Raw genomic sequence first — 72,089 nt, forward strand, 5'->3', positions numbered from 1 at the left:
CGAACAAACTCCCATCTTTTATGAATACACAATGTTTAATAAGGCTTAGAATATGATTGAATCTATTTAAGAAAGGATGTTGTTCACTACTCAAAAATGAATTAACAATAATAACTGCAAAGGATAATAAAATTATTTTTTCAGATTATCAATTCCAAAATAACGGGCCAGCTAAAAAATACAGCGGATTTACATTACTAGTCAGAACCACCTGTAGATGGGATAGATTGATAAATGTAAGATGAGTCACTGGATATTATTATATAATATAAATGCGGCAATCCTTTGCGTACGATTAAAATTACTTTGTACTACGCATTTACGAGTAATGTAATAGTTGGTATTTGAACTTACTTGTTGACGTACAACAGAGTAATATCTTTCATCAATAAAAATGAAACCATTAATATAATATATCCCCACCCATCCATCACACATTCTCTTGTATAATCTTCATATAAAAAAAATATATTTTATCTCTTTTTTTGGGTTGCAACTTGTACAATTTGCTCACATTTTGTACCAGGGGTGTCTTCAAGGGTGAGGGTGGGTTGTTACCCTCTACCCTGCACCCCCCACACAAAAAAAGGAATTTTTGCTTTTAACTGGACACTTTTATGTTTAGATTTTTATTTCAAAAAATGTATTATTTAAAATTTAATTTAATTTTTCATCTTTGATTTGAAAATCTGTGATTTTTTGATAATTTTTTCCAAAAAATTTAATAATTTGAGAAAAACTATGGATTTATGAATTTTTTCCCCCCAAAAAATGAATATTCTAATTTAATTGCGAATAGTTGTGGGTTTTTAAAAAAAAATGTTATATTTGAATATTTTTTTTCAAAAAATTTAATTTTTTGTGAGCAGCAATAGATTTTCGATTTTTTTTACCAAAAAAAATTTAATATTTGAAGTTTAATTTCTTCAATATTTTTTCAAAAATTTAATTTTTGGTCAATAGCTATGTATTTCTGAAATTTTTATGCTTTTATTCCGAAATATTTAATTTTTCAAGTATTTTAGAAAAAACCATCCAATAAATATAATATTTGAAATTTATTTCCATAAAAAATAATTTTGTATTTATTTTAGGAAAAAAAAATCCAAAACATATAATATTTGAAATTTTTTCAAAAAAAAAAATTATTAGATTTTTTTTTCAAAAAATTTATAAAAACCAAGCACCCCCCATATAATCCTGCAGTGCCTGTGTACTCAAAATATATGTATTCAATGCACCACGAAAGAACACAATTTCCATGATATTAATAATTACCTTCAATTGACTCTGTTGCATATTCATAACGAGCTCCTATTCCTAATCAAATTATTATGTTTCTTTCAATGTATATATATATATGTTAAAGCTTATTCCATGAGGTATTTTTAGATATAACTATAAGTTAACTAAGAGAGAAGGAGGTACATAGTACGTACAGGGCATAGGCACTGTTTGTTTCAATCTAACCTAGGTTACACTTTTGCAAATATGGAGAATTCTATTTATAGATATAGACCACCACTCTTAGCAATAAAATAATATAATTCCCAAGAACTTTATAAGAAAAATACATTATGAATAGTCCTACCTTGAGGCAGCTAACAACGTACGTCATTTCTAAGATTAACTTTTGAGGCATTTCACTAACGCAATCATTAAATACATATGCACATAATATGGCTATAGACGCATTTATATACAGGGTGCTCATGCTTTCTGTCCGACGAAAAGGATATTTTTTCAAACGCAATTTTATCTCCAACATCTTCAATGTTTGATTGATTTTGTTTCTTTTTATTAATAAAATCACCTCCAGCTTCAATCACAGTCCCTCTACGAGACCAAAAGCGCGAGCAGGCCTTCTTCACTTCTTCCCATTGTAAATCCTGGAATTCTTTCTTGATCCAGCCGATAATTTCGTCTTTGGTGTTGCGAAGGGTTCGATTACTTTGTCGTTCAATCGAGCACCAGACCAAAAAAAGATCTTTCAGATTCAGATCCAGCGAGTTTGGTGGTCATAAGTCCGCCCAGATAAAGTGTTAGAATTATTTTGGATCGATTTCAGACTTTTTTGATGTGTGGGAGGGAGATGAGTCTTTCTGTCAAATGTAAGCCCTCCAATTGTTAACAATATCGATCCAGACTTCATCATGGTCTCTAACACGTCCAAGTAGGCATCAGTATTGCCTCTCAGGCCTGGGGGAGAAAATGAGGAGGCATGACATGGCATTTGGAACTAACCGTGTGGACCTCTGCCTGCATTTCTGTTGCCCCAAAATTACCTAATGAGGCCTCACATTCCCTCCCAACCTTACGAACGAACGTCTCACTGAGTTCCAAATTTGTTATGTTGTCGCTCCCGGAACGGATTTCAAGGAGGGCTCCGTGCCTTTTCCAAATATTCGGGACAACAAATTCGTCAATTGAATCCAATTTTTTCCATCTGGAGCTAGGTTAAAAAGCTATTTGACGAAATAAATCAGCTGCCCAAGTGCTTGTGTTTTCCCAAGAGTCATAGATAGCCTGTATACCCTTTATGTGGTTCGTGGACACAAAAGCAGGATAGAAGGATTTTTCTCAAAATTGAGTGTGGATTATTACATTTGTATTCTTCAACGAGGAATACTTATCGTTAATTTCTATCAACAAATTATTCTTATGCACCCTTTGGGTTCGTCAAATATGTTTCTTTAAGTAGCCAAAATTGATCGTCACAATAAAATAACTAGAATGAACCCTCAGTAGAGCGCAAAATCTCCGTCTAAAATCAAATTGAAGTTATGCATCTCAATTTGTTCCTAAACTATGGTCTATACATTATGTACGTTTTGTGTTACTTTGATGCCTCAAAATTAATCGGCCTCTTACTGTGACCATATATACTCTTCATAACAATTTTGATCAAAATCGATCAGTAACCTTTGCCTTAATCCTAGCAACTAATAAACAGGGGCAAAAACATCCAATTCTATTGGAAAGGGGCCATATAAGTCTCACAAATCAAATAAAGCTTATCAACTTTAAGTAAAATTCTAGAGAATCTACACTCATCCCAGTAATTTGAAGAATAAGCCTAAAGTTGACTTATATATGTCCGCGAAATATTGGCTTGTATGTATAATTATGAGGTAAACAAAGAAATTGGGATTTCCTTCTTTCTTGTTACAAGATTTTTTTTAAATCCTAACGCACAACATATGTACTTTACAAAATAAGTTACGCCAAATAAGACATACACTTTCAATCCTTTCTCGACTTTTGTTTTCACTTTCATGAGAGAAGCTTAATTGAATTTGAAGCAGTTTGACAACAGGGAAAACATTTCAAAGATGTCTTTCTAAGAAAACAGGAAAATACAATCAGAATATAAAGCGATCTTTTCTGTCAACGGCTCTAGAATATAAAAAAATATAAATTATATTATTCCGTTCATAAATGATTTAAAAGGCATAATTGTGTGACTGGGGGCTTCTGTAAAGAGAAGCCCCCATTAACTTTTGGAGTCTATAAAAAGGGGGCACATTCGAGTAGACATCCTAATTGAAGGAACATCATATCCCGCTCTCTCGTCTAATTATAATCATGTATCTCTTCATGAGTAAATATGTCACGAATCCAATTAATTAGTAGAGCAAAAACACCACTAGAGTGTAGCCAAAAGTACTATGACATCCTTCCCGACTCGTAGCGTGGGCCTCACTGAATACTAGCAATAATAATAATTATTGCTATTGTTAAAGAGGAAGGCAAATAAGAAAGAGAAACACATAACTTGTAGTCAAACGAGAACAGCTCTAACTAAGCGTGCTTTTTCTTCTTATGCTAAATATTCGCAAGAAGGACTGTACTCACGAAGGAGGAGAAGAGGCAGAGGACGAGTCACGACTACTACCTAGTAACTACTCCTTCTCAGCACACAGCAACGTCACTCCAGTGTCCATATAGACAGTAGGAATAGGAAGAAGAAGAAGCCACCCTCAGATGAAAAAAAAACGTTTGTAATATTATTAAAAAAATATATCGTGCGCGCTTGCTCGCAAATTTTTTTTTAAATAAATGTTAGTGTCGGACGAACGTAGCGAGGGAACAGGCCATGATAAGAAGGAAGAGGCCGTTTAAATAAACATACTTATTCGTCATCAAGTTTATATATGCAATAGTATATGAAGTTGTTATTATTATAAAGTTATTCTAATTGCGAAAAGGATACAGAAGCTAAACAGTTCATAGTGTGAAAAAAAGGTTTTTTTTTCTTAATATCACGACGACTCAAGAGTTAGAGGCAAGGCGACCAAAAAACGAAGGTAAAGAATTCTTCATATTTCTTCTTCTTTTTTATAATTTTAATGTAGTAGGCTGCTGCTCCTACTCCTGTGTTTATTATGTTTGCAATGTCTTCCTTTTTCTTATTGTGGAGGCGGGTCAGGCACGCCAGCACCAGCACCACGCTCTCTTGCATGAAAGGGTGTTTATTACGAAGGCATGTTCCCCCCTGCTCCTCCTCCTGCTTCACCATCAACAACGTAACAAACCCCATCTTGAAATAGTAATAATACTGTTCTAAAGAACACTCCAATGACGTCATCCAGGTTCCCTTCCTATTATTGGCTATTACTATTAGCATGCACCGTCAGTCACAAAAAAGAAGAGAAGAATAGATTAACAACGACCACCGGTGTGTGTTCATATGTTGACATTCCTCTTGCTATTACTTAATTGCTTTGCTTTAACAAATACTCTACTAAGTTTGTTGATGTGAGAGAATGTATTTGCAACCCTTCTTCTTCCTTCCGCCCCCCTCAGGTCCTCTCTCCCTCCCGCTCTCATGACCTTGCAAAATATCAAATAAGAGGGGTTTGCGGTTCATTTTCCATTGTTACTTATTAGCAGATGAGGAAGTTTATTTCTGTTTTAGAGACTAGGTATGCCAGGAAGACTGTATATCAAATAATATGATTAAATACTCTTATGAATTCCTATACTGGTTTTTAGTCCCTTGTCTTTTGCATTATTAAATGCTTTTTGCTTCGTTTTTTATTATTTTTTACCTGGATGGAAGAGCAATTTGTTATTTCCAAGGTTTAATACAAATTCGATAGTTGCTGCTTTCCTTCCGAATAATTCTTTAGATTATATTTTGTATCATTTCTCCCTTCGTCTCGTAACTTGATATACACTTAATTCACACATTGGCAAAGAAATATCAGATATACTTGTAGTTCAATTCTGATACCCCCTAGAGTTGTTTTTTTTTTGGATTTATTTTTGATTCATGTTATTTGAGTGCTCACAAAACACTTGCATGTGTCTGGAATATTCAATTTGATGATGATAAAATGACCAACTTTATACCCTTAATTTACAAGATACACTCTTTTGTCAATGACTTACGTGAATAAAAACTCTCTCGTAAGGGCGTAATTTCTCAAGTGTTAGCAAACACAACTTATTTGTATTTCTTCTTGAAGGTTAGAAGAAAGTCGTGGATTCCTCGCAGTCAAACTCTGTAATATACCTGATGTACATATATATATATCTCAATAATGTGCCTCTATCTTTCAATGCTGTTCGGGTTGTTCAGGGGTTATATATATACATACAAATATTCACAATTCTGTCAAAAAGGTTAAAATAGGCTTTCTTAATGTAACACACCCAGGTTTCTCCTTCCTCTCTCCTCCTCCTCTCGTTTTTCATACTATAAGGCCACCGACCTTGAGACTTTCATCTAGAATAGGCCTTTTCGTATACTGCATAGTTTTACAAGTGTTCTTATATAAATATATATATAGACATTAGTTCGATATTTGTATACGTAGAATAAGCTTCAGAACTCATATTTTATTCTTAGGTTCTATTCACGTTTACTCTCAATCAATCACAATTATAGACGTAGATATTTTTTGTGAGCATTATTATAAAAAAGGATATGAAAATTAGAGAAATGTTTGTAGCCAACGCCTTATTTTCTCTTCTTTTATTACGTAATTCATACAGCGTGTTTCAATCATCCCGTATTCTCAAAAATCTAATGTATATTTGTGTTTCATTCAAGTAGAAAAAGAAAGGACGGCGAATAAAATCTCCAATTTTTCGTGATGAATCGTGTAAAACATACATATTTATTTGTATTTTGCTAACAGAATTGGGATTACGTAATACATTGGTGAGGAAATTATCCTCAGTATGCGCGCTCGCAAGCACTCATTCAATTCGTTTGTATTAATTGCTACTCTTTAGCTCGCCTTGCGATGTTATTATGCTATGGCCAGTAGATATGCCTCAAAGTTTTTATTTTTAATTAAATTCTGTAGCACATTAGTTGCTCATTCCCACACTGAGCTTAGGAGGATACATATATATTATACTGATGTTGGTCTTTGATTTTCTCATAGACAACCAATTTCCTTTGCAAATATTATATATTATTATCAAATTAAGCCAGGACACGCCCAAGAGTATCACACAACCCATCTGTTGTAATTGAATTTTGCTTTTAAAACATACATTAAGTATTCTTCTGCCATTTTATATATATGTATATATTTTTTTTGCATGATGAAGCAATTTTGTTTGTTATTGTTATTTTGTTGAAATGAGGCCAGGAACTTGGGAAAAAAGAATGCTGCTTAGCAGTAAGGGAAAGGGGGGGGGAGACCTTGACCAGTGATTGAATATGTTTATGAATCGCTAAAATAATACATATATGTAATGATAAAAACGAGGCAACGTCATTGTCTCTAAAAAAAAATCCCTTACTTATTTTTTTCTACTTTCTAGGAAGACGATTTACAATCTTACCTATCCTATTTTTTAAAGCTCATTTATAGTCAAATCATTGCAGTAAGTTTTTTTTTTTTTTTTTTGCTCTCTAAATAAAGTTTTCACAATATAATGATGCAGATGCGAGAGTGATCTGAAAAGTTTCATACTTCAACGTGAAAAGGGTAGCACTCGTAAATAAAAGATAGTCTATACAACATCTGTTGACACTTACTTACTTAGGTTTAAGATATTTTGGACGAGTTGTTATTATGTAACAGTCGTTTGAGTGCGTTGATGTGAATGTTTTTGTGAAAATGGACAAACAAAAAAATCAAAAAAATCCAGTATCCAGCTGTCATTAAATAATTTTTTTTAGCAAATCTAAACTTAAAATATATTCAAACAATAACAGGGGTATAAAGGCTTGTTGTGTTCAAATTTGAGGCATTTAAGTCAATCTTACTCTGAGTGATTGAGCCAAAAACAATAAGTGTCTCGTGAACAATTATTTTGCAGCGAAAAACGCAAAGTACTATTTGGAGGGGTTATCTGGTTGTGGGAGTATATTTGGTAGGTCGGAAACTTTTCAGACCACCCTTGTATAAGGATTAATTGCCTGATTCATCGTATGTCGTCCACACTGCATCTTATTAATTTTTGAGTATAATGCACGTACTTTAGACCTGATCAACGAAGAATATATATGATACTTTTGTTTTATTTATGAGAGCTGGGGGAATATACTATCGATAGTGTTGGATCGCTTTAAAAAGACTGCTGCACTATCAGTTCAGTTATAATAAAATATGTCAGTCCTAGGAGCGGTCCTGGTAACTATTACATCAGCTGAAATGACGTTACTACTAACTAGATCATGTCGGTTGTTGAAGTTTTATCGCAAGTCATAACTAGGGATGCGAAAGTTGTCAAAATCATCTTTAGCATGCATTTAAAAAAAAGTATATGTTGGTAATCAGCAAGTTATCCTATGAATGATTTATTTCTATTTTGAAAATTCAAACGTATTAGCGAATAAGAAGCACTATAATTTATTTAGTGATATTTTTCAGTAGATTTGTCGTCAATCAAAGTTGCCGACATAGACTTTCCTATTTGAATTACACTCACGATTTTTGGATAACCTCTTTCAATGGGATTTCCACTTTTTTGGTTCTTGCTATCATTAATTACTTTTTTAGTTTTTATATTCTTCCATCCTAGCTAAGAACGAAGAAAATAAAAAGATAGCTATGACTGAAGGGCTGGTGTATTGATCCTTAGACCGTTGAATGATAAAAAATGATTGCACCGAAAAAAAGGCAAAAAAAAAAAGACTTAAAGGGGAGGGGGGCTGATTAGGAAATTAGTTCTAGGACTGATCCAACAATAGCTGTAAGTAGAGTTGTATAAATTATGGTTAACAAATCTGGGATCAAGCAATGACTTGACAAAATTTGCAAAATGTTTTGAAGGAGAGCAGGAATGAGCTCAATTAAATAAATAAAAATGCCAATCCCGTCCCTAGCTAGGACATAGAAAGGAATTACTCTGAAATCAATCCTCAATTCTACTCTTGATATCAACAATGACAAATCCTTACAACTCTTCTAAAAATCTTCATTGTTTCTATTCGTCATTGACGAGCACACCCACTCATGATTACTTTATAAATTAATGTTCTCTCTTCAAGAGCTTAAGTATACTGATCATAACAGATTTGCACAATAAAAAACACTCTTCAAACTACCAAGTAGAAACAAGTCCAACACGCGTTAAGTTCATATTTTATACAACTCTTCATAGAATAATATTACAAATAAACTGATTTGATATTTTTAAAAATAAGTAAGTTTTGTAAGAGGTTGCGAATAACTTCAATACATGAGAAAAAAATGCATGTATGTACAACGGACATTTATGCATGGAAATTGGCACTTTTTATTTGTAACGATGCACTTTAAGGGATAGACGATCTGAAAAGATGTTGTATTAATTGAAAAACAACTAATGAAAGTTTTAATGGATGTTAATTTGAGTTATTTGGCTCAATTCCAATGAGCTTCACTTGTGAGCTTGCATATGAATTTGTTTTTCCTGGTTTTTTTTTGGGAAATGGAAAAAGGGAGGAATTTTTTGCCTTTACAACATAAAAGTTATTTACTTATTATGTAATCAATGACTTGTCAAGTCGATTACTCATTGTAACAATTTCATTTCTATTAAAAGTGCTAATACTCAGCTATGCTAAAAATCAAATTAGAAACTGTGAAGAGAGGGAAACCCCATGGAGGATTAGAATTAAAAGGATGAAGTAATTTTCACATCATAGTGTGCACAAGCGTTAAGACTTCATCCAAGGCCAAATTTCTTTTTTTGGTACGGTCTCTAGTTATTTTTCTATACCCCTTGTGACTGATATTTCGGTCCAGACCAGGATCTCAGACCGAAGTTTAATCGTTTTCAAATTGTGAATCAATTTTCTTCCCACTCCTAATTTATGAGTTGGATAAATATGATTTAGGTAAAGCATTTAATATGGCGTTATTATGGACATGTTTACAATTAAAAAAGCAACTGACGTCATCAACAATTCATTTATAGTGCATTCTCAAGTTATAATTTGCATCATAATTCAAGGAGACTTGATCTTGGGGATTCAAAGTTGATGTTTTACTACATAAAATGAACAAATTCCCAATACATCCTTGATAAAACTCAATCAAATGGCTTTTAAAACAAACAAAAAAGAATTCACTATTGCATTGAATACTACTTGATAACAATGATAAACACTGATATTTCAAGTAAATCCAAGTAATATCTACCGAAAATCCATAAAAATAGATAGATTTGTATTGTGTTTTTTATTGATTAGGAACAAATTTAGAGATTCCTTAATATGAATCAAAAATGGGGGGTACATACGCAGATAGGAGGGGAACATTTTGGACTTATTAATATGCAACATATAATTTTTATCAATACAGTGTTTCCATCGGTTGTCAACATGGTTGATGTCGGCCAATTTGGGGAATTGAAAAGTTTTATAACAATGAAAACTCTTTTTCCATTAAATATTAAGGAAATTGGTGAACTATTGAATGTCCGAAGGGATTTAACCTCACTGTCCATCAAAAATTAATCCCTCTAATGGGTGTTTTATTAATATATATATATATCAAACCCTTGTATCTATTTAATATAGGTTATTATATATGTACTTAAAATTTTTTTTCTCTATATTGTAGACAGTAAATTAACTGTTACAATAGAAATATGCGGATCCAGCTCCATTTACGATCTTTAATATCGTAGACTTGGCGTTTTCATTCTGCTAGATTAATGATTGCAGTGCTCAGCTATGTCCCGTTGTTCCCTTACATATCATGGGATCGGGATACGCAGTCTGCGAACAGCGTATTAAAAACTAAACTATTACAATGGAAATAATTTGATATTTGTCTCTAATTATCCTACTTTTCTCATCTGTCATCCATCAATTTTTTTTGATCATAATAATTTTACCATATTGAAGAGATTTTCAGTACGTATTACTAAATAGGTTTAATTCAAATATCACTTAAGATTAGCATCAAGTAGAGTAGGAGTTAAGTCTTTTTGTATTCTTAAACGCATTTGATGAAGTTTCATAAAGATTTATTGAAAATTTGTCAATTTTATATTGTACAAATATAAACTATCAGCCGACATGACGGCGGTGCCCTCAATAATGATTCAATTTATGACTTGAATAAAAGTGTTCTATTTATAATTTTCATCAAATAAGTTAAAAAATACACCATTAATATATCAACTCAATTATTTCATCACAAGTATTTCTAAATTATTCATCTTATTTTGTGAATGCAACTTGTACACTTTGCTTTTAGTAGTTATATACATATAATGACACTCTAAATGTACAAAACAAGTTTCATCAGTAACATTTGATATTGTTTTAACATTGCATTTCCCTTTTTTTCCAATAAATATACTCTGTATGGATGTAGCGGTCCTAACATTTTGACGTACCCTCTGGTTACTTACTTATATTACTATGAGTCTAAGTGATGCTTTTGAGAGGGTATTCTTAAATTTGAGACGTTTTTCAGGGACCGATAACAGGATTTTAGATCTGATACGTGGTGGGTCAATATAAAAGCAATCTTGAACATGAATCAAGAAAAGGATAATTTATTTATTTACTTCATATATTCAGGGTGGTCCCGATAAATTAGAGAATCTTTAAAGGCTTATAACGAACGAACTAGATCCAATCGAAGCATCGGATACATTAAATTAGGCCACATGGTTTCCCAATTTATCTAGACTATCTTGTATATACAGCCTAATATTTCATTGATATATTCGAGTTAATTATAGACTTCTTATTCAAATTTCTGGGATGAGTTATGCTATATAAGAATTTTAGCTTGTGTTTAAAACTTTTAATTTATTTAGGAGACTTATATTGGCCCCTTTCAAATACTATCTATCTATTAGTCATTCGTTTATTGTTACGACTAATTTTTGCTACTTTTAAGTGTGATTAGTGGTGAATCATTTGTTGATAGAAATTGATTATAATCATTCGTCGAAGAATTCAAATGTAATCCACACTAGTTTTGATAAAAATCTTTCTAGGTGTCTTCCGTGTTGATGGGTCAAATATAAAGACCGATTCAATCCTAAAAAATACCGTAAATAAATGACGTAGATATCAATAGTCAATTCTGAAAAAAACAAACGAGACTAAAAATGATGAATAACGACTCAGTGTGTTCAATTCAAATTTTAGTCCTATTTTTTAATATATAGAATGTTTTTCTTCATAAAAATAATAGAAAATCAATTTGAATGTTAAATTCCTTATTTAAATGAAAGGTTTAAAGCAGGAAATGTTTGATCTGTAAGTTGTAGTTTAAATTCTCTTTTCACTCTAATCACTACTCTTGTGTCGTCGGTCCTTATTATTTAGGACTGGAGTTCCGTTCAGTTCAGTCTCGGCCCTGTCCTACATATCAGCCCTAAAATGCATAAAGTTCGGTCATTGATGACGCGTATCTCAACATTATTTCTTCTTCTTTTCGTCAGTTCTAGTACTGATAGTCCAAAGGAGAGGTAGTTTTAAGGCGGGAAAACAGGACTAGGCACAAAACTATGCATCACTATTCCAAATAGATTTGTACGATGTTTGAATTGATGTATTTTGACGTTATGTTTTTCATATATTATTTGCACTTAATCTCTCGCACAAATGAAAATATTGATTTTTAGATTTAAATACTTGTTTTTATTATATCCTATTTCGCTTTTTATAGATTGGTCGATTGCTCTCAAAGGAAGAAGCTTCTACAAGAACAACAGGAAAAAAAAAATACTGTGCTATACAGTTTTAAGTTCATCCCGTTTGTGAAAGTTTGCCCGACATTTTTAGTGATTCCCAGAGCTATACAAATATTAGCTGAAGCAGTATGTATCCAACAAGTCTCTTTGTATAATATATATTCCCTTTTCCTAACATGTGACTAATGAATGGCGTGGTGGAAGGTTATGCTTCTAAAAAGTTAATGAATTAATTCCTTTATTGTGGGTCCGTTAATCCCTGGTTTTTCCTTCTCTTTCCCACACTCATACTAAGTTGTTAACCCTATATCTACCCCAATTAAACTAACATTCCCTTAACAAATGATTCTCTGTGTATGACGTTTGGGCCTTTTGTATGACTGGTTCTTGTATTTACTAATGTTATAATATTTTTAAGGATCTTTTTATGTCTCTTTTCCAAGACTGTGTCGATCATTAGAAATACATATTTATATCTATTTCAAAAAGGCCCTTTTCGGGAATAAGGTATATTTTATACGACCTCCATTTTATTTTTTTTAAACTACCTAATAGTAATTATTTTAAATAATTGTGGGCCGATGTACAGTAATGCTCTATTCTTACACGATACTAATTTGGAAGAAAATAAAGAAATGATCATATCAAAGAAGCTAAGACTCATTTTGATTTTGAATATTTAAACTTTGTTAGAATTTAATCTTTATAAATTAAAAAAATATCTTTGTGGATCATTTATGTGGATAATTGGTCTAAGGCAAAAAAAGGCGTTTATGTAGAACGATTTTGACCGATATTTTCTGTCAATGTCCGTAATTTTAGACTGTAGACCGATTGTTTCAGTCTAAATCTATGGACCTATTTTCACCATACTCCTGATTTATGAGTTGTACAAATATGATTTATGCAACACATTTAGTAGGTTTGCTTGTCGTTACCCGGAGCATTAAGAAACTAAAATTAATTATGAGCTCTTCCGCTTCATATATATATATATAAAGACCATTAAATTTTAATAATTATTATCAATGTGTGTGTTTTTTAAGGAGATTATAAGGTTTAGGGAAGAAAAAATATTCAAGAGCTGAACGTTGAACTGTCATTTGCTCAAATGTCAAAATCCTTTGTTATATATATAAATATTTCTCTAAACCTTATAATCTTTTTGCAAAGATGCATACCAACATGCAGCGAGAATAATCATTAGCATTTCACGGTGTTCATTTTTTGTTTATATGAAGTAGTCGTTTGTTAGTAACAAAATTCGTTTTGAAGAAAATACTATTATACTATAAGCTGCCATGGCGTAGAAGCCCAAAAAATGTTACCATATCTGTGCTTATGACTGTCGGTCCTTCATACTTTTTATACAACTATCGATGGTTCATTAAGCCAAATATGAAATATCTATAAGATTTTTGTAAGATTATTACGTATACCTTGCAAAAATAATATTTATAAAAAATTATAATACGATATAAGACGAACATAGTATACTGCTACTTAGTTACATAATTTCTACTAATATATAATTGAATAATTTAAAAAAAGAAAGAAGGACACACACCCTTATAGATGTCACGAAATTTCGATTTTACCATCTTAAAAGACCAACAAGCGAGACTGGACTAGACCGCAGTCCTAGGTCCTAAATAAGGACCAACAAAACACTAGTTACCCTACCGTCTCTGGAGTCTTAAGAAGCACTATGAAAAAATTTCAGCAAGATCCATTCATTGGTTTGGCTGTGAACCCGGACACACAGAAATTCAAGTTTAATATAAAGATGACGTTATTGTTCACAATTTAAAAAAAAGAAATGAGTTCATCAACAATTCATCTAAAGAATCAATTTATACCGGATTTTGAATAAGACGAATCCAGACCAACTTTTTCCTTGATTCATGTCCATACCAAACTTCTCTTAAGAACCTAAGTTGTTCGGATTCACCAAAAATCATAATGGTATCAGACCAATCTAGTATTTTTAAACTCAAACCCAACAAATATATTGATCTCAGAGGGTAAATGATAATTTCTTCATAGTTTCGTTTCCTTTTGAATGAATAAGACAAGACCGGTATCGCAATTGACTCGAGACTTCTACAGAGATGATACAAACTGTTGCACTTTTTTTCACTCTGATAGGGATCTCTACTTGGGGTTTTTAAAAGAGTGTCGGTGTGGTATATTATTAATATACAACTTCCGTATAAATAACTATTATATTATACCTGTATATTATATTTAAAAAAGTATGTCCAATACAGTATATTATCAGTTAACCAGATAATGTTTAACCCATCATTACATGGCGTAGTCGGTAATGCTTAAAAATCATATTAAACATTGTGAAACTGAAATACAAGAGTAATTACTATTTGAAAGAGCATTTTAGCATGGTGCATGGTGTATAATAAATAAATAAACCGTAGTCCAGAGGTCTTGAAAAGCACAATTAGGATAATTTGATGAACAAATAAAATATGCAAAGGATATATTAATGGAGAAGACTGCAAATGACTTCAAGGTTAAAAAGAGCATGGAAAAGGGAAGTTGTTGATAAATTCAATCAAAAAAGGGAGGAGATTTAATCATTAATGGATAAATCATGCCCGGAATCCCCATTGAAGCGAAGAGGATAAAACTCTTCATTTGTGCTTTTCAATGAATAGTGGAAGACTTAATATTTTTCCTTCAATAATCTTCATTTTTAATATTTCGCAATCCTATTTTGAAAGATTTTTTTTGTAAATTAAAATATATATGTACCTATATAAATTTAACACGAATCAAAAGTAAAAATAACTTCTTTTTTTTTTTACTTTCCTATATACTTTTTCAAGAAAAGAAGGTTTAAGGTTGTTATAGCAACATTGATTTCTAGATTATACGAGTGAAAGCTGCACCTATATTTTTAAAGGATTATAAATGTTTTTAGTAATTGATGTGGTGCGTCAACATAAAAGTAATCTTGAGCAAACATAAAGAAAATGCCCATTAATTTTTAACTTTGCGTATACATACAACATAATATTTTCATCAAAGGCGTCTGCACAAGATGAAATATATATTTTTTTTGGGGTTTTTTTTTTGGAATAAAATATCATTTATAAATTTTTTTCTCAATATTTTAACTTTTTGTAGAAAGCTCTGGATTTCTGAAATTTTTGAGAATAATTATAGATTTTGAAATTTTTTTCTAATAAATTTTAAACTTGGAATTTAATTTTTTAATTTATTTTTCAGATGATTTAATTTTTGTTAACAGCTGTGGATTTTTGAAAAAAAATTCAAAAAATTTAATTTTTTGAGAATTGCCATAGATTTTTTAATTTTTTTTTTCCCAAAAATTTATTCTTGAAATTTAATTTTTTTCTTTTCAAAAAAATTAAATAATTTTGTAGAGCTGGGGATTTTTGAGTTTTTTTTTTCGAAAAAAAATTATTCTGTAAATTTAATTTTTAAAACTTTTCTCTAAAAAAGTGTAACTTTTCTAGAGCAGTGGATTTTTGAATTTTTTTCCTCCAAAAATTTCATACTTCAATTTTAACTTTTTCCAAAAAATTAAATTTTCTGCCAGCTGCGTTGGATTCACACGTAAAATTTTGCAAAAAAAAAATCATTCTAGCTTGTTTTTGTGTTGAGTTTTATTAGAAGTATATAGGGAGTGAAGTAACACAAAAATAATATTCAACAAAACTGAAATATTAGAACAATGTCCAATTAATTATTTTAAATCATATATCTTAATACATATTTCGTTCAATCATTGGATTTATTCAATTCAATTCAAATATGTTAAGATACCCAAGAATGTTAGCTATACTCTATTACCTTCATTTGTTTGTATGCAACTATTTTGTTCCGGATATTAACCGTATGATATATCAACGTATACTTTCATTTAAGCTACTATTTAAGTTCAATTTGTGGTACCTTTTCATGGATTAATCAGAATAATTTATTGATAGAAGTTGACAATAATTCGTGAAAAATTCACATGCCATTCCTCAGAGATTACATATGCATACACCGGGTGGGTCTATTGAAATCTGAACACCATTCACAATAATGAATGAAGGTTAAATGATTGAAATTAATTCATATTTCTATAGATTAAAGCATCAAAAATTAGTTACAAAACAAAACCTGAGCTCTCTAGGTTACGTACAAGTTGAGAAAATTACACTTGAACGTGAATGACGAATTTCCATTCGTGGACTCTAAGCAGTTGGGTATCTCCAGGACCATCTTCTACCCCGTCAGCAAGTCTGAAACGTAGAGAGGAAGAAGAGTTCTATCAAAAATGCCAATTTGGGCAAGGAGGAGTTTAAGAAAACATCCCAGGCTAATTCCCTCAAGTCCATGAGGGCCCATATTAGAGGTTTCATACCAGAGAGATATAAAAAAAGTAGATGCAAAGGGCTTCTTTCAGGGGGTGCCAGGCCTTCCGCCACCACCTGGAAGCCATTATTGCCGTCAAGAGGGCCTACAATAGTGACTAAGAGAGTTCAGACATGCATCTATTTACATGATTAATTTTGTTCAAATTCTATGGTTAAATTAAATAAATTATATCTTGTAGAAGTTTAAAATTCAAAGTGTTCAGATTTTAATGGACCACTCGCATACCTGGACTCCATTTTGAGACGAATAATTCGTGGTGGCCTATTTGTTGACGGATACATATGAGGTTCTGCGAATAGTTAAGTTGACAACCAATATTTTATAGTTTAAATGAGTCTTTAAGTGGCGTCATAATTTTAAGCTCCAATTTTGACTAACGTCTGTGAAGCGTACTCTCTAACCTTTCATCAAGTTTTGAAGTTACCTTCCATCTTTATTTCCCATTTAACCAAAAATGTGAGTGTAATAATTTATAATATCAGAATGGTCTTAAAAAAACAAAAAATAACCCACATTATTTCTATAAATTACTTCGACCATCCTCACAAGTGCACGTCTCATGATATCATTTTTCAAGATTTCGAGTTGGAATTTTTTAAATATGTAGTAGAGAAATGATGGATCAACTTGAAAACGTAAAAAAAAAAATAATTATTATGGATTATCATTTGCGGACCCTCATAATATACAGTAACGTGCTGTGTTGGTCCCATTTTTTGTCCATAACCAGTTGTTTAAGGTCCTATCGTCCTTTCTGTATTTTCCATTGAACTTTTCCCGAAAATGTGAAAATTGGGGAAAATATTTCTCTTTTTTATTTTTGTTTATAATAAGGAGGATTGATTATTATTTTATATGATATAACTGAAAGGAAAACACCCCTCAAGGTCGTCGCGGGGGACTGACTTAACCTTTTTTAACACTAGAAAGAAGGAAAAGCCATTTTGACACACTTTTACTTTTGAGTTTTAAATATACTTAAGCAACCAAATTGATTGGAATTGATATAAACTTTTTTACTAGTATTTTTTAATACTCATTAATAAATGGTTAAGTTTTGAAATGGGTGTGTTAATTAATTAATTATATAATATCTACAGTTCTATCTAGAAAGACTGAGAGATCTAAAAAAAAAAAAAAAAGTAATTTTTTTTTTTTTTAATTTACACGTCACATGACCATTAAAGTTTATCAAGGATAACTTTGGGAAGGTGTATAAATTCTGTGTACTCACAGAAACTTACAAGTTGACAATATTAAAAAGAAATTATGGAACTAAGTGATACATTATACTTTCAGAAAATATGGAGTAGATACCATTGATAAATTGCTAGGGTAGATTACCATAAAGTTAGGTCTAGACGTTGGCAAGTATTTTTATAATTTTGTTGATTTAGCAGTTAAAAATTCTGCAATTTTAAATCAAATGGTATCTCCGTAGTTGAAGGAGGTATATACTTAGTCGTCTGTATTATATGTATTAAGGGCCGACAAGTCCATGATTCAGGATAAGGATCTACAGAACACGACATGTTCCCACTCATGAGAACATAACATTTTCTTAAAATTACTATTCTAAAATGTGTATTTTCTGATGGAAGGAACTTTAATTCATACTATAAATTGAAATGTCTCTTTTTACTCAAATCAAATTGATTAAATTATGGAAATAAATAAATAATATGTTTTAATGATGAATAAATAGTATCATGATTTAATTTTAATGATATCAATTTTATATTTTGAATTTAGGTAAGTTGTTCGGAACTCTATTGGGAGAACAAGAGATAGGTTTTCACAGGTAAAATGGATGATTACATTTTTTTAGGGCTTAATATCATCTATGTAAATTTATATGTTTGGAGACTAGCGGAAAGAAATGTCACTGTTAATACTCGTATCCTCAATTAATCAAATCTGCTGTTTTCATTTTAATCAAATTGAAGAATCTAAACCACAATTTTCCATTACATGAGCCATGTTTTATTGAATTATTTAATCTCATAAAAAATAATGTGTAATTTGATTTTTGTATTGTTTTTATTCAATAGAAGAGATTAATTGTGTCTGACGTTATCCTTGAAGGGAGATCAAAATGTAAAAAAAAAAAAAAATTAAAATCAGTTGTAAATAATTTCGATTAGTCAGATTTGAGCTTTTATTTATCATAAAAAATGTACCACTCCAATACCAATATTATATAATATAAATATAAAAAAGACCCAAGATGGTTGCATGCAACAGTTGATTAGAAACTCTTTTTTGAGTTGGAAGTTAAATAATATTTTTCAAAGATTATGTACATAACTACTCCTTGCAATTATTAAATTCAATGTATTAGAGCAGATTATGATATAACAATATTTTTATTACTTATATATCACTGATTACTCTTACAACAAGCCCCTGTAGATCCTTAACCTGTCAAACAATAAATAATATAAACCAAATTGCAGAACATGTTGAACTGACTCCGATCTTTACGGAGACTTAAGTTTTATTGGAGGATATGATTATTACACTTCAGGTATAGAGGAACGAGTTGCAAGTATAAAAACTAAGGGCCACAATCAGGGTTGTCCGCAAGGGTTGGGCTGGAGGGACTGTATCCCCACACCAAATTAGGGAATGTTTGCTTTTTAGTTGAAAATTTAATATTTGATTTTTTTTAATAAAAATTTGATTAAATTTTGTTATAAAAAATTTAATGTTTGAATTAATTTTTTTCTAAATTGCTGTGTATTTTTGAAATTGTTTGAGAATGGCTATAGATTTCTGAAGTTTTTTTCAAGAAAATATAATTTTTGTGAATAGCTGGGTGAATTATCGAAATTTTTTGGAAAAATAAATATTTGAAATTTAAAAAAAAAAATTTAATTTAACGATTTAACGAAAAAAAAAATACTTTTTAAATTTTTTCCCCTAAAAATTGGAAAAGTCATTATTTTAATGATATAAATTATTGTAAAAACTGATTGCATTACTGCGAAAAAAAAGTTTTTTTCAAAATGTATTATTTAAACTTTTCAACATCGTTTTGATTTAACATCTCTACGAAAATTTGACGAATACTAATAGTATATGAGAATTTTTTTGAGAAAAAAATTTATTGGATATTTAAAGAAATATTTTGTGACAGTATTCAATTTAGTAATAAATAAATCAAGACATTCCCGGTTATAAAATAGAAAAATAAATTAAAAAGAGAAACCTCTCTCATAAGCTGGGAACACACATCTCGAAATTCTTAACCGTTATCCCTACTACAAACTCCACTTTGGGAGGGAATACACCGTGGATTGAAGGAATCTATCCTAGAAATTCGTATACAGGTGTGCGCGACTAAAACTGAACACTCCTTTAAATTTTTGCCGTTTTTCCTTGTCTACAGGCTTGAGGGCTTATCTTGTAGACCTTAAGGCCAAGATCTTTCTTAACTAGCCGGTCCATGGTCCTCCTGCAGACGTTCAACTCCCTGGAGAGGCCGCTGACTGTGACCTTGCTTCTCTTGTCCTCGAAATACTTTTTCACGGCAGCAACCATTTCGTCCGACCTTCGAGGCATTGAATTAGATCTTGTGGTCGCCTCAGGAGTCCCTTTGGCTACCACGCTGTAAACGGTGGTGAGGCTGCAGTTCAGAACCTATGCAATTTCAGTGGGAGTTTTTCCCCGCGCGGAAAGTTCTAAAATTGCGACTCGACATCTCTCCATATTATCGGCTGTTGTTTACCTGTTGCTAATTATATTTTGCTGGATTTTAATTTATAACTAGTCAAGACTCTTGCTTCGAAGTGTAAACCGGTTTCAACGCAATAAAATCACGAATATGTGCATGGCGTCAAATTTAAAGGAGTATTCAGTTTTAGACGCGCACACCTGTAACATAAGAATGTTCAATAGGTGGATGTCAAGGTACAACTAAGTAAACAAAGTTCATTCCCTTTTTTCTATTAATAATAGCCAATTACTCCAAGAAGGGTAATAAACAGTGATCCTTCTTGGAGTTGTATTATTTTCCCGCACAACTCGGCGCCACTCTCTGAAGCCTTGATTACAAACTACTTTAAGTAAACACTCTTGCCCTATTAATTCTTTTTCCATAATAATTTGGATTATTATAATATGCAATAGTAACGTAAATTTAGTGGGTGTAGTTTCTTTGTAGCTAATGAAAAAGGACCTGTTGTAACTATCCCCAGTCTCCCCCCCCTCCTTTTTTTTATTTAAAAATAATGATGTTTTAGTGTTATAATTTCAATTTTTATTTCAGATTCTCTCATCGCCATAACTGATTGTACTGCTTCAGATCGTGATTGCTTATAGAGTGCAGCTTTTAATTTTTTTTTAAAAGATAATATAAACATTGCCGCATATTAAAGAGCCTATTTTGTAATTTTTCCAAGACATTATTATTATTATTTTAATTCATATTAAATAAGATGGCGAGTTCCGAAAACAAAAAGCTACAAGTGAACGAGAAAAGTTCCTTCGAATCTACAGAAGAAGAAGAAGATACCAAAGGAAAGCCGTTCTCTTCAATCTCAATTCGACAGAGTAGCGAATTGGATAGAACGAAAGAGGAGGACTATTCCCAGAAAGATGAAGATGTGGACTCTTCTAGATTATCTACAATTACAGACGCAATTGTGAGCGCATTTTCGAAGGAGGAGGAAGAAAATGACTCACAAAAGGAGGATAGTAATGGTAGAGAATTTGGTGGGGGAGGTAAATCTAGTATTAGTAATTATAGTTCACGGTTAACTAAAACTGTGACCAATGATGGTAAAACTACAGTGTATAAATCAGAGGACAAAAATCGTGAGGAGGTAACACCTGGTGGAGGGGGAACTACCACAAATATTATTAACAAAAAGAAGAAAAGTAATGATAACCATGATGACGTTAAGGAGGAGAAAATGTCATCGGAAAGAGCGAAAATTCTGGAAGAGGAGAAAAAAATGTTTTCTAAAGTTCAACAGCCCACCCGATCAAAATTTATTGAAGCCCCTAGAAAAAGTGAAGTCGTTGTTACGAATGAAACTGTGAGGGAATGCTTGAATCCTTTAGGACAAGAAGTGACTGAGGAAATATGTGTTCCTTCATCATCATATAAGACTTTTACAACATTGAATCAGGAAGTTGAAGATGAAATAATAGTACCTAAATCTACTTGTGTCTTGAATACTAAACCAACGTTAACATCATCCGCTCAAATGATAGGTGGGAGTGCAAAATCTTATGGTGCTGAAATGCAAACTCGAGTGTTAACTATGAAAATAAGTGGCAATACAGATATTAATATGGAAGATTTTAAAAATAAAATGGAGACATGTGTTGAGGAGATGCAGCCCGGATGTAGTAAGGATATGTCTATTGACTCTAAAACAAGGGAGTCTAACGAAGGAAACTTGGAAAGGGAAATCACTTTGACTCTCAAGAGTGGTAGTCAGTCTATTGATTCTCAAAAGTTACAACAAGAGATGTACAATGCATTAACTCGTAGATCTAAGAAATTTGAGCATGGTAAAAAATCTTCTCTGGATACTACTACTACTACTACTGAGAGTCGAGAACGATCACAATCTTTCAATATAGAAAATAAACATCAAACAGAGTCTGCTTCTATCAAGATAAGGGAATTTAAACTATCCATGAGCGACCAAGTAGATTTCGATATCACTGACTTTAGTCAAAAAATGAATCAAGCACTTGAGGAACTATATCCTGGTAGTAGTAAGGAGTTATCCATTACTAGTAACGTAAAAAAAACAACCAGAGAAATTATTATGGTTATAAGTGGGGAATATCCATTAGATCTTCCCACAATTCAGAAAAAAATGGACGAAGCTTTAAGATTGGGACAACGGCGCGTAAATACCCATGTTACTACCCTAAGTAAAGATAATCGTCAAACTAATAGGGACCATTTTAAAGGTAATAAACAGTTGTTATCAAACAGTTCAGCCACTTCTAGAGATCTTACCTTAAGAGTTGACGAATCCAAGGAATTTGTCTTGAAAGATTTCAGAAAAAAAATGAACGATTCCTTAGAAAGAATTCAACCTGGAAGTAGTAAATTGGCTGAAATTGAGACTTTTCTCTCCAAGTCTGATGATGGTCGCAAAATGAGAAATATAATATTAAAAATATCAGGTTATCTTCCAATCGACACTTCAATTTTACGAGAGGAGATGATTAATGCGGCAGGGTTAGAGAAGCCAACAATTCAAAGTAGTAATGTTGAGTCACATGTGGTTAAAGAAATAAACCTGCATGTGTATACTAGTGATGACTTCGATTCAAAGAAATTTACTCAACAATTTAAAGAGACTCTGAATAGCCTTCAGAAAGGAAGTGGGGAATCTCTAACTATAAGCAAAGAGGATAACAATGTGGATGCTGATAGGAAAGATGTAGAAAGAATCATTTCCATGAAATTTAATGGGGATTGTCCTATTGATAAAATGAATTTAATTAGTACTGTAAAAAGTATGATAAGTGACGCAGAACCAAGTGGTTATAAGCCTCATGTAGTTAAAGTTGCAAGTAAAAATTTTACAGAGACAAGTAGTAGGCTTCCTACCTCTGAGGCTATCAAATCGTCTATTCACCAAATTCCCTTTGTGGATTCAAAGATTGATACACCGGCTCAACCTAAAGGTGGAGATACTACTTCAACATCATATGAAAGAAGTATGGTCATGGAACCTTCAAAATTCAAAAAAATAAGCAAGTTTACTCTTAAGGAAGGCTCTTCAAGTCCAATAAAGATTCATTCAGAGTTTAAATCGATTTCGACATCGAATAAATTTACTACCATAGATAGTCAAGAGGACCTACCTGATGTTGATCCTAAAATAGACACACCTGCAAAGCCTAAATCGCCTGACCTTCATAAACTAGAGTATCAAAAATCGTCTGAAATGACTAAACAAGAATTTCAGCGTGAAATGAAGAAGAAAAGTTATAGTGAAACAAGTCCTAACATCAAACTGAAAAAAGTAACTGAAAAAGATAACTTAAATATGGAAAAGGATGACCCCATGAATTATGGAGCTTCAAAAGAACAAGAAAAGTCTGATGACGAGCTTCATGAGATAAGACATCGCGACATTTATTATCCAGGCAATCATAATTATTCGGTTGTGCCAGGTGTCGATCCTAAAGTTGACACACCAGCTAAACCCCAAAAAAAGGAATTATCATCTGATGAAACCCTCATAAAAGCCCCCATGAGTAGAAATGAGAATTACGTCAAATTATCTAAGCCAGACAGTATAAATATAAGCGAAGATAGTAAGAATGCAAGAGTGAACACAAGTAAAATAATTGAAGTAAGTGATCTCAAGCAAAGTCATACGAAATATAGTTGCAATCCAGAAAAACGTGATCTACAACATGAAAATGACAACGAAACGACGAATTTGATTTCTTCTGTTGATAAAAGTATTAGAGCAGAAGATGCTAAGACTCCTAATGTCAGTTATGAGATCGATACACCTATCAAAAAAAGGGAAATCAATGACCAATCTAAAAAGTATGAAGAATTAACAGTGTCTGAGAAACAGAAATTCAGAAAAATAATGCCTATGGATAAAGATCAAAAGGAAGATGCAAGTATTTTGCATTACGATATTGATACAAAAAGAGATGACTTGGATTTGGAAAAAAGATTACAAGAAATGTCATTCATTTTTTCATTGCCGATACCGGACCTTGAAGAAAAGATAAGGGCTGGAAATTTAAACATAAACAAACTCGATGTTGACATCGATGCAGATTCAGACATAAAAATAAATAAGCAGCCAGGCAATCTTATAAAGTCTGACGTTGATATGAGTACGGCAGATTTCGGTAAGAAATTGTCAATGTCACAATTTGTGTACGGGAGAGAAGAGAGGAGAAATTGATATTAATGTCGATGCTCCAGATGTCGATTTAAGCATGAAGAAACCAGAAGTAAATGTGGATACCGACCTTAAGATGAAGAAACCTGGCTTTGATGCCAATCTTAAAAAGCCTGTAATTGATTTGAACGTGAAGAAGCCGGATTTGAAGATACCTATGCCTAAATTGGGGTCTAGTAAAATAAAAGGGGAAGTTGACATGGATTTTGATGTTAATATCGATACACCTATAAAAAAAAGAAACAGTAATTTTGAAACGAAAATGTATGATGAGTTAACCGTCACCGAAAAACAAAAATTCCATAGATTGAAACCCACTCATAAATATCCAAATAAATATACTGGTATATTACATTACGATATTGACAAAAAAGGTGCAAAAATTGACATGGAAAAAAAAATGAGAGAAATGTCACTTATTTTCTATATGCCACAGCAAGAGCTCGATGAAAAAATAAAAATGGGAAATTTAGACATAAATTCTATTGATTATGGTGATTATTCAAACTCTGATATTCATTTACATGGAGAAAAACACGAATTTCCGGATACAAATTTGCAAATGAAGGAAACACAACTAGATATCAATATTACAAAACCTGATATTGATTTGAACAGGAAAAATCCAGATTTCGATATGAGCAAGTTAAAGCCCCGATTTGGATATGACCAACAAAAGGGAGATATTAACGTTGACGTGAATGCCCCAAATGTTGAAATAGATACTGAACTTAATATGAAAAAACCTGGCTTTGACATCAATCTTAAAAAACCAGATTTTGATATCAACTTGAAGAAGCCTGATTTAGAAATGAAGATGGCAACGCCTAAATTTGGATTTGGCAAGAAAAAGGGAGATATTGAGGTTGATGTCGATAGTCCTGATATCGGTTTAAATATGAAGAAACCCGATTTAAATATTGATGCTGACACAGATCTAAAAATTAAGAAAACAGGCTTTGATATTGGGCTTAAAAAACCAGACTTTGATATAAAAATGAAGAAGCCTGATTTTGATATGAAAATGTCAAAGCCCAAATTTGGATTTGGCCAGAAAAAGGGAGATATTGATGGTGAAGTGGATGCTCCAGATCTTAACCTCGATGCTGACCTACAAATAAAGAACCCCGGCTTTGACAGCAATTTTGAAAAGCCAGACATTGATTTGAATATGAAAAAACCAGGGTTAGATATCGATGCAGATCTTAAAATGAAGAAGCCAGGTTTTGATATCAATCTGAAAAAGCCTGACATTGACTTGAACCTTAAGAAACCTGATTTTGATATGAAGATGTCTATGCCCAAATTTGGTTTTGGAAAGAAGAAAGGAGATTTGGACGTCGATGTCAAAGTTCCGGATGTAGATATCAATGTAGAAAAGCCAAATTTTTCTGTAGATGCTGATGCAGATCTAAAAATGAAGAAACCAGACTTTGATATAAATCTCAAGAAGCCAAATTTTGATATCAACATGAAGAAGCCCGATTTTGATATGAAAATGTCAATGCCCAAATTTGGTTTTGGCAATAAAAAGGACGATCTTGACATTGATGTCGATACCCCTGAAGTTGATCTGAAGATGAAGAAAACAGAGTTGGATATTGATGCTGACGCTGATTTCAAAGGGAAGAAACCTGGCTTTGATATCAATTTTAAAAAGCCTGACATTGATTTGAACATGAAGAAACCGGATTTTGATATGAAAATGTCAATGCCCAAATTTGGTTATGGAAAGAAGAAAGGAGATGTCGACATTGATGTCGATGGTCCTGATGTTGATTTGAATATGAAGAAACCAGGGTTAGATATCGATGCAGATCTTAAAATGAAGAAGCCAGGTTTTGATATCAATCTGAAAAAGCCTGACATTGACTTGAACCTTAAGAAACCTGATTTTGATATGAAGATGTCGATGCCCAAATTTGGTTTTGGAAAGAAGAAAGGAGATTTGGACGTCGATGTCGAAGTTCCCGATGTAGATATCAATGTCGAAAAGCCAGATTTTTCTGTAGATGCTGATGCAGATCTAAAAATGAAGAAACCAGACTTTGATATAAATCTCAAGAAGCCAAATTTTGATATCAACATGAAGAAGCCCGATTTTGATATGAAAATGTCAATGCCCAAATTTGGTTTTGACAATAAAAAGGGCGATTTGATGATCAACTGAAGTTGATCTGAAGAGAAGAAACCGATATTGATTTGATCAAAGGGAAGAAACTTGGCTTTGATATCAATGTCATTGATTTGAACATGAAGAAACCCGATTTTGATATGAAAATGTCAATGCCCAAATTTGGTTTTGGAAAGAAGAAAGGAGATGTCGACATTGATGTCGATGGTCCTGATGTTGATTTGAATATGAAGAAACCAGGGTTAGATATCGATGCAGACACAGATCTTAAAATGAAGAAGCCAGGTTTCGATATCAATCTGAAAAAGCCTGACATTGACTTGAACCTTAAGAAACCTGATTTTGATATGAAGATGTCGATGCCCAAATTTGGTTTTGGAAAGAAGAAAGGAGATTTGGACGTCGATGTCGAAGTTCCCGATGTAGATATCAATGTCGAAAAGCCAGATTTTTCTGTAGGTGCTGATACAGATCTAAAAATGAAGAAACCAGACTTTGATATAAATCTCAAGAAGCCAAATTTTGATATCAACATGAAGAAGCCCGATTTTGATATGAAAATGTCAATGCCCAAATTTGGTTTTGGCAATAAAAAGGGCGATCTTGACGTTGATGTCGATACCCCTGAAGTTGATCTGAAGATGAAGAAACCAGAGTTGGATATTGATGCTGACGCTGATTTCAAAGGGAAGAAACCTGGCTTTGATATCAATTTTAAAAAGCCTGACATTGATTTGAACATGAAGAAACCAGATTTTGATATGAAAATGTCAATGCCCAAATTTGGTTATGGAAAGAAGAAAGGAGATGTCGACATTGATGTCGATGGTCCTGATGTTGATTTGAATATGAAGAAACCAGGGTTAGATATCGATGCAGACGCAGATCTTAAAATGAAGAAGCCAGGTTTTGATATCAATCTGAAAAAGCCTGACATTGACTTGAACCTTAAGAAACCTGATTTTGATATGAAGATGTCTATGCCCAAATTTGGTTTTGGAAAGAAGAAAGGAGATTTGGACGTCGATGTCGACGTTCCCGATGTAGATATCAATATAGAAAAGCCATATTTGTCTCAAGATGCTGATGCAGACCTAAAAATGAAGAAACCAGGCATTGATATAAATCTCAAGAAGCCCAATTTTGATGTCAACATGAAGAAACCTGATTTTGATATCAACATGAAGAAACCCGATTTTGATATGAAAATGTCAATGCCCAAATTTGGTTTTGGCAAGAAAAAGGGCGATATTGATGTTGACGTGGATGCTCCAGATGTTGACATCGATACCGACATACAATTGAAGAAACCGGGATTCGACGTCAATCTTAAAAAACCTGACATTGATTTGAACATGAAGAAGCCAGATATTGATATGAAAATGTCAATGCCCAAATTTGGTTTTGGCAAGAAAAAGGGCGATCTTGACGTTGATGTCGATGGTCCAGAAGTTGATCTGAAGATTAAGAAACCAGAGTTAGGTATCGATGCAGACGCAGATCTTAAAATGAAGAAACCAGGTTTTGATATCAATCTGAAAAAGCCTGACCTTGACTTGAACCTTAAAAAACCTGATTTTGATATGAAGATGTCTATGCCAAAATTTGGTTTTGGAAAGAAGAAAGGAGATTTGGACGTCGATGTCGACGTTCCCGATGTAGATATCAATATAGAAAAACCAGATTTGTCTCTAGATGCTGATGCAGACCTAAAAATGAAGAAACCAGGCTTTGATATAAATCTCAAGAAGCCCGATTTTGATATCAACATGAAGAAGCCTGATTTCGATATCAACATGAAGAAACCCGATTTTGATATGAAAATGTCAATGCCCAAATTTGGTTTTGGAAAGAAGAAAGGACATGTTGACATTGATGTCGATGGTCCTGATGTTGATTTGAATATGAAGAAACCAGAGTTAGATATTGATGCAGACGCAGATCTTAAAATGAAGAAACCCGGTTTTGATATCAATCTGAAAAAGCCTGACATTGACTTAAACCTTAAAAAACCTGATATGGATATGCATATGTCAATGCCCAAATTTGGATTTGGGAAGAAAAAGGGAGATTTGGATATCGATGTTGATGGTCCAGATGTCGATGTTAACCTTTCCAAACCTGATATGTCAATAGATGTTGATTCTGACTTTAACATGAAGAAGCCTGGATTTGATTTCCATATGCCTAAATTTGGTTTTGGAAAAAAGAAAGGAGATCTAGATGTCGATGTCGACGTTCCCGATGTAGATATCAATGTAGAAAAGCCAGATTTGTCTGTAGATGCTGATGCAGACCTAAAAATGAAGAAACCAGGCTTTGATATAAATCTCAAGAAGCCCGATTTTGATATCAACATGAAGAAGCCTGATTTGATATCAACATGAAGAAACCCGATTTTGATATGAAAATGTCAATGCCCAAATTTGGTTTCGGAAAGAAGAAAGGAGATGTTGACATTGATGTCGATGGTCCTGATGTTGATTTGAATATGAAGAAACCAGAGTTAGATATTGATGCAGACGCAGATCTTAAAATGAAGAAACCCGGTTTTGATATCAATCTAAAAAAGCCTGACATTGACTTAAACCTTAAAAAACCTGATCTGGATATGCATATGTCAATGCCCAAATTTGGATTTGGGAAGAAAAAGGAGATTTGGATATCGATGTTGATGCTCCAGATGTCGATGTTAACCTTTCCAAACCTGATATGTCAATAGATGTTGATTCTGACTTTAAGATGAAGAAGCCTGGATTTGATTTCCATATGCCGAAATTTGGTTTTGGAAAAAGAAAGGAGATTTAGACGTCGATGTCGACGTTCCTGATGTAGATATCAATGTAGAAAAGCCAGATTTGTCTGTAGATGCTGATGCAGACCTAAAAATGAAGAAACCAGGCTTTGATATAAATCTCAAGAAGCCCGATTTTGATATCAACATGAAGAAGCCTGATTTCGATATCAACATGAAGAAACCCGATTTTGATATGAAAATGTCAATGCCCAAATTTGGTTTCGGAAAGAAGAAAGGAGATGTTGACATTGATGTCGATGGTCCTGATGTTGATTTGAATATGAAGAAACCAGAGTTAGATATTGATGCAGACGCAGATCTTAAAATGAAGAAACCCGGTTTTGATATCAATCTGAAAAAGCCTGACATTGACTTAAACCTTAAAAAACCTGATCTGGATATGCATATGTCAATGCCCAAATTTGGATTTGGGAAGAAAAAGGGAGATTTGGATATCGATGTTGATGCTCCAGATGTCGATGTTAACCTTTCCAAACCTGATATGTCAATAGATGTTGATTCTGACTTTAAGATGAAGAAGCCTGGATTTGATTTCCATATGCCGAAATTTGGTTTTGGAAAAAAGAAAGGAGATTTAGACGTCGATGTCGACGTTCCTGATGTAGATATCAATGTAGAAAAGCCAGATTTGTCTGTAGATGCTGATGCAGACCTAAAAATGAAGAAACCAGGCTTTGATATAAATCTTAAGAAGCCCGATTTTGATATCAACATGAAGAAGCCTGATTTCGATATCAACATGAAGAAACCCGATTTTGATATGAAAATGTCAATGCCCAAATTTGGTTTCGGAAAGAAGAAAGGAGATGTTGACATTGATGTCGATGGTCCTGATGTTGATTTGAATATGAAGAAACCAGAGTTAGATATTGATGCAGACGCAGATCTTAAAATGAAGAAACCCGGTTTTGATATCAATCTGAAAAAGCCTGACATTGACTTAAACCTTAAAAACCTGATCTGGATATGCATATGTCAATGCCCAAATTTGGATTTGGGAAGAAAAAGGAGATTTGGATATCGATGTTGATGCTCCAGATGTCGATGTTAACCTTTCCAAACCTGATATGTCAATAGATGTTGATTCTGACTTTAAGATGAAGAAGCCTGGATTTGATTTCCATATGCCTAAATTTGGTTTTGGAAAAAAGAAAGGAGATTTAGACGTCGATGTCGACGTTCCTGATGTAGATATCAATGTAGAAAAGCCAGATTTGTCTGTAGATGCTGATGCAGACCTAAAAATGAAGAAACCAGGCTTTGATATAAATCTTAAGAAGCCCGATTTTGATATCAACATGAAGAAGCCTGATTTTGATATCAACATGAAGAAACCCGATTTTGATATGAAAATGTCAATGCCCAAATTTGGTTTCGGAAAGAAGAAAGGAGATGTTGACATTGATGTCGATGGTCCTGATGTTGATTTGAATATGAAGAAACCAGAGTTAGATATTGATGCAGACGCAGATCTTAAAATGAAGAAACCCGGTTTTGATATCAATCTGAAAAAGCCTGACATTGACTTAAACCTTAAAAAACCTGATCTGGATATGCATATGTCAATGCCCAAATTTGGATTTGGGAAGAAAAAGGGAGATTTGGATATCGATGTTGATGCTCCAGATGTCGATGTTAACCTTTCCAAACCTGATATGTCAATAGATGTTGATTCTGACTTTAAGATGAAGAAGCCTGGATTTGATTTCCATATGCCGAAATTTGGTTTTGGAAAAAGAAAGGAGATTTAGACGTCGATGTCGACGTTCCTGATGTAGATATCAATGTAGAAAAGCCAGATTTGTCTGTAGATGCTGATGCAGACCTAAAAATGAAGAAACCAGGCTTTGATATAAATCTTAAGAAGCCCGATTTTGATATCAACATGAAGAAGCCTGATTTTGATATCAACATGAAGAAACCCGATTTTGATATGAAAATGTCAATGCCCAAATTTGGTTTCGGAAAGAAGAAAGGAGATGTTGACATTGATGTCGATGGTCCTGATGTTGATTTGAATATGAAGAAACCAGAGTTAGATATTGATGCAGACGCAGATCTTAAAATGAAGAAACCCGGTTTTGATATCAATCTGAAAAAGCCTGACATTGACTTAAACCTTAAAAAACCTGATCTGGATATGCATATGTCAATGCCCAAATTTGGATTTGGGAAGAAAAAGGGAGATTTGGATATCGATGTTGATGCTCCAGATGTCGATGTTAACCTTTCCAAACCTGATATGTCAATAGATGTTGATTCTGACTTTAAGATGAAGAAGCCTGGATTTGATTTCCATATGCCGAAATTTGGTTTTGGAAAAAGAAAGGAGATTTAGACGTCGATGTCGACGTTCCTGATGTAGATATCAATGTAGAAAAGCCAGATTTGTCTGTAGATGCTGATGCAGACCTAAAAATGAAGAAACCAGGCTTTGATATAAATCTCAAGAAGCCCGATTTTGATATCAACATGAAGAAGCCTGATTTCGATATCAACATGAAGAAACCCGATTTTGATATGAAAATGTCAATGCCCAAATTTGGTTTCGGAAAGAAGAAAGGAGATGTTGACATTGATGTCGATGGTCCTGATGTTGATTTGAATATGAAGAAACCAGAGTTAGATATTGATGCAGACGCAGATCTTAAAATGAAGAAACCCGGTTTTGATATCAATCTGAAAAAGCCTGACATTGACTTAAACCTTAAAAAACCTGATCTGGATATGCATATGTCAATGCCCAAATTTGGATTTGGGAAGAAAAAGGGAGATTTGGATATCGATGTTGATGCTCCAGATGTCGATGTTAACCTTTCCAAACCTGATATGTCAATAGATGTTGATTCTGACTTTAAGATGAAGAAGCCTGGATTTGATTTCCATATGCCGAAATTTGGTTTTGGAAAAAAGAAAGGAGATTTAGACGTCGATGTCGACGTTCCTGATGTAGATATCAATGTAGAAAAGCCAGATTTGTCTGTAGATGCTGATGCAGACCTAAAAATGAAGAAACCAGGCTTTGATATAAATCTCAAGAAGCCCGATTTTGATATCAACATGAAGAAGCCTGATTTCGATATCAACATGAAGAAACCCGATTTTGATATGAAAATGTCAATGCCCAAATTTGGTTTCGGAAAGAAGAAAGGAGATGTTGACATTGATGTCGATGGTCCTGATGTTGATTTGAATATGAAGAAACCAGAGTTAGATATTGATGCAGACGCAGATCTTAAAATGAAGAAACCCGGTTTTGATATCAATCTGAAAAAGCCTGACATTGACTTAAACCTTAAAAAACCTGATCTGGATATGCATATGTCAATGCCCAAATTTGGATTTGGGAAGAAAAAGGGAGATTTGGATATCGATGTTGATGCTCCAGATGTCGATGTTAACCTTTCCAAACCTGATATGTCAATAGATGTTGATTCTGACTTTAAGATGAAGAAGCCTGGATTTGATTTCCATATGCCGAAATTTGGTTTTGGAAAAAGAAAGGAGATTTAGACGTCGATGTCGACGTTCCTGATGTAGATATCAATGTAGAAAAGCCAGATTTGTCTGTAGATGCTGATGCAGACCTAAAAATGAAGAAACCAGGCTTTGATATAAATCTCAAGAAGCCCGATTTTGATATCAACATGAAGAAGCCTGATTTCGATATCAACATGAAGAAACCCGATTTTGATATGAAAATGTCAATGCCCAAATTTGGTTTCGGAAAGAAGAAAGGAGATGTTGACATTGATGTCGATGGTCCTGATGTTGATTTGAATATGAAGAAACCAGAGTTAGATATTGATGCAGACGCAGATCTTAAAATGAAGAAACCCGGTTTTGATATCAATCTGAAAAAGCCTGACATTGACTTAAACCTTAAAAAACCTGATCTGGATATGCATATGTCAATGCCCAAATTTGGATTTGGGAAGAAAAAGGGAGATTTGGATATCGATGTTGATGCTCCAGATGTCGATGTTAACCTTTCCAAACCTGATATGTCAATAGATGTTGATTCTGACTTTAAGATGAAGAAGCCTGGATTTGATTTCCATATGCCGAAATTTGGTTTTGGAAAAAGAAAGGAGATTTAGACGTCGATGTCGACGTTCCTGATGTAGATATCAATGTAGAAAAGCCAGATTTGTCTGTAGATGCTGATGCAGACCTAAAGATGAAGAAACCAGGCTTTGATATAAATCTTAAGAAGCCCGATTTTGATATCAACATGAAGAAGCCTGATTTCGATATCAACATGAAGAAACCCGATTTTGATATGAAAATGTCAATGCCCAAATTTGGTTTCGGAAAGAAGAAAGGAGATGTTGACATTGATGTCGATGGTCCTGATGTTGATTTGAATATGAAGAAACCAGAGTTAGATATTGATGCAGACGCAGATCTTAAAATGAAGAAACCCGGTTTTGATATCAATCTGAAAAAGCCTGACATTGACTTAAACCTTAAAAACCTGATCTGGATATGCATATGTCAATGCCCAAATTTGGATTTGGGAAGAAAAAGGGAGATTTGGATATCGATGTTGATGCTCCAGATGTCGATGTTAACCTTTCCAAACCTGATATGTCAATAGATGTTGATTCTGACTTTAAGATGAAGAAGCCTGGATTTGATTTCCATATGCCGAAATTTGGTTTTGGAAAAAAGAAAGGAGATTTAGACGTCGATGTCGACGTTCCTGATGTAGATATCAATGTAGAAAAGCCAGATTTGTCTGTAGATGCTGATGCAGACCTAAAAATGAAGAAACCAGGCTTTGATATAAATCTCAAGAAGCCCGATTTTGATATCAACATGAAGAAGCCTGATTTCGATATCAACATGAAGAAACCCGATTTTGATATGAAAATGTCAATGCCCAAATTTGGTTTCGGAAAGAAGAAAGGAGATGTTGACATTGATGTCGATGGTCCTGATGTTGATTTGAATATGAAGAAACCAGAGTTAGATATTGATGCAGACGCAGATCTTAAAATGAAGAAACCCGGTTTTGATATCAATCTGAAAAAGCCTGACATTGACTTAAACCTTAAAAAACCTGATCTGGATATGCATATGTCAATGCCCAAATTTGGATTTGGGAAGAAAAAGGGAGATTTGGATATCGATGTTGATGCTCCAGATGTCGATGTTAACCTTTCCAAACCTGATATGTCAATAGATGTTGATTCTGACTTTAAGATGAAGAAGCCTGGATTTGATTTCCATATGCCGAAATTTGGTTTTGGAAAAAAGAAAGGAGATTTAGACGTCGATGTCGACGTTCCTGATGTAGATATCAATGTAGAAAAGCCAGATTTGTCTGTAGATGCTGATGCAGACCTAAAAATGAAGAAACCAGGCTTTGATATAAATCTTAAGAAGCCCGATTTTGATATCAACATGAAGAAGCCTGATTTTGATATCAACATGAAGAAACCCGATTTTGATATGAAAATGTCAATGCCCAAATTTGGTTTCGGAAAGAAGAAAGGAGATGTTGACATTGATGTCGATGGTCCTGATGTTGATTTGAATATGAAGAAACCAGAGTTAGATATTGATGCAGACGCAGATCTTAAAATGAAGAAACCCGGTTTTGATATCAATCTGAAAAAGCCTGACATTGACTTAAACCTTAAAAAACCTGATCTGGATATGCATATGTCAATGCCCAAATTTGGATTTGGGAAGAAAAAGGGAGATTTGGATATCGATGTTGATGCTCCAGATGTCGATGTTAACCTTTCCAAACCTGATATGTCAATAGATGTTGATTCTGACTTTAAGATGAAGAAGCCTGGATTTGATTTCCATATGCCGAAATTTGGTTTTGGAAAAAGAAAGGAGATTTAGACGTCGATGTCGACGTTCCTGATGTAGATATCAATGTAGAAAAGCCAGATTTGTCTGTAGATGCTGATGCAGACCTAAAAATGAAGAAACCAGGCTTTGATATAAATCTCAAGAAGCCCGATTTTGATATCAACATGAAGAAGCCTGATTTCGATATCAACATGAAGAAACCCGATTTTGATATGAAAATGTCAATGCCCAAATTTGGTTTCGGAAAGAAGAAAGGAGATGTTGACATTGATGTCGATGGTCCTGATGTTGATTTGAATATGAAGAAACCAGAGTTAGATATTGATGCAGACGCAGATCTTAAAATGAAGAAACCCGGTTTTGATATCAATCTGAAAAAGCCTGACATTGACTTAAACCTTAAAAAACCTGATCTGGATATGCATATGTCAATGCCCAAATTTGGATTTGGGAAGAAAAAGGGAGATTTGGATATCGATGTTGATGCTCCAGATGTCGATGTTAACCTTTCCAAACCTGATATGTCAATAGATGTTGATTCTGACTTTAAGATGAAGAAGCCTGGATTTGATTTCCATATGCCGAAATTTGGTTTTGGAAAAAGAAAGGAGATTTAGACGTCGATGTCGACGTTCCTGATGTAGATATCAATGTAGAAAAGCCAGATTTGTCTGTAGATGCTGATGCAGACCTAAAAATGAAGAAACCAGGCTTTGATATAAATCTCAAGAAGCCCGATTTTGATATCAACATGAAGAAGCCTGATTTCGATATCAACATGAAGAAACCCGATTTTGATATGAAAATGTCAATGCCCAAATTTGGTTTCGGAAAGAAGAAAGGAGATGTTGACATTGATGTCGATGGTCCTGATGTTGATTTGAATATGAAGAAACCAGAGTTAGATATTGATGCAGACGCAGATCTTAAAATGAAGAAACCCGGTTTTGATATCAATCTGAAAAAGCCTGACATTGACTTAAACCTTAAAAAACCTGATCTGGATATGCATATGTCAATGCCCAAATTTGGATTTGGGAAGAAAAAGGGAGATTTGGATATCGATGTTGATGCTCCAGATGTCGATGTTAACCTTTCCAAACCTGATATGTCAATAGATGTTGATTCTGACTTTAAGATGAAGAAGCCTGGATTTGATTTTCATATGCCGAAATTTGGTTTTGGAAAAAGAAAGGAGATTTAGACGTCGATGTCGACGTTCCTGATGTAGATATCAATGTAGAAAAGCCAGATTTGTCTGTAGATGCTGATGCAGACCTAAAAATGAAGAAACCAGGCTTTGATATAAATCTCAAGAAGCCCGATTTTGATATCAACATGAAGAAGCCTGATTTTGATATCAACATGAAGAAACCCGATTTTGATATGAAAATGTCAATGCCCAAATTTGGTTTCGGAAAGAAGAAAGGAGATGTTGACATTGATGTCGATGGTCCTGATGTTGATTTGAATATGAAGAAACCAGAGTTAGATATTGATGCAGATGCAGATCTTAAAATGAAGAAACCCGGTTTTGATATCAATCTGAAAAAGCCTGACATTGACTTAAACCTTAAAAAACCTGATATGGATATGCATATGTCAATGCCCAAATTTGGAGTTGGCAAAAATAATTTTGATGTTGATAATCGAGATCTTTCATTAAATACTAATTTTGATTCCAACAATGAACTTAAACATAAAAATCCTGATGTGAAAATATCTGGTCGGAGAGCTGGCTTTGGTTTAAAGAAAGGAGATTTGGATGCAAGTTTAAATAGCGAATCTCCGGAATTAAAATCTAATGTTACTGATGGTTCATTTGACGTGCATAGTGATTTTAAGTATACTAGGCCTCATTTTCCTAAGTTTGGATTTGGTGGAAAGAAGAAATCTGTTGGAACTGTTGGATTAGACGGTGAACTAAGTCATAATTCACTTATTATGGATGTGGGTTATAATGATCCAAAAGTCTCTTTAAATGGTTCTGATATGGATTTACATTTGAAAGGTCATAAAGGAAATTTGGAATTTCATGGTTCTAAGGCCGAAATTGGTTTAAAGCGTCCATCAGTTAATGTTAATCTCGATGTTAATGCCAAAAAACCAAAAATGAGCTTTGGATCTCGTGTCAATGAATGGAAATCTAACATATCATCTTTCTTCGGAAAGAAGAAACCTGATTTAACGATATCGACTGATTCACCTTCTGTTGATTTAGATTTCAATTCTGGTCTCAAAGTTGAGTGTGATAAAGTAGATCCAAAGATAAATATGGGGAAAAATGATTCAAATTTGAATAAAAGCTCGGGAGAGATACCAAATTTAAATGCAAATGCATCAATGGGTATTGTAGATATTTCCAACGTTTCTCCAGCGGTTGATATTAGCTTACAAAAACCCTTAATTGACCCGAAAATATCTGGAAATGTAGATTCTAATATAGATATTTCTGATCCGGGAACTCTAGGACTTAAAAGGTCTTCCTCTTTGGATGCAGTTAATGATCCTGATTTCCACATGAAAAAACATAAAAATGGATTGGGTACAAGATTTGATGAATGGAAGTTTAATGTTTCGTCCTTTTTTGGCAGAAAGAAGTCTACTGCTGGTGATTTAAGGAATCCTAAAGGTGATTTGTCATATAGTACAAAATATCCTAGTATGAGCCCTGGTAAAAAAGCTATGACTTTAGACTCTTCTAGGAGTTTGAAAGTTCATCACAAAGATGGCGCAAGATTTAAGCCTATAAACGCAGAACAAAGTGATAAGGAATCTTTGAAGTCCTTGAATACAGATCTCGATTATAGAAGTAAAAGCCTAAAAAAACAGAGAAGTGGATCAAAATTTAGTTGGTCCTATCTTTTTGGCGGTAAAAAGAAACATTTGGATGCGGATATTAATGTAAAAATTGATGAATCTGAATCTCCAAAAATTCATGGAAAGGAAAATAATCCAGCCTTATCAATTCATCAACAAGATGTCGACGTTAAAATTCATTCTAACCTTTCAGGTTCCTCAACTCTCAAAGTTCAAGCTCCTTCTATACCCTGCCCAGATACTACTAATTCTAAAGTACATTTGGATTCCTCCTCTAAGTTTAGTGACGTGTCTCCAAAAATAAACCTATCTATTGATTCCAAGAAAGTAGACGCAGGTGCTGGTTTTAAAGTTATTACTGGTCGAACGCTTGATGATCCTAGCGTTAATACGCAAGAGCACGAGACAAATGAGTTATCCCACATTGTGTCAGAGCAATCCTCTGAAAGTAGAACAGGTGACTTTGTTGCTCTAAAGAAGTATAAAAAGTCGGAAGTGACTAGGGAAATCGGAGGTAAAACAACATTGACTACTACAATTCAAAATGTGACAGCTGACTCCAAATTTATACCTTTTGAATCCTCCTCAAAAACAGTTACAGAAACGAAATCTAGTGAAAGAAAAGAGAAAACCATTTCTAGTCGTGTTGATCCCGTTACCGGTGAAGTCATTACCACTGTGACAGAAGCTACTGAGCGAAAGGGAGATCCATCTCTTTTGGATGGAAATAATAAGACATTTTCTTCCTCCTTGACATCCAATAATCAAGTTATTGTCTCTTCTTCTACATTGTCGTCTGAACGTGTGTTGAATCAAGATTTTTCTCCTCCAACTGCTCCTCCAAGAAAATCTAACATTTCGGCCTCTTCGATAACAACGACAACAACCTCAACTCCTGTTAAAACTCCTCGTAAAAGTAAAACCACGGTGACATCCTCCTCCTCCACCTCTTCGTCATCTCATGTCACTGAATCGGTTGACAGTAGTTTGAGTCCTCTATCGCCTCCTCAAAAAATGAATGAGGAATTCAAATCCTCATAAGCTGCTGCGTTTATTATTTTCATGAAACTTTAAAATGTTTTGCTTTTACTATGTTTGTGGTATAGTTCTTTTGTATAAAGTTATTATTATGATTATATCTTTAATGATTTTGTGAAAAACAACCTTTTCACTCTGATTTATAATTAGTTTTCCTCTTCCTCCTCCATTATAAATGCTTTTTAATAATAAAAAAAAATAATTATGATTAGATATTCACACAATTTATGATGTAAGAATTATGTGTTTTTTTTTAAATTGAAAGAAAGTTTTATTTAGAAAAAATGATCGCGTCATAGATTTATTTTCTAGCCATGCTAGCGACCATAAGTATGCATTTACTCTACCAACAATATCATGTTTTATGCATTTTCAAGACAGAGTGACTACCTTCTTATCATTTACATTTTTGATCATAATGCATTTCCAGTGTTGTTGGCCGAAACAGCGGACCTGATAAATAAATGAAAGAATGGCGAGCGCGGGCTTCACAATCATTCTGCTTTGTAACTTATTACCATAGACATCTCTACCTACCTGGACTACATACAGATGAATAAAAAGCACGCCTGGTCCAATACACGGCTTATTTTTAAAATTGATATGTCATTGTTGTCGGTAGTGAAAGATATTAAATTTATTATTTTATAGCTTCAGGATTCCGATCGTCACCGTCAAGTTTAAGTACTCGGGGATGCTGTCCATGTTATGACTGTACTCCTAAGAATATATGGTCCTGTACCATCGATTTTCTGGTTTGAATGTGCCACATAATCTGAAACTTGAATCCGAATGAGAGAGAACTGCTTCAAAACAGAACGTGGATCTCAAAGTCAATTCAAAAATATAAACAATTACTAAGCATTTTTGGCCTCCATTGCACGAAATCTGATTATATTACATTGTTAACCATTCTGTAGACCAAAAATGGTAGTGGCCGTGAACTTAATCGGCAACTGCAACTAAGGTCATGGGCACCAGCTCAAAAACACGTGCTAGCTTTGAGTAAAAGATTAATTTAAAATAAATATATACAACAATTTCAAGGATTGACATATGTACTTAATTGAATTACTTAACTTTTCAGGAGACTGAAAAATGATGCTGTGCCTCGTGTGTGGCCAAACCTTCGTCTTAATCTCTCTTCTCCTTTGTTTCTTCCTAGACCCACCGAGCATCCACTAGTGACCTACGACTTCAGCTCCAAAACAAGCGTTGAGAAGCCTTGGAGCTCAACCGTTAACGACTTGTATGATAAATTGTTACTTGAAACATTACCGTCGGGATTTATACTCCTTAAATCCGCCAAATTGGCCCTTCTAAGCTGGAAGTGATTAAGGTAGGGGCTTTGATACTAATGCTAGCCTTGAAATCCAAGAAGAACTTACCTTTCGAATTTTTCGTGGGTATTATACGCTAAGCAATAATTCAATCTCCCACTGTCTGACCACGAAGGCTAATATCATCAAATCAGTAACTGAAGTAATCAGCATCGTTGCGTATTTAGGATCAAAAGAGTTCTTGAATAATGAAGAGACTTATGAAATAATCATGGGCTTAATAAAAAAATAATCGTCAACTTCTTCTAAGCCAGCCTTTAGGGGTGTGCGTTTTCTTCTCTGCTGTCCAGTTGCTCCAGACGTCCATGTTGTATGACATATTCATTTTCAGCAAACTTTCTCGTGAAGAAGTTTCTTTGAGTCACTAGCTCATTTCATGGACTCATAATTATCTGTGTGTAACGTTCCAGGAAACTTTTGGTAGATGTTTTGCTTCATTCTTTCAAAACTGCTTGACTTTTGCTACATATTACGCCATTAGCTTTCTTGTCTTTTTTTTTTATTTCTCTAAGAAATACTTTACTCCCCACTCTATTTTGAAAACGCGATACTTGGTGTCCACTTTTCACTTTTTTAGAAGCCATAATGATGAGTGAAGGAAACAGGATCTGAAAATGAAAGAACGGGAAATATACATAATTGTGGTATACCCAAACAAAGATGGAGAGAATGAGTGTAACTCCTGCTTGTACTACATCTACACCAAATATATATTGAATTGCATTGAACAAGATTAAGATACTCAATAGTTCTTTAAAAGATAATACGCATGTTATACACTACAACAATAGTAAATGTAAGATACATAACAATCAATATCTTATAGTTTTCCGAGCAACCTATTCAAATTTAAATTTTACCACAAAGTTTCACCTTTGTATAAAGCAAATTGAAGTACTCTCAGCGGACCAAATGAACTGACGTCATGAGTTGTATCTGTCCCGTGGGCCGTAGTTTGGTGACCCCTGATTTAGATCGATGGAACTATGTGGAAATCTAAATTTGACCAACAAATAAAAGGACTTGAAAACTTGACGTTTGATACGAGGTGTGTTCTAAAAGTAAGATCACTTTTCAATTTTTATCTTAGTACCCTCGCCACGAACATATACTTATTGTTTCAACTATATAGTATGTCTAGTTTGTTTGTGGTATCGGTATGATAACCATATACCCAGGTAAGATCAAAATTTTCTTCTTAGCCTTTCTTTTTTCGCGATAGTGTAGCTTTAGAAAAAAAACAAAAAAAAACTGTATTATGTTTTTTATAAGTTAGAATAATGTTTGTCATTATGAATGGATGTAAAATAGTGACTAATGTTGTATTTTAATCCTCATTGGCGAAATAAATATATTATGCCTCCTTTCAAAATATGAAAAAGATTTATAAAGGAACTTTTGCATTTTGTCATACCAATTGACAACTTTTCTACACTACCCGTAATCGAAATTCGAAAATAATTGAAAGTTAATTTGGTCTACCTAAGATATTTGTGCACCTAGAGCTTCATAATTAACTAGCGAAACGCGTCTCTTAGTTTGAAGATATGTATGGTCTTACGCTTATCTTTTTTCTACTCCGAACATCGTATTTTTCACTTATGTCCTATGCAACTTTTTCCTTCATTCGCATACTTTCTCTTGTTACTTCAGCTTACACTCCTCCGTTAGGAAACTGGGATATTTTATACCCCATGATTCTTAGCAATACTTATTTTTCTTTTGAATATACGTTTTATCCCGAATATTACTTTCTATGCTTCCAAAACGTTAAATCTGATCAAATACAATTATTTTTTTATCTTATTTAATCAAAATTTAATTGTATATCTGTATATACTATAATATAATATTATAGTTGCATGCTCCTTGACAAAACGCATAGGGAATTTATTTCAAAAACGGAGACAGATTTTAAACATAAGATAAAAGTTGTTCAAAATTCTGACTTACGTACGTAAGGCTATGTTTCACTCTGATGAGACCAGATTCCTGGGCTCTGGAGGGTAAGTTTTTTTTTTCGCTAACAATTTGATCTTTTTTTTTCATGAAAAAAAGATCTCAAAGTTCCCGTGTCTCAAAGTTTTTTCAAGGTGGTATGACTACACATTTCTAATTATTGTTATTATAATTGCCCAAGGGATGACAGAACTTGTAATGTGTGTTATCGAAAAGTGTCTCTAAATTTTTCCAGAGTTATTTAAACCTTCAAAAAATAATTTGAAATAAAATACAAAACAGGAGTACGTCCACAATTGACATAATTAAATACTTTTTCTTTTTGAGGTTTCTTTTTTAGTCAGAGAAAGTTACGTTTGGAAAAAAAAATCCTTTTCACGGCAATGGTACATGCGTAACCTGTATTTTAAAAGTTAAAAAAGGCCTCCAAATATATAATTGCTTATTCATGTTGTATTCATTTCAAATCTTTGCATAAATAAGTTGCCAATTTTTGTAATTGAAGCGTCAATCATCATCCTATTTTTTCCTCAGAGAACATACCAAAAAATCTTCTTTTTCCAGCATTATAATTAAGTGGCTTTAGGACAGTAATAGTCGACTCAGTAGATCTTGGTATTTTCGGACATTCCCACAAAAGATTAACTATCCCGTCTGGAGAGGCCTTGCAGAAAATGCACATTGTTTTGGAGGAAAATACACTCGACACTTCTAGAATGCCAGAAAGGACTCTATACCTGAACAATCTTTCCGCAAAGTTTAAATATGGGTATTGATTCAAAAATCATCTTGACATTACAGTTTTTGAGTCTCCTTCTATTTGCAACTCTTTGAAAGAGGACCCATTGGTCTGTTAAACATTTGCTCTTAATGTTATATATAAAATACATTCGAAATGGGACTGCTGGTAGGTAGATATTTTTTGGCTTTGGTACAAACTTTTTGTAATATTCCTCAATGTCATTCACCCATCGAGTTTTTGACACCACAATACATCATTAAAAGTAAATATATATTTTTATTTATTTGCATTATTTCAAACTTATTCATTGAAGCTTTTATTAGCATTCTTTACAATCTTTTCAATTACTGATTTACACGCCGCATCTAACATTTTCTTCCGATTTCTTCAAATCCCTATGTTTAAAATTGGAAGGAGACTTTAAGTACATAATTAATTATGAAATAGATATTCCATATATTTTTGTATAATTTTTCTCCAATAAATTTTACCAGTAAACTAGTAATATCATAAAAATGCTTTCATTAAAAGGATAAACTGTCTTGCAAAATATTCGAAGCTTATATAGTTTTCCATATTTGTAATTTTATCAATTATATTCAACCCAGAGACCGCCATATTTCAAACATACTTTCTTAACTTTTGCAACAATTAATGCTTTGTTTCATTCTTAGGCGTCTACACCGATATATATATACTACATATTTCATTTTTGGCCATATTGTTTAGAGATGATTTGTCATAATCTCGGATTTTTTTATATTTAGAAACCGTCCTAAATTTTTTCGAAAATATTTCGATATGTTTAAAAAAGCTCATTATTACCTCATCTTTCTTCCCAACAAACATTACTCTCAGGTCATTTGCATAAGCTAAAGGGGGTTGTTCAAAGGTCAGGTCTTGTAGAACTTATTTTCCAACCCTATGAAATATCTTGTGTAGGAGAAGTGTACTCAATATGAACAGTAATGTGGAAGAAGGGTCTTCTTTCTGGCAAACTTTTTCCACATTCATAGAATGAGTTTAATTCTTTCCAATCCCAACTACTGTCCTTCGTGAGACTAACATACGGCCTACCATTCTTATTTTCATCCAATCAGATCCTTTTTCCTTCATGGTCTCCATTATATGATAAGGGGATATGGTGTAATAAGCGTTAACATAGTCAACGTATACAATACTTGCACTGCGGGTGGGGGGAGGGGGGTAGAAGTATATTTGTAGCTAAGAGTGCACCAGATTGAAAAAGTTTGGAAAGCTCTGACCTACACTTAAAACAACATAGCCCAAATGAATAAAACATTCATTTCTCAAACTTTTGCACAACTTTATTTTTTTTTTTAAATAATTGACTCTAAACATACAGATTGACTTGGTTCCATATTTAGAATCTATGCATGGATATAAATTAAATTAAGAAATAAATGAGCTAAAAAAAAGAACAACACTTTTTTACAAAAAATAATTAAATAAGTATATTTATAGGTTCATTTCTACTTGAAGTAATTGAAGTAGTTCCTTTCGTACACATTAATTATTATCATGTATATCATGGGTATATTTCCACAAATTATAATACTCTGTGAAAGGTTGTTGATATAGCAACTCACAATCAAGTCATTATACTATAATTAATCTATTACCATTGTAGTTATAACGTGGGTTAAATAATGACTCATTATGAGCAGAAAATGATTGTCCCGTCCATGCTCTCTGTTCTTTTTGAGTGTATCAACGGAAAACAAATCTGTAAATGAACGCAGTTCAAAGATTTGTTTTGTTTTTTGTTCAAGGAACGAGTGTGGTCTGAAAAGTTTCTGACCTCAACTTGAAGAAGAAAGCACTTGTAAAACAAAAACTAGTCACATCTATCTAGTATCTGTTGACAGTTACTCATCAATGTTTTAGCCATTTTTGACGTGCAGTTGTTATATAGCAGTCGTTTAAGTCAATTGATGTACAGGGAGCGGGAATCAAATTATCGCCTACTTTAAACCTTGATAACTTGAAGACGACATTATCGAATAAAAAACCGGTTACCAAATAGGAAAGCTATTCTCGTCAGCTGACGATACGTAGTTCAGTTAGCATCATGCCATCATCATATAAGGAGATGAAGAGTTATAAGTGGAACGAGGAGCTTTCGAGGTCCGCCGTAGTTATGGCATTGGTTAATAATCGAGGTGAAATCTCCAATTCAACGATTGCTTCAACCTTAGGAGGGAATTTACAGCGTATCCGTAAGAAGCTAGAGGACACCTGGGATGTTGATGCCACAATAAAGAGGGCGCCAACAGGAAGGTCAGGGACACCGACTTTGTCGACAAGGTGAAGAAGATGGTTGAGGATGACCTTACCGGGTCCATGAAGGCCATGGCGAGGGATCTAGGCTGCCATGAGAAAACAATAAGGGACTGTGTATCTGAGGATTTAAGGTGCAGGAGCTACAAGATGCAGGTGGGCCAGATCTTGACCTTGAAGGCAAAGGACAACAGGCTGATGAAGTCAACAAAAATTGCTCAACAAGCTCGAGCACCCAAAGCAGCCCGGAATGCTGTGGTTTTTCTCTGATGAAAATAATTTCTGTCAAGATCAGAAAGTCAACAAGCAGAAAAATAGGTGGATAGCCACCTGCACCACCCATGTGAGGAAGGTAATGAATACCAAGTTCCCTGCAATAGTCATGGTGTTGGGGGTGGTGAGCAGTGAAGGTCATGTTATGCCTCCCCATATGTTTGAAACGGGTCTAAAGGTCAATACAGAGGTCTACCTGGATGTTATGGAGAAGGTGGTTCTGCCCTGGATCCAAGGGGTGGCCAGAGACAGGCCTTGGGTGTGGCTACAGGACTCAGCACCCTGCCATGTGTCCAAAATCCTTTGGACTATTTTGTCTGGTGCTATGTCGAGAGACATAGCACCAAGCCTGATGGACTCCATCAAGGAGGTATTCGGCAACATGGACAAGGAGATGGTCAGAAGAGCCTGCGGCCGGTTCAAAGGCCGTATTGAGGCCGTTATTGATGCCAACGGTGATTATATCAAATGAATGGCTACTCTATACCTATATGCTCGTCATAGTTTTGATTTTCAATAAAAAAGTTAAAAAATGTATATTTTGTGTTGTTTTTTGTAGAAAAATATTTTGGCGACAATTTGATCCCCAATCCCTGTAAGTGTCTTTGCGAATATTGACAAAATTGAGCATTGAGCTGTCATTAAATATAGTTTTTTTGAACCTTTAAATAGATTCAAACAAAGAAGCTTTGTTGTATTAAAGTTTGACGTGTGTAAGTCACTCCAACTCGGAGTAATTGAGCCAAGAACAATAAATGTCTCGTGAACAATTATTTTGCAGCGAAAAACACCAAGTACTATTTGGACGGATTACAGAGATGAGAGCATCACTAGGAGAAGAGTTTAAAGTTTCAGTGACACATTGTAGAAACATATAATACAAAATTCAGAAAAAAATGTCTTGTCTCATTTTTAGGTCGAAAATTTTTCAGACCACTCTTCTATTTCATCTTTTAATGTGCTCAAGGTATAAAGAAGATAAGGTTCTGAACTATTTTATATTCAAAAAACCAGCGGATATATCTTTTCAGGTGACGTAACAGGAATTGAGAAATTATATAAACAAATAAAAGAAAATATTCTTAATCGTTAATATTACAACGGACTTACAAAACCCAAAAATTCCTTTTTAATCAAATAATTTCTTTTTGTTACAATCTTTGAAGCCGAAATATAGCATCAACCTCAGATCATTGAAACAATGATGTCCATGAAGTAATATAAAAATATGATGATATTTGAGTATTTACAAGAATCAAAGCAACAAATATTAGTATCATTGTTAAGAAAAACAAAAAATCGGTAGAGAGTTAAAGAAATTGTCGCATATTATTTAAAAATGTGCCTGTACCACAAAAACAAAAAAACAACAGCATAATATAAAGATAATAAATAAGTTTATAAAATCAAACTGTCCTAAAATTTATTTGCATATGGATAGAAGATTGCATATTTCTTCGTATCGATGAGTTTTAATGTATACTTATAGGATATTGACAAAACAATCAAAAGCATATTAATATATAAATTCTTAATACATCAGGATCCGGGGCGATTTAGGAAACACAACCCCCCGATCCGAGACGAATGATATAAAAATAAATAAATTAGGAGATTGACATCCATCTTCCACCGCACGCTCAAGGCTTCCCGGGGAGGGGGGGAGAGAGGATTCCATCCATTTTTCATGCCACAATGGTGACCTCATCCGAGGATAGAAGTAAGGACTCGATTACTCTTCATGACGCAATGGCAGCTTCTTGCGGTGAGAGAGAGCAGAATTCGATCCGTCCTACATATCCCGATGGCGAATACATCCGTAGGTAGAAAGCAAGGATCCCACCTGTCCTTCATGATGGGATGGCTTCACTTAGTGAGATAAGAGGGAGAGTTTAATACAAAATCCGGGTAGAGAGTTAAAGTACGGCCCATAGAGAGGAGAGTTGTAGTCACATAAAGATTTCCCTCCCGACGAGAGTGACAGGCGTCTCCCCGCATCAGAAGGATAGAGTACTCAACGGCTCGAAGAACAATTGACTTTTGATTCCTAGACGTTCAATCCTGACGATTTCTCAGATCAGTTACGCATACCGCCAGAGAATTGGATCCCAACCATCCCATCCGTGTTGCCCAATGCTGAACCTGAGATTCCAACGGTTCTCGAGATCAGGAATTTGTGGAAATAAAGGAGATATACAGCAATTATAATTCATAAAATCCAGGGTTGGGGAAAAAATATATGGATATCACCTCACTAAATGTCCACCGTCAACATTCGGGCCACATGGTTGACAACAGTTAATGGGTTGTGAAGAGCATTTATTCTCTTCTATATATATATTGAATGTGACCATCCATGAAAATCCATTGTAGAATGAGCATCTTAAAAACAAAACAAAAATCAAAATGGTAACTCATACAATTTGAAGAATGTTTTGAAGGAGAGGAAGAATAATGCTCTTGACATTTGATTAGATCAGCTACCATTAGCTGTGACAAGGAAGGAAGGAAAAAATGATGTAAACAGTGACATTTGCTAGAACTACTCTGATGTCGTTCCCCAATTCTACTCTGAATCCAACAAGACCTACAATTATAACTCTGCAACAAATCTTCAGGGGTACGTTCCGTCTTTTATAAACTCACATGAATGTTGCATATGGTTTTTGAATATAATATCCTGTATTTAGGAAGGGATGTTCACTACTCAGGAATTAAATTATAATATCAGCGGCTTAGGAAAAGAAAATTCATTCTTAAGATTACCAATTCCAAAAAAAAAAGAAAAAAAGAAAAAAAAGGACAGCTAAAAAATACATCGGATTTTCATTACTAATCATATTCTTTATGACATTTTTTAGTTGTATCCCTTTACACTCATCGGAATTCAAAAAATAAATAAAAAATCCCATCGCTACCAATATTCCTTTGCATTTGCAAATCTAGGTTCGAATATTAATTACTCTGAGGTCCATGATGGTGTGCCACTGGAACGTTACTAACAGTGGCTGTATGAAATCATAGAAAGAAAGATAATGAAGAAAAAAAAATGATTATACATTTTGTCCTACGTTTGACATTTATTTTTTCAGGTGTAAGGATGCTCCTGTTGACAGCAAAAGTAGTCTTCATACTTGTGAAACAAGTGAACCCAAAATCTTTCAAGTCTTTCTCTAAAGTTAACTTTACAAAATGGATTATGGCTCTTGCACGAAAAATTTAGATGCCCAAAAAAGTATTGAAGAGCCTGTTCCTCCCAATTGAATGTGGGTATTAATGTCAAAGAGTCGGATACTGTGACTAAGAATCGTGGTCTATTAAAAATAAATATGTCGTCGGTCAAGACATATGCAAGCTGGAAGGATTTTTATAAAAATGACTTGTGGATCAACAAATTACCGTCAACAAAGTATTATTATTAATCCTATGGAGGTCTCTCAAAATTATCTTGAAAAAAGTTTCTACCAAAAATAAAGTAAAATAAAAAATAATGTTTAGAAACTAATATTTTTTACATATTTGATTCAATTGCTTTAATTTATAGCTAAAACCCCTGAATAAAATCATAGATTAACACTTCAAAAGATTTCGATAAAAAAAGATCAATTTTGAATGATTTTTGGTCTATTTTGTTTTAATATTTATAGAGGAATTTTTTTAATAAAATTAGCTGGGAAGGTTGCGTTGAATATCGATACCAATAATATTCCGTAAAAAAACAAAAACTCTTCATGCATTTTTCAAGAATAATGTATACTAATATGATTAAAAATTTAGATGTATGGGGATTAAAACAAGTTAATGGATGCTTTATATTCATATGCTTAATTAAAAAAAAAAAATTCTGAATAAATATTAAACCAAAATATACCAAAAATCAATCAAAATCGACATTTTTGAAATGTCATTTAATAAAAATTTAAATGTCAGGTATATTCTATAAATTTAGTTAGAATATAAAGTACTTGAAGAAAAAATAACAAATATATTTGCTTCTAAAAAAAGTACTTCATTTTACTCGATTTTTTAGTGGTAATATACATTTTTTATTAATTGTAATCAAGATAAATTAATAAATAATTCATTTTTCAAAAGCTGAATGTTTATATCAATTTGGTATTTACTTTGATTTTCATTTATATATGTCTTTCATCCCAAAATATGGCACTAAATTGCTATGGCTATACCTTAAAAACTTTTTTGTTTTGTTCACCCGGAGTAAGGGCAGTTTATTGTCCTCAAAGTAAACCCATAAAAGTGACAGCAACCCTCTAAAAGAAACATATACTCAATATAACCTACAGACAGATGTTTAAAATAACAAATTATAAAATACCTACATCAAATATTTACATATCTAAAACTAATTTATCATTTAAAATATACCATTCATAATCAATAAAACTTCCATCCAGAGCTTTTGGTTTCTTTTCAATCGATAATAGTCTATAAATTGTAGACACAAATTTCAATGTAACAATATTAGCTTTCATTAAGTCTGGCGATAAGTAGATATCCCCCTCATCAACAATTCCTAAATATTGTCTAATTCTTATTCTTCCATTCTGTGAATAAGGACACTTCATGAATAAATGAATATCATCCTCCTCTTCCTCATCCCACAGTCTTCAAATACTATTGTATCGTTCTTTTTCACACATTTATTTGTAGGCAGTGAATTTTTAATCAGCCTATAATATACCCACAATGTGTAATGGGAAATATGAGGGCTTTGAATACTTTTTCAAATGACCTTGGCACATTTGTTGATCCCTCATCGCTTCCTAAATTTTTCGACAAGCCTCAAACCAGATGAGATAGGTGGAGTTATGTAGTTCTTTATCCTCTCCTTCGAAACACTTCTTATTGATTAGAAAAATACATTCACAGGTCTCTCAGGACAAACCAACGACGTGTTTCTTTTAAATGCGTATTCATTTATCAAAAAATTTCAAATGCTGAATGTTGTATCAAATTGTTATTTACTTTCATGTCCATCTATATAGGTCTTTCATGCCAAAATATGGTACTAAATCGTAGCTATACCCTAAAAACTTGATTTTTTTAAAAAGGTTAAAGGTCAAACCGGTAGAGGTTGAAAGTTTTAATGGTCCTTTTTGTGTTCTACGGCTTTAATAACAATAATAAATGTTGGTTTCAGCCTGCGCTCAGAAATGTTGTTGCATGGTGTAATTAATCTAGACTTTATCCGGCGGGTGAAAATGCTGTCGTACAGAGTCGTTAGAGTTATTTAAAATATAAATGGAATCAAATAAAAAAGGAAATGTAGCCCATTATTTTAAAAAGTTGAACATCTTTGATTTAAAAAGTGCTCCGGATAGTTCAAAAATAATAATACAAACTGATAAATATTGGAGATAATTTTAAAAAGTAATTTTATTTAATAAAAAAGTTTAATTCTGTTTCACCGTTGCTTATCATTCTTCTCCGTGGCTTTCTGGACTTTGGACCAACACTTCTTAAATTGAGAAAAAAATATTGTACACACTGGATTTGGCCTTCAGTAATATTTTTGCACCTTTGGGCTCTGTCAGTCCTTAATTATAGAGAGAAATGATTTTCTTAGGAATGTTCTTGAGGTATTATTTACTATTTTTCTACTCCTTCTATCTCGAAATCAGAGACAGTCAAAAGGGAAAGTTGAAATTGAGTAATTTTCTTGAGTTATTAGGCGTACTCGAACAGACAAAATTTATTTAAAAATATATAAAAGGTAATTACCCAAGAAATCGTCATTGTTACGTATGAACATACTCACACGCAGTTAGGAGCAAGGAAAAGGCAGGAGCAAGAGATGTGGTGTTACTGAATTAAGACCATTGTGGACAAAATCTGTTTTATTATATGCTTGTTTGGGTAGGGGGAGAAAATGAATTACTGCTATAAGGAGGAAAACCTTCTACGGGGAGGTGTATTGAAATCTCAACACTTACTAATTCAATAATGAATGAAGGTTGAGTAATAGAAACTAATTCATATTTCGATATATTAAAGCATAAAGAATTAGTTACAACACAAATCTGAGCTCTCTAGCTTATATACAAGACCAGAAAATACACTTGAACGTGATGGACGAATTTCCATTTGTGCACTCCAAGCAGTTGGGAGTCTCCATGACCAGGCCCGTACGTCAGTATTGCGCTTTGTCCGCTTCAGCGGACCAAAAAAAACAACCTTACTCAACCGTCCACCAATCATATAGGTATGTAAATATAGATGAATTAAGTCATAATTAATTATTAAAATCTATTATATATATGTTACTTATGACCAACTCATAATAGTACTGAGTCATTATAATGAAATTACATATTTGTAGCACGTCCACCTAAAGGAAGCTATATAATTTTTCTCAAAATTGAACATGGAATACATTTTCCAACAAATTATAGTTCATTTAAATGAAAAAATGATTCTGATTAATCCTTTGGAGGCACCACAAATTGTACTTAAAGTAGCCAAAATTCACCGGCACATTGATAGAATTAGTAAATTAATCAATTATATCTCTAAGACAATATTGAGGCCAAATTAAGTCAGTTCACCTGACATCCAAAATGAGCTGATAGAGATTATAGCATCCAAAGTGACGGAAAATATAATTGAAGATGTCAAGACTTGTGCCGGTGATGATGACTACTGGTTCTCTGTAATTGTTGATGAGACATCAGATATGTCAAACACGGAGCAGTTCAGTCTGTCACTGGGATATCTGACGAGTGAAGGCATCAAGAAAGAGAGCTTCCTCAAGTTTGTAAAAGTTACCCAGACTGACGGCAAATATTTGTTTGAGAAGCTTCACGAGGCTGTCAAGGATCTCTGCCTTAACCCCGCCCGCACTGTCTCCCTGGCCGCGGACGGTGCCTCCAACATATCCGGCATCAAGAAGGGTCTTGCCGCCAGGTGGAAGGAAGTAGCCCCACTGTGTGTCTACATCCACTGCTACGCCCATGTCCTCAATCTTGTAGTCAAGGATCTTCTCTCAGATATAACCCTGTTGAGAAATACAATGGGGACAGTACAAATTTTATACAACTTCATTGAAGGGTCAACAAAGAGGTCAGCAATCTACAAGTCGGTGAAGATAACAAGTAAAGATGAGGAGCATGCCAAGGTGATGACCCTGAAGAACCAGTCTGCTACCCGCTGGAGTCTCCGCTACGATGTTGTACACGCTGTATCTCTAGGGATGGTCAGAATCATGAAGACCCTCATAATAATGAGAAAAGATAAAGATACATTGTTGAGTTCAACAGCAACTTCTCTGCTCAACAGCATCTTTAGTCACGAATTTGTTTTCGGCATTGAACTGTTGAAGACACTCCTCAGACACACGTCAACCTAGTGATTAGGACTCTTGAAGATCTTAAGAATGAGAAAATCTTTGAATCAATCTGGAAACTTGCTGAGTTGAAGTCGTCTGAGATGAAATCAGTATTTGACCAGGAGGACTCAATTGATTTGGAATTCAAGGAGGCGAAGATTCCAAGGAGAATAAAGTGGAAAGGAACAACTGAATCCTACTTCCGTGAAACACATTTCGATGTTGCAATCAATAAGATTGTATTAGAGCTTGAGAGCAGATTTGCCACCGACGATACAAACATCACAATGGATCTCATTGCAATCGTCAATGACAGTGAAGTGGAGACCTGTGTCATTCAGCGTGTAGCCAAGCACTACAGACTTGAACTCGAGCAGCTCCAGTCAGACCATGCAATCTTCCAGCAATTCAAGGTTAATATTATAATGTTTCATTTTGCATTATATGTTTAAAATTTATGTTTCTCTAGGCAGATATTGACACAGAAGACATGGTTTCGTCACAAATTGCTGCGGAGTTAATAAGCTCGGGAGTGTTCCGCCTGATGCCGGAGCTATACAAGGTGATCGTTATCCTGGCCTCAATGCCTATCAGCAGCTGTGAGGCGGAGCGGTCATTCTCCTGTCTCAGAAGACTCAAGAACCACATGAGGACCACCATGGACCAGGAGAGGCTCTCCTCCCTCACCCTCTTTAACATGGACAGGGTGATGGTGGACAAGGTGCTCCATGAAGACATGGACAGTTTGATTGACACCTTTGCGTCAAGGAAAGAGAGGAAAAACTTCTTCTTCTAATCATGATAAAGAACACATGCATTTTTTCTTCATTTTTTTCAAACACATCACCACGTATACATGCGAGTTAAGAACATCAAGACTTGTGAACATAATTTATTTTCTGTCGATGTAACCGTTTCATGGTATATTATAATCTCGTTCATTATCTTCATCCGTTATTATTTTAAAAATATTTAAAGAGGTTTAAATTGTTTGACTTAATTGTATAGTTCAAAAAATTTCTCTCATTCTTGCACCGTTCATTTTATACTCCATTATACTCCTTCCTGTATGAATAGGTCGGCATTGACTTTCCGTCTAGAGTTTTTCCTTTTCCTTTTATTTTTCCCAATGTTTGTCTGAAGAAAATAATGGTCAGACAGTCCATTGGACGATATTCTTGCAAGATTTAATCTATGCTGTAGCATTTGCCCAGTTTAAATATCTCACGTTCACCACTGAAAATCAACCGTTCACCCTTGTAAAGCGGACCGAAAAATCTTCCTGACATACGGCACTGTCCATGACTGCCGTCTACAACGTCAGCAAGTCCGGAGTTAAAGAAAATAACCTAGGCCATTATCCTTCAGTCCATGAGTCCCCATGCAAGAGATCCCGGGGGGGGTCATACCAGACTGCCCAGAGAGCTATCATAAAAGTTGGTTAAGATGCCACTTTTGATACCAGCTATGAAACAAACCAATTTCCTCTTTAACAAGACTCTTTTGAATGTGTATTTTAAAACCCTGATACCAACCCCTTCGACTACACATTTCGGGTGCATGTCGAGGGGAAGGTTTCCAACGTCTGTCATTTAAACACCAAGACCCTCAAAACCACTGTCAGCAAGCACCTGAACACAATGACAGAGGTCTATTAAAAATGACTGTTTTTCATTCAAACTTTCCATTATTAATATAGATTGCTCTAGGAGGAAAGGGATTTCAACTCTTGCGAGTTATTTGAACAATTTGCACTTTCAGAAGCGTCCGCAGGATTATATTAGGGGGTGTGAGGGGGGGGGGCAGCTTAGTTAATTTCAAAGTTAAAATTCTTGGTCCCAGGCCTGAAATCCTATCAACATTTTTTCCCCATATTTTTCATCAAAATTACTTCTGACAAAGCTAGAACTTTTTCTTGATCAAGACACAAAATTCCTTGATTTGGAGGGAGCGTTACATCTCCTGCAAGCGTCCCTGAATCAAGAGAATATTTTTAAGAAGATGGAAGCTCTTATTATGTAGAGGGAGTGGTGAGTTTGTCTCTTATAGAGTATCAGGGAGATAGGTACACAGATTGGATCCGTGGACAGGGGATGAGGCTTAAGGGGGAGTTGTTCGCTTCTCACTGTTTTGTACTCATCATCTAATGTATCAGAGTTTTTTCTTGTATATATGTATGTATGTTGACAGCTGTCGATTCACTCTTCTGACTTGTTACGTCATGGATTTTTCATAATTTATTCTCTTTGATAAATATACGAAGTAATAAGTTATTGCCTACTTATGCTGGGATATATAAAAAAGGGGACTTACTACTGATGTTGACTGTCTACCGTTGAAAGGGAAAAATCTTACTATAGCCAACTGATGGTAGAAAAGGAGAATCGGCTCTAAAAAGAATTAAAATTATGTATTTATATTAAATGATTATTGCCTCGGAATTCAGTACTCATAATTAGTTGACAACAATGCCTATTACTACTTGTTGTGCGCCAAGGTGCAGGTCAGATTACTCAAGCAATCCAAAGGGGGACATTTTTTTTTTCATAGGCTACCTATGAAAAATGAAACTCTTCTTCATAGTTGGCTCAGGGCTACACCAAGGTAGCATTTAATAATACGATTTCTTAGCAATTACTATTCGTTTTCAATTATATGTTAGGTAAGCATTGAACAAATGTACCATTACTTAAAGTTTCTAATAATATATTCATAGGAAAGATTAGGAACCGAATAAAAATTCAAGATTCTACAGCAAATACTTTAGACGAGAAGACTATAAATCTGAATGAACGGATTCAAACCCCCATAGAAAAATAGGAGGATGCAGTTCCGTCTATATTTGAGGGTATTCAAGTCATATTACTCAAATCCAGTCCAGCTCCAAGAACTACTGCTTCAAGTTCGGCTACTAGGTAATACAATAATAATTTGAAGCTAAGGGAAACGTTCATAAATCTTTTTTGTGTACTAGTATTTTTTTTTGTAATCATTACAGATTCCAAAATGAAACGAATCGTCAACTAAAAACAGAACTAACCTATTTTGAGAGAAATAAAACAAGATCCTTATTTGATATAAAAAACCAAATCGATTTTAGTTGTTTGCCGTCTGATACTCATCTTATAATACGGAGATAGTCTGCTTTTTTGCCATATTAATGGAGCAGTTCTCCAAATTTATGAATCCCCTCAAATATTTGATAATTTCAAATTTAAATTATGTAATCATAGCACAACTATAACCAAAGTCAAATTTAAACATATATGCGAGTCTAAGAAAATTGAAACTCTTTGTCAAATAGGAAACTTACTATCTTTTTTGTAACGTCTGAGATTTTGGCAAAATCAAGGCTTGAACAGTGTATAACAATTCCAAATACAATTGCAAATGAAGAACATCATTTTGAAAGAAAAATAAATCTTATAGCTGAACAGTTAAACAATTTATCAAAACCAAAACAGAGGAGAGGGTACTCCATGCAGTTTTTGGCAACGTGTATGATATGGGACAACTGTAGTTCTTCTCTATATAGACAAAGTGTTTTTGTGTGCCAAGCATTTCATACTTCAGAAAATTGTCGGGAACTTTTAATTTAAATACAGGGATATCCTCTTCTACATGCAAATATCTGAAGTCGCAGTTAGAGTTTCCTCCTTCAGAACATCGAAGAGTAACAATAATTTTTGATGAAGTATATTCTTTATACGCATTGAGTTTGTTGGCGGAAAATTTTATGGAGCAGAAGCTGATGGCACTCCTACAAGAACAATTTTATGCTTTATGATGAAAAGGGTTACCTATAACTAAGGTCACACCGTTGCTATTGTCCTTGTTACATTCAACTCTAAAATCATTTAAGAGTGGGAATATCAGTTATCCAAATAACAATGAAGCTGAGGTTTGATATTGTTACCTGTGTGTGTTATGGGCATTCCTCTAACCGAAAAATTTACAATCAACAGCTGTGTAATGGGACTTTGCAGTCGTCCATTGAAAATCCTTTTTAACCTAGAAATAGGATATTTCCGCTTTTTTGATACAGTTCATCTTTTAAAAAAAAAAAAATTAGAATAACTTTTCAACAGATAATTTCAAATTGAACAATTGTAATAAATCTGCAGGCTTCAAAATCACTGAATATCAAAAGTTTTTAATCCAGTGTTGGTATTTCTTGCTCGGAATTTGCAAGATCAAACAGGCATACTGATTTGCATATGACCTTTTGAGGCATCCACTTTCAGTCATGTTTTTTGTTGTTAGTTTGCACTTTTTTTGCTCTAAGGTCCTACTTGGCATTTTAGGCTATATGTCTGAGACTAATACTTAATATTTGTTCAAGTAATCAGGTTTCTATCCTTTTATTTAGTGTTTAAATTGAAATTATTATTTTTGGTCATAATTGGTGTTTATTTAAGAGCATTTTTCGTGAAAATAATTTTACTTATTCTTTTTGGATCTTTTGTTAATTAATTATGGATATTTTAAATGTCTTCTAGATGTACAGTTTTAATAAACTTTAAGAATTAATCTTTATTAATTTTCGAAAGGGTGTACTTGCATTATTATGCCATAAATGGAAAATTAAGTCAAAACGGCAATATTATCGCTTTTCGCAATAATTTATAAGGGAAATTAATCGTACAGAAAAATGTGTAATCGTGACAGGCCTACCCGTAACCACGAATATCGATTTTTCAGGTGAAGATCGACATCTTTTGGAAAAACTTCAAAATCAAATTTGATAGAGGAGGTCTTAAAAATTCATCAAATTTGCTAGATTTAACTATATTACATCGGCATCATCTTAAATTTTCTTCACTTCCAATAAAAAATATTTTACTAACTTCTCCAAAACCCTCGCAAAATTATTTGTACACTTGTTTATTAATTTATTAAGGAATGGAAAATATTCCATTCCTTTTGATTTAAAGTGCAAAAGGAATCATAATTTTAAAAAACATGTCATCCAGGATGCATTCATATTTTAAAAATTCAGTGTAAAAAAATTAATTAATGAAGCCAATATCATCATTGAAGGTGAAAATCCAGTGTGGAATGTGCGAAAAACGGAAATGAACAATTTGAAGAATATTATGGAGAAGAGAAATAATAATGCTTATGACGTTTCCTTTGATCAGCTACAATGTCGATCCCCAATTCTACTTTGAGTCCAAAATGGGCAAACAATTAACCTTCAGGGGTACGCTCCATCTTTTATTAAACACACACAAACGTTCAGTCAGGTTTTGAATATAATTTAATCTATTTAGGAAGGTATGTTCACTACTCAGGAATTAAATAATAATGACAACTGATAAGGAAAATAAAATTCGTTCTTTATACTACAAACACCTATTTATATAATAAATGAATGTACATCCTATATAAAAAGGAGGAGACTCGCCCTTCAGCTATCAGCAGCCATTTTATGTATTCCTTAGAGTAATTTATTCATAGCTAAGCTTTAGAGGGAAAATGCAAATCATGTCTTGTGTTGCGTTTGTGTTTTAATTTCATCGATTTCTGAAGGATTCAGAAAGGTGCCTGCAATGGGTAAGGAACTTCAAGCTTAAAAACTTTAGTCCAAAGGACCATTTAAGGATTTGTTACCAACATTTTGATACTGAGATTTTTAATAGACATTTGGATGTTATAAGGTTAAGAGAAATCGCTGTGCCTATGATATTCAAAGCATTTCTGCCTCATCCTCAAGAAGATGAAGCAAGAACCAATTGAAAACGCAATTCCCCCATGGAGAGACATTCCTCATCCCCCAAAGTAGTGAAAACGTCCCCTAAGCCCTTGCTAGATATTAAGTTCCGGGAAGATCAAATAATATAAAGTTGGATCATCCCTACTGTCTTTCATCAGCTCAAAACATCAAGAAGAAACTCCAATGCCATGGTGATACGATTTCCTCCTTTCATCGAGATCACAAAAGTCCAGAAGGAAAAAAAAATAGCTTAGGTAAGAAGTTATCAACCTTATTTGACGTAGTCAATGAATTGAAGTCCAAGAAATGGATGTCAGAAGAGGCGACATCCATTCTTGAAACAATGTCGGGCGTATCTAAAATTTTGTTGAAGAGGAGACAACTCAGAAATAATGGAAAGGAAAGTCAAGCAGCTACTCACCTGAGCTTCAAGTGTTCCCTTTGAAATTGTCGTTTTACTCGACCAAAGCCTATAATTATGTACGGAAGAAATTCGACTTTTGCTTACCTAGTCTCAGTACAATTAGAAACTGATATTCTAATGGAGATAATAACCTGGGATTTACTCAATCTTCTTTTGATATCCAACAATCTCAGGTCAATAGAGCCCATGAATCTGAAGAAGAAATTCTTATTAATTTGACCTTAACTGAAATGAAATTGGTACTGATGTCATTTATAGAAATACATATAAAAATGTTTTGAGTCATCCATACCAAATGACGATCAAGTTATCCGTAAAAAGTATACAATATTTACTAATTTCGAAATGGAACTCTGAATTTTGTACTATCTCACCGTAAGTATTCAATTTTTTTTTAAATCTAACCATAAAACATAATTCTATTTTTGCTAAACATATCAAGAATTATGATACACAACTAATTAAATAGCAAAAACAACTGCTTAAATGGTCACAACAACGGGGGTAGTAGCTTTGGATGGTTCGCAACTAGTTTGTCTGACATTAGTTTCCTCACTTAAAGACTTGGGTATGATCATTTGGTTTTCCAATATAACATATTCAATAAATATTACTTTTTTATCACTTAAGGCTTAGCTATGGTTGATGGGCTCCAAGAAATGTTGTTCAGAAAACTCATAAAAGTCAAAAACAACTGTTTAAATGGTCACAACAACGAGGGTAGTTACATTGGGTGTTGCATTATAATTAACAATTGTGTATATCCTTCATGATAATAGTATGTTGTTATATAAGCATACCTAAATAACGGGAAAAAATCTTTTTTGATGCTCTTAATAGAGAGTAATATCGCCGGACATTACTACATAATTAGCTTTTGCTCTAAATCTTTACGATGAATTTATTTCTAACATTTTTTATTAGTATATTTATTGTCTAATTTTATGATTTTGACATTTACTTTATTATTAATATTTAGTTAGATCTCATCGGTAGAGATGTATCTATCCTGTGCACAATTGGATATAGCAACTTCCACATGAAGAAGAGGGGGATTATCTTTTTGATGAAACTCCACGTCTCGCTTGTGTTTTGCAACCTAAAGTTATGACATATTTAACTGGATTCCAATGTCAGAACAAGAAAATATTATTTGGATCAATCTATTTTTTCAATATTCTGTATATATAATTTATTGTTATTAGTTATATGATTCCAATTGTTTAATTTTGTATATTTAACATAAATGTATGATGGTATAATTTTTAGTATGTAGGTTATATTTAATTAAAGCCTTCTTTTTTAAACTTCAAATATATTTCGAAATACTCTACTTTGTCGTTTCATTAGCTATTATTCTGAGAATAAGGTTCATAATGAATTACAATTTCATGGAGGGTGACGTTTTCAAATCTACTGTAACGGATATAAAACGTCAAAGTCAATTATACGTAGTTCATTAAACATTTTGCTAATGAATACTTTCGTTATACCTTCAAGATAATCACATCAGTATTTTAAACAATGATAGTCTCGGAACCTGTACAAACTTTTCAAACATTACTAAACCATTTTGTTAATTAGTTTACTTGAACCATAATTTTTGGGAGCAAAATCGACACCAATGGTCGTAACTCCAATGTCGTAAATGGAATTTCTGTTTGAGAATTCCAACTTAAGAGACTTTTCATCTGTAATGAGTATTTTGCAAACACTCTCTGACAGTGATTGCATTCTATTTGAATAGAAGGACACCTTATGGAGTACTACTCTGAGCCTGGTTGTGGGTTATCAGAGTATTTCCTCCCTATGAATCTGGAAAGGTGGGGATTCCAGTAATTATTTTCCATCCAAAGATGTCTGATCTAATATGAATTTAAAGACCTCTATAAGTCGCTGACAAATATAACAGATACTCTCCTTGGCGTAATATTTATCTTATTCTTCAAAATCAGGAAAGATGTTTCAATCATTGAAACCTGAGTAGATATTTTTTCTTGATACGGTATTACTTGTAATATATGGGTAACACTAGAGATAATATAAGTGTTCCAGGCTAGAATTTGATCCCATATATTCAGTTTAAAAGATGAAAAGATCTCGTAAACTCGTTCAATCTTGGAAGTTACATCTTCAAAGTTTTTTTAACAACAGTCATTTCGAATCAAAGACCCGAGTAACTTTATATTTTTTGCTGCCTGAAAAGCTGGCCACGATTTACTTATAAGGTTATCATATTGGCTGACTCCTCAGTCTTTTCTTGGTTCATTTAGAGGCCAGACTGGTTCGAAAAGTAATCTAATAACTTCAGGGTTCCCTTCAGGGATTTGATTGTTACCAGTTGACTACCTGTAAAAATCATGGTCAAGTAGTCAGCGTAACAAAGGCATATGGGATGAGATGGAAGGGAGGAGAAACCAACAATATTATCTTCTGCGTGTTCCGAATTAAAGGGTCATCACATATAATGAAAAGTAAGGCTTATTATGGGTCTCCTTGGCAAACCTTCTTTTGTTGGGAAAGGTTGTACCTTGACTTCCATAGTGTATTATTATATGAGAGTTTGTAAGCAGAACTCCAACCATTCGAATAATGTAGTTTCAAAGGCCTTTTGGATATAATGTTTGGATTATAAATTTGTTGGACAGCGTGTCATACGCTTTGGTAAAATCAACTGGTATCAAGGAAACATTGTTTGACGGTTTTTAAAAGGCTTGTAACGTAAATGGAACGCTATCCATTAGTTTGTTCTTCATAAAACCATACTGAGTTGGGTGAATAATTGATTTTAAAACACCACAAAGGCAATTATCTAAAACATAAGGCAATAAATAAATATGCATGGTCAAGGGTCTTAATTTTTTAAAGAAACCAGGATTCTTATTTTGTTTTGGTATCCAATTTGATGCAAATTCAGGAAATTGGCCGATGAAGAGAACTTTTTCATGGAAACGAAGTAAAATAGATTTTAAAAGGTGAGCATATTGGTTATAAAACTCAAAAGTAAAACCATATGGCCCAGGACTTTTGTTCAATTGTGCATTTTGGTGTATAGCGATTTTTATCGGCCCTTCGCTAATTTGCCAGCCTAGTGGATTATTTTATATTTCAGTCATATCTTCAGTTTCTGTTCTTAAATCCTCAGAGAAGTATAGTCCAGTACTCTTTCATCTTTCACATATTGACTTTTCTCCACATTCAAAACAGTTGTAAAGTTCAGACAAGTATTTTTTGATTTCTCGGCAAATATATTGTATGTGATTGTTAGTGAGTTCTACAGACGGCGTTTGCTGTGTATTGACGAAGGTTGACGAGGTACCGATTATTTATTAAAAGGAGGGATCCAGGATGACCGAGAGAAATGAGGGGAAGAATGGAATAAGACAATACTTGTTTAATAGGAACATGTATATTCTTATTAATACAATACACTACTCTGATATATATAATTCACGGCTATTTTTAGTTATAAAGAGGTAAAGGCAGTACTTTACAGACGCATATATATATATATAGAAGACAATACAAGAAATAAGAGATTAAGAGGGAAGGAGACAATGCAATGTATTTTTTATTTCTTCTTTTTTTTCTTCACCAATACATCGCAACCAGGTATGGGATATGTCTTGAATGGAGTCAAGACATAGTTTTATCCTGTAGAATAAGTCTGCTTCCCTGGATAAATGACAAACCTTTTCTTTTTTAACTGAGGGATTTAAATCACTATTTGAGATTTTTTCAATCTTAGCAAGATCATGATATTTTTCTACGGGTCGCATAGCTCTCTTTCTTCGAAGTAGGCTCTTGATTTTCAAAAATATTTCTTCCACTTGCATAAATACGTCTGCATGTGGAGCTAAATTATAAAATGCCTCTGAATAATGTCGATAATTTCATCATTTGTGTCGGAGTCATCTAAAAGTGCTGAATTTAATTGCCATTGGACTTTTTCTTTCAATAAATTTGACCTGTGATTGAATTGAATGTTGACGGCATTATGGTCAGATAGTTGAGTATCGATTACATTATAAGAAATAATTGATTCAGTAAAAAATCCTTTCAATAAAAACTGCTCAATTTTTGAAGACTAGCCTTTTGTATAGAAGATATGTGAGAAATTTTTCAGCACCCTTTCGTCATCACGGAAGTCAAAAGAAGACATAATTGATTTTAATTCTCCATTCGCTCGAGGATGATCATTGGCAGATCCTGGTCGACAATCCTAATGTATATTAAAATTCATGTTGAAGTATCTTCCAATACGGGTGGGTATCTACGATATAATTGAAAAGAAGTTACCCTCGAAGAAATCAGGATGGTCTTTGTTGGGTTCCTACAGACCAATTACGTCGAAATTAGAATTTGAATAGTAACAATTTGCTTTGGTAAGGTTTCCGTCGTGATCTCGTAACATGAGTTTTAGGCTTATAGCTGACTTTATAAGTAAGGAAACACCCCGTATAGGATTTAAATTAGTCGAATGGAAAGAAGAAAATGACGCGAAACAATCTGGAATAGAAAGATGTTTTTCGATGCTGTATCTCGTATAACATGCTATAACTATATCGGGTAAACTAAGGTATTTTAATAATCTGGCTAGTTCCTACATTCTGTGCAAACTTTTTCTAGAGTTAGCATTCAAAGATAAAAATGAGGTAGCCATACTCACTTCTTATGTTTTTGTGGATGCGGGTTCCTAGTTGGTGATAAGGGGATATCGGCCTCTTCAGATAAGTGTACCGTGAACCATACCCTTCTTGTTCACGGATAACTGAACCTGATCTTGATTTTGAATGAGTTATATTATCTTTAGAGATAGATGCAGATAGTCTTCTGGATAATCTTCTCAAGGCAAGGGGGCTGTTATTAGATTCCGTACTCCCAACTTCTTCCCAACTTGAAGTAGACTGCGTTTAGTTTTGGCTTTTGGTAAAATTGTCTGCTTCTAGATTGGATGGTGTTTTTTCAACATGATCAACTTCCGTCTGGACGTCCACTTTCGGGTTAGAAATTTGATCCTCAAGGCCACTTGGATCCATGTTGACATGGATGCTGGTATTAGTGTTTGGTGTTTTTGAGTAAATTCTTTTGTTACTTTGACCAAATTTCCACCATCCCTGCCCGTGGAAACATCAGCAGGTACGGGCGAAAATGGAGAAGAGCTTGGGGCGTTTTCTACAGATTTGTTTAGTCTTAACTCAGCGGCTTTTGTAGAAGGACTGATATATACTCTACGATTTGAAGTCTCTTACGTCAAATACATTTTATAAAATAGAGTTAATATCTTTACTCATCCTACAAATTTCAAATGTGTCTATGAAATATTGTTGTAATAAAGCAATAATTTGGGCTTTTTTACTTTTATTCATTTTTTTAAGGATTGTTCTTATGTTAACTCACCATTTATTTAAATCCTAAGTTGCTCGTATAATGCCACCTTTAAGATATTTGCATTTTTCGAAATTGCAAACTCTGTATTATATATCTGATTAATAAGACTCCAACACAGAAAGAAAAGTAAAGCGGAAATGTAGAGTTGCATACGCAATCACTACGTTAGTTCTTTTGTATCACGCAACTTTTCATTCAAAAAGAAACAGAAATAAGGCACAAAATCAGTTGGGAGTAGCAGAGATGTTCGTAAAATTATACATGTATATTTTTTCTGCTATTTACAAAAAAAAATGAATTATTTGGAAAAAAAAATTTAAAATCCAAAGTTGTTCACAAAAAATTATATTTTTTGGGGGAAAAAAATTAAATTAAATTTCAAATACCACATTCTTTGAAAAAAAATCATATATTAAACGTCCTAGTAAAAAGCAAAATTCCTTAATTTGAGGTGAGGGGCTAGAGCCCTTACATACAATTCATCAAATTAATCTTTGCGGTCAACTTTAAGATTAATTGTTTTTGTTAGCATAAGGACTTGGTTAGATTTACAAATACATAGAGCGTTCGCTATTTTTTAAGTTGACATATTACAAAATTATTATAAAGGATGAGATGTGAGTTGTTTTTTTGTGCAATCAAAAACCGTTAACCTCCATTCGGTCATAGTTCCAGCGTTCCGGAAGTACTTCAAAATGAGGTCAAATTAAAAAAAAACAAAAATCCTCTTATTAGAGTTGATATAAAACCAAAAAAGAAAACTTCTTGAGCTGAATTATAGACTTGAGATTTATAACCTTCGAAGAAGGAACACGCAAATTAATAGATTTCTCATACAACGGGTGACGTATTGAATTGTAAACCCCAAACACAATGGCGTACCTTTTATAGTTTTGTTGTTGAGTCGCTATTAAACAAGTGTCTCAATCTCCAGATAAAAATCCACGAACAAAAGGGTCAAGGAAAAAGAAAATTTCAGAAAATAAACTAAAGTAACCAAAAATTTTATATGGAGCTCACTTCCTTCACTCACAAAGTGGAGTAAATGAAGGACCAGTAAAAAATTATTTGAATTGAACTTGAGTTTATTAAGAAACCCTTCCAAAGAGAGAACCCTGAAGAAAAAGTCTTCAGGAGCACACCCTCCATTCAGAGGGAAAATGATCCAAAGAGCTTGATTTCCTCTTAACAACTGAAGATATTTGAAAATTGAATTTTTGTTCATTTTGTTTTTTTTCATTTCCTTTTATATTAATTATAATTTTATTTTTTTTGACTTTTTTTATTCTGTAATACTTATGTTCATTTTATAAGAGTGGATATTAATTTTTGAATATTTTGTAATAATATCAGATTTATATCAATACATTATTTAGCATATACCAATGGGCCATGGCATATTTAGCTATCCACAATATACTAATATCTATATATGTAGTCTACACCATTCTTCAAGTGATATCTACAATTCTACTATTAATGTGGATAAATTTCATGATTATACTAGCAAAACATTCCAAAATGGTTGTCGATCTATATAATTGCTTCATAATGCCTCCCTCTCTTCAAAAAGTCTTAATTCATGGAAAGCAAGTAATTGAGTAGCATGTTTTTCTAATTGTGCTATATTCTGAAGAAACTGGAGAAGTATTAAATAAATAAAATATAAATTAGACTCAATCAGTCAAGAAAATCATCAAAAATTTATACATTCACAGATCAAATTCACCATCCTCTGATAAACCGTAAGCTCTTAATAGCTAAAAGAAATAAACAAGAGTTATCTGCAGATGATAAATCATTATTGTATATTGATAGAGTAAATGGCGAATCTGACGAGGATTAGTCTAAATATTTTAAAGAAAATGTATTTGCCATGTATAAACAATTAAATTGCATTTCAATTTTTTCCATAAATGTCAAAATGAATTCTTTAAATGGCATATGAAATCAATCAAAGTTATTTATTTATTTTAATTTTTTTGGTAAATTAGTAGTTTAAAAATTAAATTAAAACTGGAGTGGTAAAAATCATTTTTTATACCTTTGGCCACTTTTTCTTTGAGAAATAAAGCACTTTGCGTAGTTATCATGATTGTATCATGCAACCTTTCCTCTGAAAAGAAACCGAATAAAAGCATTTGTTCAGTTGGTATCAATTGGTTCAGCTATCCGATATTCCCTAACTATGGAATTATTGGGATGAATGTTTAACAATTATTCATAGCTGAAAGGAACTTTTTTTTAAATATTTTTTAAATTTATTATATATTATAAAATCTAACTAAACATTATAATATTACAATAACTCAATATGAACTATGAATTGTCTTTGAAGTCTACATATAGTGGGGGCCCCCTCATTTCAGTTTTTGGGATCAAGAAAATACCACTTTATATAAAATCCACGTTGTACAGGATTGTTTTTAGTACTAAAGCCTGTAAAATGGGAGAAATTATTTTTCAAAATCCACTTTTTACTCTCTTTTTTTTCAAGTTCAGTAGTTCTATTGTTCTCGGTCTGAGTTCTTTATTTTCAACGGTTTCGGCCTAAGTTGAGCTTTATAGGTCCTTGTTCTTTTTTATATAGGCTCAGTTAATTCGGAATTCATTTTACAATTTTGAAGAAAGGATATGGCAATAATAGTCTTGTTGTACTTAAGATGATTTTTGGCCTTTTTCTACCCTTTTGGAATAAAAGGTTGCGCAATACAATCAAGGTAACAACGTGTTTCATTTACATAATGATGGAATATTAAAGGTTATAAATATACCAAAGAATGCAACAAATGAAAATTAGATCAAGAACCCAGACGGAATGCAATATATTGTGGGCTCGGTTCAACTTTGTCGGTTTTGGTTCTAGCATTCAAATACCGGAACCACTTGAACCACTATAACGATAAGTGTGGCAGCCTTAGAATAATATTTGCCACACAAGATACTTTTAAAAATACTTGTACAATTTAATCTTAATCTGATACTAACTTGATTTTCAATCCGGTCATTTCAATACCTTAAACTTTAAATAATCAGAACTTAGTCAATATTTATTCAGACATCTGTATAATTATATTTTCTTTGTTACGTAATAACAAAAAGTTTTAAGTCTAGCTATCAACTAAAATACTTTTGGACAACTTCCCTTTACCCTCCATCTAAAATTATGCTGTTATATTATATGAATATATATAGCAAAGTATGAAAGAACACATCAATAACTACATATATTTTTGTTTACGTCAATATATAGTTTTGTATAATTAGTATTATTGTAATATTAAAAAAACGTAAAATTTGTGGAATATACCGCACTATACGAGGAGTTGGAATCATTCGAAACACCACATTTTGCGGTGGTGTTTGAAACTGGGCTATGCGGAACCCCTTGCAAATGATATATATTTCCAAAGTTAAAAAATATGAAGTTTGAAGATCGTGCTCTTTTTGTAATTGCTAATGAAAAGATTATTTTATTTACAGAAAATATCATTATTATTCTTGAGAACAATAAACATACAGTAAAATAATATCATAATGGAAGAGGGCCCGGTATTTTCTGGTTGCTACCTGAACATGTTATTTTTATTTTCCAAAACTGTGTTCATTATTTATATATTCTTGAAGAGAGAACACAGAATACAGTTATCATAATTATGTCAAATACCAATATCATCACTGAGGATTTGATGATGAGTTGTAAGGTTTTGTTGGACTTGGAGTAGAATTGAAGATCGACATGGCGGAATTTCTTCTTATATCATTCCTAGACATGGTGTGTTCATTGTGTTGTTTTTTTTCTGCAGCTCATAGCTTCTTGTAGGTAATCTAATGAAACACCATGACAGCCATTCTGCTCTTTTCTCAAACACTTTTCAAATTATCGGGTGACCACGTTAATTTACAGATTTTTTTTAAAAACATAACGCCTGATAATATCATTTTTTATTGGAAGAAGAAGAGTAACACCAAAGATTGATTATTGAGTTTTTAAATAAATCCCGTTCAAATTACCAGATTTGTATAAACAGCACCTATAAAATTATTGCATGAAACCGGATCTGATTACCCTTTAGCTATTAAGCATAATTATCTGTGGAGTTATTCGTGCTCAAAGGATTTGGGCAATTTCAAATTATGAAAATAAATTGAAAAAGTTATTTTTGTACCGGTAGTTGCATAAATACGCAGACTAATTTTTAAACCCTTATATCTCGAGGTTCTGTGCCCGGAAATAAAAAATTACAGCACAAGTAACTCGGTAAATCTTTTGGCTTTGTTTTTGTTTTTCTTACTCGCATCAAACAAAGCCGTTTACGAAGAATGACGAGGCCAAACGTCATATGGTTGCCACTCTCCTCCGCGCTGGAAAGTCTGTCAAGGAGATAATCAAGGACACTGGACTATCCAGGACTATTGTGTTAAAGGTCCAGAAGCTTGTCAAGGAGGGGAAAAGATCTGAAAGACCTGCTCATACCTCTGGAATGACTCAGGATTGGCTTGCTGCCAGCATGCCATTTTGGAACAAAAACATTTGGCCACCTCAATCATCTGATTTGAATCCCCTTGACTACAATGTGTGGTGGCTAATTGAGAAGAAGACCTTTGCTACCCGCCACCCCAATTTGGACTTATTGAAGGCCAGCCTCAATAAGCAATGGACAGCCATGGAAGACCATTACATCATGAATGTGTACAAGGCCTTCCGCGGGTGCTTGGAGGGTGTCATAGCAACTGATGGCGGTTATATTCAGTAATTATATTAAATTTTATATCAGAATAAATTCTCTATTATATAATTCCCAAAAAAATACGTCATACGAATTTTATTACACACTTAATTATTTGCCACAAATAGTCCGCGTATTTATGCAACTACCAGTATAAAAGAAATTGAAGCAATTAACAGATTTTCATCAATTGCAACAATAAAAACTCAGGAGCTAAATTGCAATATGTTTAATGTTATAAAAGAAAAATAATAAATATATTTGATGATAATTATAGGCAGACCACCTCAGGATAAAGGATTATCGATCAGTACTAGACAATGTACATTGGATCTCCAACATGTTGAATTTGTCTCTTTTTTCTTTTTTTAATTTCTCTTTCCAATTTATTTATTTAATTATTGGATGGTTGTCATTTTTTTGTTCTAATAGCGGTTCAAGCCAACAATTGAAGCATCCTCATGAATTACTCGATTTTTAATGAACAAGGGTGTACCCAAGGGGGCTCCAGGAATTTTTAATTCTTACTAGAAACTTTATGTAATATTAGATTTTTTTTGAAATGTATGAAATAAAATTTAATTTTTCTATTTTAATTCCAAAAAAAATTCATTGAATAGCTTTGGATTTTTTTAATTTTTCTCCAAAAATATAATATTTCAAATTTTATGTTTCAAATTTTTTGGATACATTTTTTATATAGCTTTTAATCTTTTGAGAACAGCTGTGTTTTTTTGAAATTTTTGATAAAAATGATTTTTATATTTGAAATTTCATTTTTTAAATTTTTTCCGAAAAATTTATTTTCTATGAGCAGCTTTGGTTTTTTGAAGTTTTCTTAGAATAACTATGGATTTCAGAAATTCTTCCAAAAATTTAATATTTGAAATTGAATTTTTAATTTTTTTTTCCAATTTCTCAATATTTTTTTTTCAAAAATGTATAAACCTAGCCCCCCCCACTAAATATATATATATATTATTACTATTATATAATCCAGCGGATTCCCCTGATTAACCAACACTTAATCATTGTAAAACGTAGCAAATAATTTCCAAGATAACTGAAGAATTGTGCCTCTATTATGAAATCACGTTAGCCCCGCTACAACTTCTATAGACTGAATAAGCTTGTTGCCGGGCCCTGTAGAATAGCTATGAATTGAAAGGGGGAGTTAAATAAATAGAAAATCATATGATAAATGTCTTAAAAATCTATTTTATCTATTAATATTCTGACAAATATTAATATTGAAATTTTTTAACACATTCATTACAATTATTATAATTCCATTCTAAATTTCATATCTATTAAAATCCTAAAATAGTAAGTGAACACGAAAGAATAGGGGAAAAAGGCCCTGTATAGTTATTGAGTATTCCTTCATAGATTTAATAAATAGTGATGAATGGAAATGTTTAGAAAAAAAGAAACCCAGAATCAACATGGTAACTCTGTCAATTATAATCCTATTTTAGAGGATATCAGCTACCATCAGTTGTGAATAAAGGACTCCAACCAAAAGAGTGGACACTCAAGGCAAGGAAGGTAGGGTTTAGTAGTTATTAATTCTGATTGGCTTAAAATTAGAAGCTGCTACATGTTCCACCAGCTATGCACGTAGCCAGTGTGTGTGTGTGGGGGGGTAAGGAAATAAACAAATACATTGGCAAGAATTACTCGGATGTTGATCCTCAATTCTACTCTGAGTCCAACAATGACTTTTACAATTACAACTCCACAACAAATCCACCACAAGGTTACTCTCACCCTCTTATGATCACAGACGAATGTTTAATCAGGTTTTGAATATGATTCAATCTAATTAGAAAAGGATGTTCACTATTCAGAAGTTAAGTAATAATGATAACAGCTAAAGAAAAGAAAATTCCTTCTTCAGATTATCAAGAAAAAACAACCGGCCCAGCTACAAAATACACACGATCTAAATGACTCCTTATATAGATATTACAGACTATCATTTTAAATTTTACAGATTTCTAAAAATTAACAATAGATATCCTTTATACCACTCTTACATCTTTATTGATAGTATGATATCAAAAGTTTGACAAACAAAAATAATTAATATAAATACAGGTATGTGCAAGTTTGTGCCCTTATCGGTCTAGTGGTTCCGGTGCTTGAACTGCTAGAACTGGAACCGACAAATTTGAACCGAGCTTGGAGCTGAGACCACAATATATTGCTTATCGATCCAGGTCCTGTACTTTTGTTCCTATATAGAATATATAAAGAAAATACAATATATATTATTAAAAAAATGAATTAGTTTTAATCAGTAAGTAAATTTTCTGAGTTTTTTTTTTTTTTTTTTGTAATTGCAGCGTTTTCCAATGATTTTTTTACTTCGCCAAGGTGATAGAGTTTTAATACCTAAGGACTTCTTGGTGATTTTAGGCACCAGACGGTGTAAATAAAAGAAGGAAGGGTGGGGTAGATTATGGATCTAGGTCCACTACTAAGCTTGTCGGGGTTTATAGTATGATAACTATAATATTTCTTCAGCCAGGGTTTCCCAAACTTACCTATGGCAAGGTCCCCAAACACTAATTCATTTTTATCTTAGCCCCCTTTATATGGAACATGTGTACTACTTTTGTGTAGACTGAAAGCAATCCTCAATTCTTCATCTTCCTACACCCCCCTCCCTAGCCTCCCATCATAGCCCCACTTTAAAAACCATTATCTTAAGCAACCTTAGTCTTCAGGGCCCCTGTTGGAACTAGGAGTACTACGCACTCTGCGTATAATGTAGCTGCAGACCTGTTTTT

At 33.4% G+C, this 72,089-nt stretch overlaps 1 protein-coding gene and 2 long non-coding RNA genes across 4 annotated transcripts; all 3 read left to right on the forward strand.

The window, feature by feature from the left end:
* The first annotated feature begins 3,867 nt into the window (after positions 1-3,867).
* LOC121124037 (uncharacterized) lies at positions 3,868-37,752 on the forward strand. Its single transcript, XM_040719135.2, has 12 exons — positions 3,868-4,307; positions 12,090-12,240; positions 18,277-18,325; positions 20,795-26,581; positions 26,644-28,949; positions 29,009-29,235; positions 29,333-30,408; positions 30,461-31,108; positions 31,162-31,604; positions 31,682-32,894; positions 32,957-33,399; positions 33,444-37,752. The coding sequence occupies exons 4-12, from the start codon at positions 24,469-24,471 to the stop codon at positions 33,981-33,983; spliced, it is 9,009 nt and encodes a 3,002-aa protein (XP_040575069.2). The 5' UTR covers positions 3,868-4,307; positions 12,090-12,240; positions 18,277-18,325; positions 20,795-24,468; the 3' UTR covers positions 33,984-37,752.
* Positions 37,753-51,052: 13,300 nt separating this feature from the next.
* On the forward strand, positions 51,053-53,977 carry LOC139906378 (uncharacterized). The gene is made up of 2 exons (XR_011781866.1): positions 51,053-53,446; positions 53,503-53,977. It is a non-coding gene; the product is annotated as an uncharacterized lncRNA (long non-coding RNA).
* A 4,457-nt stretch (positions 53,978-58,434) lies between these two features.
* Positions 58,435-60,506, forward strand: LOC139906374 (uncharacterized). 2 transcript variants are annotated; one of them, XR_011781863.1, is made up of 3 exons: positions 58,435-59,548; positions 59,616-59,741; positions 59,804-60,506. It is a non-coding gene; the product is annotated as an uncharacterized lncRNA (long non-coding RNA). The 2 variants fall into 2 exon arrangements; XR_011781862.1 differs by having other exon boundaries at positions 58,435-59,741.
* The last annotated feature ends 11,583 nt before the right edge of the window (positions 60,507-72,089 follow it).

This window comes from Lepeophtheirus salmonis, chromosome 9 (assembly GCF_016086655.4).
Source record: "Lepeophtheirus salmonis chromosome 9, UVic_Lsal_1.4, whole genome shotgun sequence".
Classification (NCBI taxonomy): domain Eukaryota; kingdom Metazoa; phylum Arthropoda; class Copepoda; order Siphonostomatoida; family Caligidae; genus Lepeophtheirus; species Lepeophtheirus salmonis.

Bases quoted from the DNA above. Each gene is read 5' to 3' on its own strand.
- LOC121124037 (XM_040719135.2), top strand. From the start codon at position 24,469: ATGAAGAAACCAGAAGTAAATGTGGATACCGACCTTAAGATGAAGAAA. The intron at 29,236-29,332 runs GTTGATGCTCCA...GATTTGATTTCC, and splicing joins AAGGAGATTTGGATATCGAT to ATATGCCGAAATTTGGTTTT. The intron at 33,400-33,443 runs GTTGATTCTGAC...ATTTGATTTCCA, and splicing joins AACCTGATATGTCAATAGAT to TATGCCGAAATTTGGTTTTG.